Here is a 72089-nt window from a genome sequence, read left to right on the forward strand (position 1 = left end):
TTTTATGTCTATATTATATATATAAATTAAGAAGTGAAATATATCAATTTTTATCCAAAAATAATTCATTCATATACTAATTAAGTTATATACTACTTACTTAATGAACTAATTAATATTTTAATTAGTTTCTATTATTAACAAAAATTTATAAATTGGTATCTAGCATTAATTATCAAAATTTTATCTACTAACTACTTTATAATAAATCATAAATTATAATAAATACCTTTATCAAAACAATTATTACATTAAACAATATAATATATGTAGATTTAATTACCTTTTTCGTCCCTATATTTATAGCCAATAGTCAATTTGGTACAGTGGTTTTTAAAAAATTCAATTTGGTCCCTAAGTTTTTTAAAATGTATTCAAAATGGTCCTTTCAGTTAAATATCACCAAACGTGCTTATGTGGCAGACACGTGTAAGTTACGTGGATTGTGCTTACATTACTTTGGTGAATACTGAATTAGGGTTTAGGTTATTCAAATTGGGGATTTCAAATTTCTGATTTAGGGTTTCTGATACTAGGATTGCTCCCTTGGTTGGATTCTGTGGTGCGCTTCCCTGCTTCGATTCCATTCGGAGGTGTGCTCCCCTCATTCGATTTTGTGGTGCGATCGTGAGTTACGATGGTGAGTTGCGTCCCCATGGTGAACTCACTCATTTCTAAACATATGTATTTTGAAAAACAATTATTATAGGACCAAACTGTGGTAGCTCTTATGGATTCATTAGTGAAGAAAATCTGCTTGTGTTTTATGTTCTAATATATTACATATCCTTTACCTTTTACCTACTTTACCTTTATATTATTATAACATCACAGTTTTCCTTCATTTATTTAGTCTTTGATGAGATTGACCTCTGCTTGCTCTGAATTTTCTTGCTGTGTTGTCCAAATCAAAGTTTTTAATTGTTCATGATCCTAATCTGTTTGCACCATCCACGTAACTTACACGTGTTTGCCACATAAGCACCACTTAACGCCATTTGGTGATATTTAACAGAAATGACCATTTTGAATACATTTTAAAAAACTTAGGGACCAAATTGAATTTTTTAAAAACCACGGTACCAAATTGACTATTGGCTATAAATATAGGGACGAAAAAGGTAATTAAACCATATATGTAATAGAAAATATTTTATTATAAAACTAAAATTAATTACATATAGTAATTGAGACTTTTCCTAACCAAATAATTTGCATATTTAAAAGATTTGGTTATCTAGTAAACCATGTTACATGTTCATTAGTAGCGTATTAGATACGTCAAAGATCGTTCTTTTCCTTTTTCGTTGTTGGAAGATAATCTCATAAATCTATCAAGATTCTAAATCAATTACGACACTCAATCCGATGGTTGGCATTACAAATTTACTAAAAAAAAGAGGTATTTTTTCGATGGTTGGCATTACAAATTTACTAAAAAAATAAGTATTTTTATGCTTTCCTTCTCCAAGTTACAAGAATCTAGTTAACCACTACGACGAACACATGATGAGTTGTCAAATATCATACAGGACTCTAAAAGGTTGAAAATATTTTATTAAGATAAATTATCAATGAAACTTTTATTATGAACTCAAAAATTATTTTTATTGATTAAAAAATATTACGTCACTTATCTTTTTCTCCACATTATCATTTCGTTTTATAAGAGACTAATAGATTGAAATATCCTCAGAGGTTAAAGTGGCAATTTCTCTCAATTTGCTATTTTGACACTTTTATTTTTTTCTTATACTCAAAATTATAATTTTATAAATTATTAGTTTATGGTTATTTTTATTATTATAATATAATATTTTATTATAAATAATCATTGTTGAAATGGATTTAGATAAAAAGGATGTTGTCAAAGAATATTTTTTCAACCAATAATATGTCTTGGAAGATTTGTATTTTATTTTTTGTTTGATAAAAGGAGAGAGGAAAGGAAAAAGAAGTATAAGAAATAAGACTATTGATGTTGATAGAGACCAATTAAGAAGGAGAATGTTCCTCTAATATGGACACTTTAACAAATGAATTTTGGTTGTTGGTGTAATGAAATAGCTTGATCACTCATCCTTATTTTGTTTATTTATTAGTTTGTTCCTTTTTGTTTGTTCATCTTGGTCTTGTACATAAATAAACGTGGGGAACGTTGAAGTCTTGAGACAATCAAAGGCATCAGAAAATTCTCTTTTCTTCTCCCTTCTTGTTATTCTCTCGTTAGTCATGAGTGGTCCTTTTTCCTGTACCAAATGCATGAGTTTCTTTCAACTCTGTCTGGTCTTGTTTGTGAGATATTTGCAGCAAAAGATGTTTGCGCACTGTGTTGAGTTCATTGTGGAGCCAAGGTTCTACCCAAAATGGCGTATATTTTCATCGCTCTTAGCACAAAAGCTACTGCACTCCATGGCTAATATCTTAAAATGTATTGGAGATATCATTGAGGCTCTTCTGAACCCACAGGCTTCTCTCCACAACAATCTCCTCATGCTGCTATTCAACTCTATCCGAGGTCTGTTATCATCCTCCTTGTGTGCTGAACTTTATGTTTTGATTTTCTATGGAACAGTACCACCAAAATCTAACACATTTGATATATATATAGTTGAATTCTTCATGATGTTGTTAGAAGTATGAGTACTATTGAGATTAATGGAAAAACTTTAGTTCAAGAAAGACTCAATTTTAACTATTTCTGTACCTTGAAAAAAAAAAAAGTATCAGACACTGTTGATAAAATATTTTTTTTAGTTTTAAGTATATTTTTAGTGTCTAAAATTTAAAGTAATTATTATTTCTTATATTTAAAAAATCATTTAAGTCTTTAAATTTGAAAAATATGTTTTCAATCTTTAATTACTAAATTAAAGAAACTAAAATGATATATTTTTAAAAGTAAGTAGTCTTTAAACAATTAATTAATTTGAGGGATTAAAACTACATATAATTTTTAAATTTAAAGTTTTTTTTTTTTACATTTGGGAAACTAATATTGAATTCGCTCCAACTTTAAAGAACTTAAAACATAATTAAGAGTTTATGGTAATTATAACTTCTCAAATTATTAGTAAAATAAGCATTTAAATTTGAATGGGACTAATAAAGTTTATACTTTGTGTATTTGATCCACTTTTACGTACAGGTAAGGAGCTAGTGAATAAAGATTGTAAAAATTATGTGTCAATAATTGGTCATTTGGACAAGCGACTAGAGTTGTTAGAGAATAGCATCAAAATTGAAGACCCCGATAGGTACAATGCTGTTTTGTCTATGATGGCTTCTAAAGTATCGTACGAGAATAAAGCTTTCGTTCATGATGTTGTGGTTGATCACTGGAAGGTATATATAAAATTACATTTCATGTTTCTTTTGTCATAAACATTTTAGTTAGTGTGCGTTTGAATGCATGGAAAGGGACTAAATGAAATGGAAAATTGAATAAAATAGAATTTAACCTTTATTTCGTTTTTTTGGATAGATAAACTATATACATGTTTGTATTTCATCATCTTTTTTCCAGATGCACTCTCAAAGCCAATTCTTGCAATAATTGTGATATTTGTATCATTTCCCTTTCAAACCAATCACTCTTCCATTTTTTGGGTTCCACTCTCAACCATTCTCATTTCATCTACCCATTTTCCTTAATGTAGGTGTCTTACAGATTAAATTTGCATACAGTCTTGGAAATTTGCATATTAATCATTATTCTTCTATATATTTATCCTTCCAAAATCTAATTTCAACCCTATCCTATGAAATGTGATAATCAAACCAATTAATTTTCAAATGCATTTCTCAAGTCTCTCCACTAGCATGAGTCATGTCTCACTCCATATGAGTCCTTTAAATTTCTATAGTTATCATATTTAGACTATAGAACATTCTTTCACATTTCTTGCCTTTTTTTTTTCTAGCCTCCATTTCCACTTTGTTAGGAGAATTATATTAAACTTCTCTAGGTCTTTCACACCTAATCCACCCTGATTTTTTGGTTTGCAAACATTTTCCCACTTAACCTACACTATTTTTCTACCATAACTTCAAAGAAAATCTCTCCATTTTTCCTAATTTTTTCCCTACCCAACATGACATTTGAAAGAATGACTCATATAAGAGGGTGTTGTGATTACAGACTTTATTATACAAATTCTTCCTTGCAAAGGATAGTTATCTTCCTTTCCGTCTTGACATTCTCTTCCTAATTTTATTTAGTACCACATTCCAAAAGCTAAGCCTCCTTGGATTCCCCCTATTAGTAAATCTAAATATATGAATGGTATAGTCATGATCCTGCAATTGTGTACTTTTGAAAATTAATCTAAAATATGTCTCTCCACCCAGCTTACTTTTATGAAAGTTAATCTACTATACCATGATGTAAGATCAAAGCATCTCATTATGTTTTTTATAACAAAAACATTATCTAATTTTGTCGTACACAGAAAATAATGTGTCATCGATAAATTGCAACAAATTAATCTTAACATATTCCTACCTTTATCCTTTCTAACATATATTTTTGAAATTATATGTCTTACTAGCTCTGATAATTCTTTTGCAACTATTAGAAAATATGAATGGTGCTAGACAATCCCATTTTTAATTCCTAACGAGGGTTTGAACTCTTAGGTTGAACTTCCATTTACAAAAATAGATATTGATGATAATGTCAAACATCCTTCTATCCAAGTGATCCACTTAATATGAAACCCTAATTTTTCCATCATATAATAAAGAAAATTACACCTTACTATCCATCTATTATTTCATTTACTGCCAGCACACTATCTAACATCATTCTATCATCATTCAATCATGAATAAATATTGATTGAGACAGGTCAATGACTCAAGGTAAAATTATTTTCAACCTAATTGATAAGGTTTTTGATATAATCATATAAACACTCACTACCAAGAATATTGGCATAAACTCATCTAAACTTTGTCCGGGTGTCTCCCTTTTGGTTTAAGGAAGCATTACATCCCCGTTATAGTTTCCCATTGCTTTGGAAATCATTGACCGCTTTCATATTATCTACTTTGATAGTCTTCCAAAACTTTTTAATAAAAGTAAAGTTAAATCATCAAGGCTTGATCTCTTTTGACCATCATAATTCCACACTGTTTCTTTGACTTCCAATTCAGTAAAGTTGTTCATCAACATCCTATTGTTCTCTTCCGATATTGTACTAAACTCTACATTTCCCAATTTGATATCAAGACACGACTTTTCACTTAACCTTTTTCCAAAGAATGTTTTCACCTCCTTCTTCACAATAATAGGATCCTCACACCACTTACGATGCTCTGTTTAGTTAAATTGTTATTTCCAAAAGTTTCCAAGTTCACTCATTAATTAGTTTTCAAAGGATTGTTAATAACGAAGCTTTAGAAGGATAGGAAAAAATTAAATCATCAGACTAATCTTTTACAAGTTATTTACCTCAAGAAACTGCAGAAGAATTTTAGGATGCGTAAGTAACAAATAAAAATTCTCAGCTTCTAAGTATTGATACTTTTTTTTACATTCTTTAAATTACCAGAAAGGTTAAGCTAATTGAATTAGAGTATCTCAATCTTACACTCATGCTATTTTTTTGCTCTCACGTAGATGGAGCTGGTTGAATATCGTGACTACTGGAATGGTAATAATTTATATAGAGGGGATTTGGTTTAAGAAAATGTTTTTTTGTTCACTTTTATTTTTAATTACAGAGTGTACTTTTCATTTTGTCTTTTAATTTCATTTTTTTATAGAAAAGGTAGCAATATAAAAGAATACAAATATTTTCCATTAACTTTATACAAACTTTATTGAAAACAGAAAAAAAGTAAACATAAAGCATTTTCTTAAAATAATTCATCCTTGGAAAATCAAACTATACAATTTGTTATCAGATATCGAATTTGTTATCGGTTATGTGTGTGATGCATGGGTAGATTTTGTAAAGTTGAGTTGGACAAAGTGACAACTAATACAATTGTCTAAAATTTATTAAAAATTACAAATTTTGATAATTATCATTTCTTATTTAATATTTGTTTCCAATTTTTTATTTTCAAATAATTTAAAACATAACGTGTTTGTCAGCTTCTGAAAGATTAATAATTTGGTTGTGCTCGAAATTTTGCAGATTATCAAGAAAAAGCTACAACTCAGGCTTTTATCATGTTAGACAAACGTGAAGAGCACCATACGTACATGGTGGCTTTCAGAGGAACAGAACTCTTTGATGCTGATGCATGGTCCACTGATGTGGATATCTCATGGTTAGAAATTCCTGGTGTAGGAAGAATTCACGCTGGTTTCATGAAAGCCCTAGGGTTACCACTAGACTTGAAGAAAGAAGAGTTGATATGGCCTAAGAAAATAGAAACCGACGAGAACCGTCCACGTGCCTATTACTTCATAAGGGATTTACTAAAGAAGCATCTGAATGGAAATGAGAAAGCAAAGTTTAGTTTGACAGGCCATAGTCTTGGTGGAGCTCTTGCAATTCTGTTTCCCGCAATGCTTATGCTGCACGACGAGACATTTCTCTTGGAAAGACTTGAAGGGGTGTATACATTTGGACAACCTAGAGTTGGAAATAAAACATTTGCAAGTTACATGGATAAAAACTTGAAACATTATAGCATTAAGTATTTCAGGTTTGTTTACTGCAACGATATTGTTCCTAGGTTGCCCTTCGATGATGGTATCCTGAAATTCGAGCACTTTGGATCATGTCTGTATTTTGACAGGAGCTATAACGGCAAGGTACATACATATATATAGATGATTGTGATGAACTTGTATTTTTGTGGAAAGAGATATTTTATATTAAATATATATAAGTTAATAGTTGGCGAGTAGAAAAAATGATTTGTTGTGTACAATTAATGTAGAAAATGGAAGAGGAGCCTAATAAAAACTACTTCTCGTGGAAGGGTATGATAGAGAAGAAGGTTAATGCTTTCTGGGAACTTGTAAGGAGCTTCACTATCGTGTATAAATATGGAGATGAGTATGAAGAAGGATGGCTTCTAAGATTTGTTAGGGTTTTGGGCTTAGTACTTCCTGCAGGAATACCAGCTCATTGTCCTCAGGATTACGTTAATATTACTCGCCTGGGGATTCCCTTACATTTGGATTGATTAATTGCTTCATCAACTCAACTGTGAAGATTAGACTCATGATTAATTTGTATAATTATCTTTTTCTTCTATCTAGTAATGGAATCATTTTTTTAACATGCTCCCATATATAATCAATACACTTAATACTTTGTCAAAATGATTAATTGATAAACATATGTAAAAATAAATACACTAATAATTTTGTAAATAAATTAACACTTATTCACTTACTTCTAGAATTACTTACTATATAATTTATATTTTGAACTATTGTTATTGGAATCAATATATATACTACATCAATTCAATATAATATGATATATACAACAGACATCAACTCTAACGGTAGTCCACATAATATATTATAAAAAAATGGTTTTAGAAACTAGTTTATTAATTTCTAAAATAATAAAATTAAATTTAAAATTTAATAATAGTAAATAGTTAAAAATTTGATACTGATTCAGAAACCAATTTAATTATTATTAAATAAAAATTTAGTAATTAAAAATATAAAAACTAATTTTATAAAAATTAATTTAATAACTAATTATATAGAAACTAATTTAACAATCACTTTCATCCAAACCAATTTAGCATTAAATATATAAAAACTCATTTAGGGACTAAATATATAAATATCCAAAAATACAACCTTATTGGTCTCTAAATAATAAAAAATTGTTTTAAAATATATTTTACTTCCATAATTGTTTGCTTAATCTTTCATATTTTATATTTATTTCTAAATTTAGTTTCAATAATTTTAAATTAATATTATGTTATACCGTGAATTGTAAAAGGTTATAATTTTAAATTTAGTTTTAATATATTTAACTTAAAGCTTATAGTGGACATAGAATTCTGAAAGATTGCATGTGACTAGAAATGGCAGACACGAAAAAGAAACGGTGAGATAAAGTTAGTGATGCAGCAGTAAACAACTAAAAAAATCACTTATTAATGTGGGATTGCAGGAACATACAATGTATTCGTTGGGTCATATATCCTATCATGTCTAAAAAATCAAAATTGAAATACTGTATAAAACTGTAGCTGAAATATCTTGTTTTAATTTGAATTGACTCACATATTAACACCAACAACATTTAATTACAGTCTGCAAAAAAATTATTTCCCCTTCATGGTTCCTCTCAAAACACCTTCAACATTTGCTTCAAACACACAATTATTATCTACTGCAGGAAAACATAACATAAAAATTATTAAAGAGATTGAAATTTAAATACATATACATACATATATATAAATATATACATATACATGTAAGAATGGAAGAATTACTCTATAGAATAACTTGAAGCTAAACATGTATCGTTCAAAGAAATGGAAGCAATAACCAGCAGATTGTTAGGGACTCAAATTCTATGCCAAATATGTTCCTATGCCTTTCAGGAAGATCATCTTTAAGCCTACTCAAATCTTTATAAAAGAGTGTTCATTTTCTTAATAACCGATACTCACTGCCTTGCTTGCATTAGACACAACAATCTCCCTAGTGAGTCGCAGGCCATGTGTTGTTTTTCTTACTGATTTCTGGATATCAGCATCATATCCTATATTATTGAAACATCTGAAGATAAAGCAAAATAAAAAGAGCAACCCCATTCCTTTACATATCAATATCAGTCAAGTGTTCTAAACTTCTAAAAATTTGATATAGGACAATCAACCAACAAATAGATTTAATAGCAAGTAGATACAGGTATACAAATTTAAAAGACAATGCCCAATAGATTTCAAGAAGTTCATAATAACAATTCCAAATTCCAATTGATACACATTTTATAAACTCTAGATAAATCCTATCATGTTTAGACACTACAACAGTGTATCCTTTATGTAAGTAAGATAAAAAAAATGTTGGGGCGATAGATTCATGGTCTTGGTCTCCATGCTACCAGTAAATAAAAGCATTACCAAAATTATTGCTACATTAAAATGTAACAGTTGAAACTTCTCATGCTACCAATATTTAAATAGAAAGTAACATGGAATTGGCACAGAGAAGCTACATTCGAAAACATGAATACCCTGCCTGAATGAAACCCTTCTATGCCTCCTACAAAACAAACCATTCTTATTAACACGTCAACTGCTCTGGAGTGTGGACAACACCAATACAAGATTACAACATAGTATTAGTTCGTCACAAAACATGAATGAATCACACTTCTTCATAGCAGGAAATCTGTAATTTCACGAAGTTGACACCTACCTTTTCAAACAAACTGCCACAGATGTAGGACTAAGCTGCTTCCACAATTGGTTGAGGTATGCAGAGCTTTACCAGCAACCTCAATAAAGCAGAAACATCCTCATCAATAAGCTTTCCCATCAACAGCACATTTCTGAAGCTTTTGCCGATAAATTTCTTAATAATAATAAACTATCATTAGATTGTGTTTAAAATAAGTAAATATAATATAAAAAAGTTAACAAATGCTAAAAGTTCACCATCTCAACAACTGAGAAAGCAGAAACAAAATTGAATATTACATTACAAGTTAACAAGCATAAGATTTAAGAATTGCACATAAATATAAACTGACAGATCGTGACATGTTTAATAATCCAAGCCTTCAAATATGATAAACTTCCAATAAACCTCAAAAGTTTTACATCATAAAGTTCATCACACAGATTTTGAAGGAAGGTTGCTTTGTTGTCTGCCATCTCTAACTCACCCTCTAAAGCAACCTGTGCAAGTCTCCGTAAAATTAACTGAAATGGCTTGTACTTCACGTTTACTAGGCCAAATATATTTCTTAACTAATTTAGTGCAGCAAACTGAGATAAATTAAGTGTTTTGACAGGTCAGGTTTCATATCTTATATCAATAACAACTCTTCATATTGATAGATATTATGGTTTTTGACACATTATGCATCTGTACTTTCAAAGGAAGGTAAGAGAACAGGTGTTATCAAAGGGGAAATGCATCTTAACTGTCAGCAAACAACCTAACCTGAAGGCTTGAAGTTGTTAGTGTTACCAAGGAGCAAACTTAAAATGAGATTAAGAGCAATATGATATGGTAGCATGCATTGAACAACCTATTCAATCATGATTTGGTAGGTACAATGTAAAAAAGAAAGATAAAGAACAAGAGACGATAAAGAAAGACCATTAAGGCTAACCTTCTTGGCATCAATCTTTATAAAACCCCTGTGTAGTGTTGGAAGCCAAATTGATGATGTAGGGAAGTAAAGATCATCAATACGTAATCATATTATAGTAACCATTCATGATGTCCAAATAAAAAACAGCCGCTGGAGCTAAATATTCACCCTTTTTTAGAAAATAAATTATTTAATCAAAACATGCATTTGGAAAACACTAACCCAAAATCGATAGTATTAACCTTCATTCATCATCAGAAGCTATAAAAAACAAAACAATAAAATGAGGTTAGTTGAGAAAAAGCGGAATTGAAAGCGGAAAATGAGGGGGGGAATCGAAAGGAACTAACCGCGTTCCGAAGGTCGGTACCGAGTTGCTGAATGACGAGGGCGAAGCTTCTAGAAACCTTGTGGAGCATAGTGTAACAGAAGGCCCAGTGCGGCTCCGACGAGATCTGCTTCTCGGCGTTTTTGGCGGTCATTTCAAAGCTCTCACGGACAATCAATTACAGTGCTTGCGCGGAAGGTTGGATGGAAATGGGGATTCGTTCAGTGATTTGGGGATTTAGAGTTCTCAGACACCTCTACGGATTATTGGAACGAAGACATTCTTGGATTGTTTGGGGATTTATGGATTCATTCACACTTCAAGTTTGTGTTTTTTTCTTAGAATTGGTGCATGTGATGTTTTGCTTCTTGTGTTTTTGGTTTATGTTTTGTTGTTCACGTCTTTTCACCTTATAACTAGAATTTTGTTTGTCTTTATTAGATCTTCACATTTAATATTTGATTGGAAAGCAATATGATGAAAATAATAAGTTTAAATAATATTTCATAATTAAATAAAAAATATATATTTGACATGTATAAAACAAATAAATAACAAAAAAATTCAAATAAATATTTTGATAAATTTAAAATTTATTTATTTTATGACAAAATATACAATACCTATTAATCCATCATTTTGTGAGGTAATCAATGTATGTCGCACTTTGTGAAAATTATTTGGGTCATAATTTGTGAAAGAAAAATATATTTAATCTTTTATTTCAATGAGTTGTGAGAATATTTTTTGAGGCATTTCTTCCATCACTGATATTATTTTTTTAGTAAAACTTATTTCCAACTCTTTTCTTGCTGTTTTACTTTTCTTTTTTTTTTTCAACACTTTTCATTTTATCTTACGTACCAAATTACCTTTTCCCATAACTTATTTAAATCTCTTTAGCAGTCACCAAGATTCTGCAGAAGCAATCACTTTGTTCGTCACTATGCAATTTCCTTTATGTAACTATCTTTAAAAGTTTCTTAATAAAATTGTTAGGTGATGGTCTGACCCGATGTTTGGTCATTTAGGGGTCGTTTCTTGATCTGAGTATCTAACATTATGAGATAACGTAAGTTAAGGGATCTCAATCAATTAGACTTAATCATCCTTAATGACTCAATTAAGACATAATCATTACTAAAGGTAGAGAGGTTACAGTTCAGTCTATATATGCTTGATTATACTCTACAAAAAAGAGGATTATCTAATATCTGATTTAATCATCTTCTAATAAACAACACAAGAAGTATTTTCAACTCCTATTTCATATTATACTCATTATGTTTATGCTCTTACTGACTTGAGCGTCAGAGTGTCATCGTAGGAGGAGCCTCTCTCGTTTCGCAAATGTTGAATCACTTAAAGGAACACCACCACCAGAAGCTCATCTAGATTCCGACCGACCTTAAGTTGGCTAGAACAAAAATCTTCAACAAAAAAAAAATGTTTCATTTTCATCTGCTTCAAACTCTTCCAAATGCAAACCTCCAATTTTTTTTTCTCTTACAATATTGAAACTTCTCATTCAACTTGTCTCATGCGTGTTTTTCACTCTCAAGATTATAGTCTTTTATAATTGCGTAATCACGTGGTGCTTGAGGTGCTACTTCAATAATGGCAATGTCTTCCTTTGTCACTTATTTATCTTGATTCCTCCTTTTAGCTGCTAGTAATGGAGGTATATTAAGTTCTTACTTTTTATTTATAGAAATTTGTGTTTAAATATTTTTAATAAGTTTTCTCTTTAACTTTGATTTTCTCTTTGGCAAATCCTTAAAGATAAATGACACTCTTATACCATTTAAAAGACTAGGAAGATGAACGGTAGCCTAAACTTTTATGGTGTGAGAGAGTGTGACACATTAATGCTTTTATAACTAAAATGCATCAGGTATAAAAAAACTTGGATATCATGTCAAGAATCTAGGCCCGCTTAAAATTGTTGATTCATATATTTCTCACATTTCAAAATTAGATATCTTTTGCATCAAATGATAATGTATCATGTAATCGTGTAATAAAATTTGTATAATCCGTGTTTTGTTTAAAGTGTCGTTTAGATACTTAAAAAATCATTTATAGAAAAGAAAAATTAAAATTAACTTTTCTAGAAACTAAAATTTGTGTATGGATAAACTAACTTATAGAAGTTCTTTATTATAATTTTTTTTTAAAATTAGTGCTTTTGACTTGTGTATAAAACTAATTTTCTTTAAATTTTAGCTGTTTCGGAAGTTTCATTTATGTCATATGAAATGTTCAATTTAATTTGTATTTGTATGAAATGATAAGTGAGTTGAATATGAAAAATATATCACAAGAATCATATTCTGATACCTTCAAAGTCTCATATTATTTAGGATTCGGGTTAACTTGTCTATACAAGAAGTTACTCAAAATGCTTTTAAGAAGTAAATCCCGAGAGCAATAAATCAATATCTTAGATATGGTGATTATCTCTAACCAAACTTTTAAATTTATCTGAGAGTTACTAAAGCCTAACAAAAGGTTATGTAGATATGAACTTGCCTATGTAATTCTGAATCGTATGATAATTTTGCCGGGCGTGAGTGAGAAAAAGAAAGTTGGTGGCGATGACTGTGCTTTTTATTTACACAGAATACATACGTCCCTCCTAGGTCCAAATAATGGTGTAAGGCTTTCTAACAGATGCAGATTCAATTACATCAAATTCTCATAAAGTCAATGTAAAATATATTGTTTTGAAAACTGGTCAAAACCTTTATGACTTGGGATTTTAGATGGGATCGATCACTGAGCATTAGTGCCGAAACAGCTACTTGGAGACCATATCGGTGCATATTTGGAGAAGGAAAATACTCTGCACTTGGAAACCTCTTGGCTCTGTTGTACAGGCATTGTGCTTCTCATATTTTCAGCTTTCAACTGTGCTTTTCTCAGCTTGCTTAGAATCTTATCCATTGATGTTGATCTCTTCTTTTCTAATTTCATCTGTGACAAATGTCATGGTCAGAAGAGATAAATTTGTTGTACTATATATACTACACCTTCTACAAATATTTTCTCGGCTCTACTATATAGTATATACGAAGTATAGCAACCTTCTTCAATGAATTCAATATCTTGCTTTTCACCAATGATAACATGAATACGAATTGGTGTTGGACTCCATACAAACATGGTATAAGAAACTACCATTTACTAATTGAGATAAACAGAAAAAACCTCAAGTTTCCGTATAGAAGTTTCAGCCTTTGCTTTCTGCAAATTCTCCCATGCAATGATTTTGGCTTCTTCTCTCTTTAACCTGCGCCAAAGCAGAAATTTATGGATAAATGCACAAGTAAAACAATAGCATCATATGGACTTTGCTCTCTGAATATTGAAGAGATTCAAAGATCATGTCAGAAGATGACTTAAGGAACTGAAAAGCATTATTTGCAGCCTCCAAACTGATTCTATATCCAGAAATTGTTCAGCTGCTACCCTTTAGCCAAGGAACCAAAGGTACTAATGTAATGAGTTTTAAAATATATGGTTTTCAGTAGATAAGCAAGATACTTGGAAGGTTCTATGTTTGACTCGTCAATTTCCCAACATGAAGCTGGGGCTTGTGCACTAGTCTCTCTTGAGTCTTTGTTGTGCAGTATGTCTTTTTTGGCCAATTTGGTTGCATGCCTCTTGGACCATCTGATAATAGTAGCTTGACTGTCAACTTGCACATCTCTGACCTCTAATTTAGGAGAATGGCGTTCTTGTTGATCCACAACTGAAGTGGCAGCAGAAGACATAGGAGATGAATGTGCATCGTTCTCTGTCTCTGCAGGGCTCATTTGGGTACCTTTGTCACATCTTGAGAAATTAGAGGCCACATTTTCCTCATTCATCGTTTCATCATGTTTCTCATCTGTAAATTAAAACAATAGAATCGTTTTAAACAAGTAGATTCTCCTATTTCAACAAGTACTAGTATATAAATTATGTGCTAGAATCCAACAAGTATGTTGGTAACCCATGCTAAGCTCACCAGAAAGGACTTTTATACGAACGTTAAACATCTTCTAAGAAATAAGTATTTCAAACACGGCTAAACTTCAAACTGAAAACTAGTTTCACAGTTCACCTAAACATTCGAAACCCAGGAGTAGCTCGATGTCTTACGAAAGATTTAAAGCCCTAGTTACTGCAATTAAAAGAATCATGTTGTAAAAGGTGTGGTGACCACCTCACCGGGTGATCTGCATGTTCTTTGAAAAATTGTATATTTCGTTTATGAATGAATTTGTCTTGTTGGGCAGTGTGATCTGCATACAACACAGTGTGCATTAATTATCCCGTAAAAACTAGGCATAAACAGTAGCCATCACGTGTCAGAAAAAGTTTCTCCTCTAACTGATCAATTAATACATTGATAAAGCATATTATAAGTATGGAATATGCAATGCATTAGTGAAATTCTACCTTAGAAAATTCAAAGCTTTTAGTATTAATGGTGAGAAACCCCATCTCTTATTATTATATATCAATAAACTATCAAACAAATACCAAAACTCTAAAATTTCCAAGGATGACAAACAGTCTCATGTAATTATAGTGAGAATGGCATGTCAGAGCTCCATAATGTATTTACCTTGAGAGATAGGAGATGATTGGTCACATGGTAGTTCAGAACATGTGGTGGGTGCAGTGGACAATGAAGAAAGCACCACACCATTCTCGTTGAGCACAGGACTAGAAAACTGGATCCTATTGTGCATGTCATAACCAAAAACAGTGGTATCATGTGCATCATAGTGGTGAACAGAAACAGCAACTGGTGCCAACACCCCAGTTGAGAAGGGGGAACCCACTACCAAGTTTCTCACAACCAACCCTTGGCGCAGTGGAACCACAGGTGAGTAATTTGAGTATAAAGCAGCTACTTCAGGAGGCACAATTGGGCCACTTATTGATTTTGGTCTGCGCTGAAGTTGAGCATGTGAACTTCTGCTCTCAGCATAGGCTGAAACTGGACTACAAATCCACCTCTCAGCCTCATCCCATTTAGAGGGCATTGTTCTTCCACCACTGAAAGGTGTTATCAACCCTGCCATAGTGTGCCTTCTACTGATGCAGTTGCTGCTGCTTGGAGCCTTTGAAACTCTCTCTGAACTCCACCCCTTTTGGCTCCCAACGCTTCTCTCTCTATAATATGGTGCCCCTGGACTTGGGAAAGAACCCAAGTTCTGGAAAGAAGATGAAGAACTCTTCTTCATGACACTCAGTGAGACAGTTAATTATCTTGCCGATCGAGAGAGATGCAAGAACAGAAAATCCCACTACAAAAATGGAAAGCTGAGCATGTTTTGACCCATCATCTATGTTAACCCTCTTTCTACATTCTACTTTAATCGTGAGGTTGAAATCGCGGTGTACTTAAATCTGATCAGATTCGTTGTACCCAAAAAGAAACAACGTTAGATTTTGACCAGTCATGCTCATCACTCAACCACTTTGTTTTGTTACACCAAAGAAGAGGGTAATAACAGGTAACAAGTTGTACAAATTGTGAAACACATTGTAATATGTCACAACAAAGTTGAAACCAGAAAATCAAGAGTAGGTAGGTACTAACTAATTTGATTTGTTGCTAAGCATGGTAGTAGTTAATTACCGGTCTTAGTTTGTGTAGTGATGAGACTGATGTTTAATGGATTATAAGCAACGTTTTGCGAAGGCATCGACATTACCGGAATGTGGACATGTTACATATTGTGAGAGGAGACATGTCACGTTGGTCCAACCCCAGCGAAGTAACTATTTTTCATAGGAAAAGAACCATTCATTGAAGATGGAATAATAAGTGAGGAAGGTGGCGTTAGAGGGAGCAAGACGTGGACATCATCTATGAAACATTTTGTAGACTTCCAAGAAACCCATCCTTGCACTTGTCGTGTCGTCTCTATACTCCAAATGCCACTCACATGCAGTGGACCGCAGCCTCTCACATGTTTTATTTTTCACACCATGAAACCCTATTTGCTTTCAATTTTAATTACAGTAGCGGTGACATTTCTGAGCTGCTAATTACAAAATTCATAAGAAGGAAATATACACGTTATCACCTCTAATGTGTTTGGTTTCAAACACGTCTATAATCATTTCTATTACTATCTTAAAATACGAATTTGAGTCTAATTTAAAATTCTATCCTTTTGAGATGTGACCCTAATCTGATCCATATATTACTGTTCGAGAATTTGAATTTATATGCGTTTTTTCTTTATTACATAAAAAATAACGTAAAAATAAAAAATATTATATTATTATTTGATATCACAAAATATTATGTTATTATTTGAGATTCTTTATCCCAATGTCTTTGTTTGATTTGAGAATCCCAAAGACTCATACCAAATCCTTGAAAAAGGTGAACGAGATAAGGAAAATAGGGGATCAAAGACCATATTTCATCAAGAGTAGAGAAACTGTATCTAGATACATTCCAACCAAACTTACAGAGGAACAAACATCATAAAATCATTTTATGAGATGAGAGTTGTGCACGCGCAGAACTTTTTTTTTATTGTTATTAATGTAATAAATTTAATATTTACTATTTTAAAATTGATTTCGTCAAAATTCTTAAACACGTATATTTAACCCGGATACCAATTCCCTTGGATTGAAAGTTTTTAAAATAAGCCATACAACCGGTACAAATAGACCTTCACGAAAAAAAATCACTTTAGATTTTCATTTTGATTTTCTAAATGATTATGTGTTTTCTATCTTTATTTTTGTTATATGTTTGGTTTTTGTTCTTTCATTTTATTTTGTTTAATTCAACAATTTGTTTTCCACAATTTTTTTTAATGTTTTTTGGTTTCATTTTAGTATCTAGTGTATACTAAACTTACATCGGAGTCTATTCAACTTTTTTACATTGCTCGTGATAAAAGGTTTGCAAGAACGAAAATTTGAACGAGAAGAATAATTTTAACCCATGAAAAATTAAGATGAGGGTTTTGTTCAAGGAGAAAAGCATGTGAGCATTACTTTCGAGATGAAGAAGAACCTTATATTTTCTAGATCTTGGATATGAATGGATGTCATGTTGTTGAGGTTGGAGTGATGTAGATCAAGGAAATGGGTGGTGTTGTTGTGATGAAGGAACAGGGAAAGGAATATGCATATTGCTCAAATGATAATGAATATCAAAATCATTCAATACAAATCTAATTAGTTGAGACCTACAAGAACACTTAAAGTTGGGTATATTATTAGGTGTTGAAATTTATGTACTTTTTCAAGTCTCAATTTGTTTATACAGCCTCAAATGAGGATAAAACATATCTAAAAGTTTATAAAAAAAACATGTCCATCTAGAATGTAATTCAAGTATATATCACTATTAAAATCTTTGCACAATCTAAGATCTCGAAAGCAAAATTGTAGTACAGTATCAAGAACTTAGCATCATCTAATGTTAAATGAGTCACAATCATGACAATCTCTATTATAGCTTCACCCCTTTTTTTGTCAAACCATGGATGGCTAGCCCACGTGACATGGTGGCTCTCAACCTAGGTGTAGTCAAGTATGAGGAAATTCGAAGAAGGGTTAACATTAACATATCAGAAGGATTATTAATTAAGAGAATCTGATATCATATTTCTAAAGAGATACATTGCCGCGTCCTTAGAATATTGGAAAAGTCATTGGTGACAATAATGGATGAAATGTGCAATATTTCACCTCACACTTGTGGTTGCTTTCAGCCACATGTATAGTAATTATTGCTTTGAGATACCTTGTTTATCACATTCATTTTATTTCTTCAATCATTACTTCGTGGGGTGCTTCTTGTGCCTCCAAGTGTCTTTGTTTATAAATGCATTTGAGTTTTTCTTTTTCATGCTTTCATTTCCTCTCTTTTTGCTTTCTAGAAGCCTCGTTTCCTTTAGTTTAAAAGACAAATCAATCCAACCCATCCTTTAACCTGTCAATGATTGAACTTATACTACTTTGAAAATAACAACCTAGACTAACATTGGTGCTTGGGAGTTCGGTTAAGTTATCCTAAATTGTCTCACCATATAAATAAAAATAAACATATTTAATAGCATAAACATAATTAATGTAACAGTTACAAGACTTTTTATTTTAAAATTATCTAGGTGAACAACTTTATAGCTGAGAATCTCCTGTAAAGAATAGAAAAACCATTGGCTTAAAATAAAAGACATAATATACATACGTATGCAATAATTTATTATAATAAAATTAACTTCAGCTATCCAAAAGCTTCACTTGTATAATTCAACATATGAATTGATAATGATTTTTTTTTATCAGCAAAGAATAAATAGAATAAAACGAGACACTTCGTGTCTCAACCCTTATACAAAACCCCAGAACCAAGTTTCCTAGTACCCTGTCAACTGGGAATCCGACAGACAATGCACTACAGGTCAAAGATAAAATTCCAGACAGGATACAGAGACCTACAAATACATTTACCTCACCCAACCAAATATGTCACACCCTCAATCAAGGACATACATCCAACAACTAAAAATATCTAACAACTACAACAAAGTCTTTGGCAACAGGTTGAAATACCATACCCAAGTGTCAAGCACAACAAACCAATATAAGGCATAACATCAATCCAACCTTGCCAGATAGGATTTACCAAAGAGACCTGCACAAAACCACACCACGACTACCAGGACGGGAAACAAAAACGTTAGTTAAATAAAACAAGTAATCAGTCTTTCAAATACCTCATACAACAGAGAGGTTCCAAACACCAATCAGAATAAGAGAAAACAACCAATTTTTCTTTTACTGTTATACTCAACCATAATGATATGATAATGATATATTATACTCAACCATAAGATCCCGAGATAACTAGAATAATACTTTTTTCTATCTGGAGCTATGGTTCTATCTTTTCAGAGAAAAAAATAATAATTTATCAATTGAGATTGGAGAATATAAAAATTATAAGAAGATAATTTTAAAAATAAAATAGTTTATCACTTGAGATTGGAGAATATAAGAATTATAAAAAAATTAATCAACTAATCTATCAAAGGATTTATGTATTCAACTAGTTTATAAATAAGTAGTCGAAGTATTATATAGACAATGATGACATCATTCTTTCTTATTATCCACTTATATGATATGAAATGTTTTTATTTTAAGAAATATGAGATCTCTAACATATTTTGTTCATGTCGAAATATCAAACTCGTGCATAAGACTATATATTTATGGGTGGTCTAATAGCGGTCCGGTAATAGGTGGCATGATAAGTTCAACAAACTCTCACTAGGATAAAATCAAAATGACTCGACACCATATTAAGTAGTGAACTTTAAGTCTAATTCAATCTTATAAAACAAACGCATAAGGTGAGGTTTGCACCAATTACATACTAGATTTACTTATCTCTAGTTAAGGGGAATCTCTAATGCATTTTCTCATATTTATTAGAATTCAGTGTATATAATAATGGAAATTAAATTAAGAGATTTTTTAATTTATTGTATAATGCATCAATTTAAGTTTAATAAATGTTAAAATATAATAAAAATTAAAATATTTTTTATATTTACTCTCGTCACTTATTCATCTCATTTTGTTTTCAAGAGTAAAACACAATATTATTTCTTCTTATTTTTCATCAATTTTTCTAAAGAAATAAAACAAAAAATCATTAAATAAAAATTAGTTTTAGATACCAAAATAATTAGTTACTGTTTGATTAAATTAGAAACCATTTTATAAACTAAAAACATTATTGGTATCTAAAATAGTTTCTATTATTAATAAAAATTTATAAAATGGTTTCTAAATTGGTATCTAACCATTAAGCTACCAAAGTTTTAGTTACTTACTACTTTATATTCTAAGTCTTTATTAATCTTTTAGAGACCAATTTAAAATCTAAAATATTAGTCGTTAAAACTTAAGTAGCTAATTTAGATACAAATTTAGAAATTATTTTATAAATTTTTATTAATAATAGAAATTACTATGAATAATTTTTTAGTTTTTAAATTAGTATCTATATATATGTAAACCTTTATTTTGATTATGTTGATCTCTAGGAAGCTGCTCATGAAAAACTTTCTATAGTACTAGAAGGTAGAATATATGAAGACCAAATCAATTTACCCAATCACAAGGAACACTTGGTTCCAAGAAAAAAGTTTCAGCCGATTTAAAAGTGAAACGAACAAACCCATATAGAATCCAATATTAGGAATATCTTGTTCCTCCCTAACCATGATATGATTAAAAAAATGAGGCATCTGCTGTAAAAACAAGGGAATATTCCAATCACAACCAGTCCAAAACCGATAGACGGTATTCGAAATGCTAGCACCATCAGACAACCCTACAATATTTGCTAAAGAAGTAGAAGAACACCATTTATCATTCTAGAAATTAATAAAAGTGCATGTATCAACAGTCCAAGAAGTATAATCAAGTAAAATAGCATAAAACTGCTTAATTCCAGACCAAAGAGATGAGGATCTATAAACCTTTTTAAACTCGTATTTTGATTTAAGAACCCTGACTTTCAGGAGAAAAGACCAAGGTTTGTTGCTATAAGTAAAGTTCCAAGCAAGCTTAAGAAAATACGCATTACATTATTTTCATGATGAAGGTTAATAATTTTCAAACCTCCATTCTCAGGAGCAGAACAAATCGTATCCCAATTAACAGTAGCTATGCCTTTTTTTAAAAATATCACCAGTCCAAATAAAATTTCGACACCACTACTCAATTTGTTTAAGAAGTGAAACAAACCATTTATACATATTAAAGCAAGAAATTCATTAATCACCGTATTGATCAATTGAATCTGACTCATCATGCTAAGATATTTACCCTTCCAAGATAGTAACATCAATTTGACTTTATCAGCAAAAGATTGAAAAAGTCGATATTTTTGAACACCAACAAAGATAGACATTCCTAAATAAGTAAAATACAAACAATCATAATTATTAGAAAAAAATACTTTGAATTTTGACACTCATTTATTTTATGATAGTTAAATAACTCTTACATTATCGTAAATCCTCTTTTTCATAATAGTACTTTTCACGTTTGTAACAACTTACAAATCATATATATTTTTATAAAGACCTCATGAAGCAATGATTTCATTTTTTTTAATACTCTTAAGATTTTTTTCAGATTATGGTTTTAGTAATTTAAAATTTGATCTCTCAATAATTACAATGGGAAGAAATATCCATTGAAATTGAGATCAATACCTAGAAATAACTATAAGAATTAACATAAAAGTAGTAGTATCAATATCTATAGTTATAGTTGGTTCAATATTTTAAAAAATTGAATATATAAATAATTAAAATAAGTATAATTATCGGTATTTGTTAATCTGATCACACTACATAAATATTTCTTTTTATATAATTATAATTCATAATACATAAGTATTTTTAAATTTATAAATTATATTACAATTAAAATTGATAATTTAGATGTTTTGAATATGTAAATTACATTTTAGATTTGTGACAAATAATTTCTGAGATGATTAAAAGATAAGTTAATTGTAAAAATAATGTGGAAAATACATATCCAGGGAAAGAAAATATTAAATATCTGCAATATCTTGTAATTTAAAGAGCGTGTGAACTTCTCTTCAATTTAGATATTACGATTTATAGCATAAAATTAAATATTAATTTTTTTGTTAAATTTTCATCGTCACTTGTTGTGAGAAAGTAAGAAAATAAATTCTAATGATTTTTTAAAAAAAGCTAAACGAATGGATAGACGTCCTTATCCACATAGGAAAGTAGCATACGCCAATAAAAATGGATTGTTTGATCACGCTATGGGTTTGAATCCATACGTGGGCGAGTTTACAACATACACAACACTACCATTCATGACCACAATTAAGATACTAAAATGTGTCTGTCACAGTCACCCAACACTAGCAACCACAGACCTCACTTCTCAAACCTTAATTACAACTTACAATGTTTTCAACATCTTCATTCTCCTGATTTTTCTGCCCATTAACTTCAAACCACTGATTCTGTTGTCCATGTTTATCGTCATTATATTTTGCTACTTCCATTCATTCTCAAAACTTCAGCCTGTAATCATATAAATATAACTTCACTTGATTAATGCAACTTAGTATGTGAGTTGAGTCTGAGCCACACAAGACACATTCAGACACGCACCAACAACCATGGCTTCTACTTTGTGTTACAATTCTCTTAACCCTTCAACAACTGCTTTCTCAAGAACCCACTTCTCAGTTCCCGTGAATAAAGAGCTTCCACTGGATGCTTCACCTCTTGTTAGCTATAACTGTCCCCTGGGATGCAGAACCAGGAAGCAGAGGAGAAAAGTGATGTATGTGAAAGGTGCGATGGTAGAGGCTCCACCAAGTGTTTCACCCTCATCACAAGGTGGGAGTGGGGGCCCTTCAAAGAAGCAGCTTCGGGTACTTGTTGCTGGTGGAGGGATTGGAGGGTTGGTTTTTGCGTTGGCTGCAAAGAGAAAGGGGTTTGACGTGGTAGTGTTTGAGAAGGACCTGAGTGCTGTAAGAGGGGAGGGACAGTATAGGGGTCCAATTCAGATTCAGAGCAATGCTTTGGCTGCTTTGGAAGCTATAGATTCAGAGGTCGCAGAGGAAGTTATGAGAGCTGGTTGCATCACGGGTGATAGAATCAATGGACTTGTAGATGGGGTTTCTGGTTCATGGTAAGTGAAGAGGTTAAGTTTATATTTGAATTGAATCAGTGATTTAAGTGTCTATTTTTTTTTTCTTCTTGTTCTATCTTTAGGCATGCAACAGGGATGCTCATACTGGTTTAACCTTAATAAATGTTGAATCGGAAATGACTAGGCATTTAAGGTGCTGGAGCTGGACCATCAGAAACTAATTAGTTAGTTTGAACTGTGAGGCAACAGTATTCATTATTGGCAACATTAGGATATATGGTGATTGAAACCTATTTTCCACAATTGATCGGCATGATCGTTTGAAAGTTGATTTATCACTATGTTTGCTTGGAATCTTCTGTCATATCCTTATTAAAGGAAACAAATTAAGTCATATCCTTATTAAAGGCAACAAATTAAGTCATATCTTTATCAGAAAGGATCAATTCAAATCTAACAGATGATACATTTACAAAATAATGATGTTTTTAACACTCCCCTTGCATGTTCATTACCTAAGAATGTATCCTGTTAAAAATTTCAAACCCTCTGTAATAAAAACCCAGTGAAGGAAAAAATAAAGTGCATCCTTATTTACTAAATATTGCCTCATTAAAAACTTTATTAGGAAAACTAATTGAGAAAAAATCATGGTTAAGGGAAAATAAGTGCATTAATATCAATTGAGAACTTTGATTAGACAAAATATCATGACCTTTGCAAGAAGTACCCTACTAAAAACACTGAAATCTAACAACAGCAGGAGTAAACTCAACTGCAAGGCAAATTCAGATATTTTATAGTGTTTTGTTAATGAGATTGATTACAATTAGTGAGTAAATGCTTGATTTTAAAGTTGGGAAAGCTCAGTGGCTTAATAAGATTCTGTTGAACTAAATTAATCATGTAATTACTTCTATTGTAGCAAACATGAAAAGGGTAGTTCTGATAATGTAAATTTGCCTTTCTTTCATAAACAACAATCTTGCTCCTTTGATATCAAGTTCAGAAAAAAAAAAATCTTTCTACAACTTTCTTAAAGAATTTATATAGCATTTGGTGCTATGAATTGATATATAGTTCGTCAGGTACGTCAAGTTTGATACATTCACTCCTGCTGTGGAACGTGGGCTTCCAGTCACAAGGGTTATTAGTCGAATGGTTTTACAAGAGATCCTTGCCTGCGCAGTTGGGGAAGATGTCATTATGAATGCTAGTAATGTTGTTAATTTTGTGGATGATGGAAACAAGGTAATTAAAGAAAGCTTGTTAAGATTCTCCTCATTATGATATGCATTTTCTGGAGCTTTTATTTCTTTCTAATTGAATATGCATTGGTTGACTAAGATGATTAAACATCATTTGATTGACATATACTACTTTCTCATCCAGCATTCCACAATTTCAGGTAACAGTAGAACTTGAGAATGGTCAGAAATATGAAGGCGATGTATTGATTGGAGCGGATGGTATATGGTCCAAGGTCTTATTAGTTCTTCTCTGATTATGATCTTATTCTTTAGCAAATAATTTTTCCCATATGATAGTAAAAGTCGTGCCTTAACATGACAAATAGAGTGGATCAAATGTGTGTTAGCCTTGTTCTTTCATTGTGAAGTAGTGAATTCTTTCAGTCATTCTGTATGTAAGAGATTCATACAATTATAAATTATGCATTTAATCTTATTGTAGATTTTATGTATAGGTGAGGAAGCAATTATTTGGGCACAAAGAAGCTGTTTACTCTGGCTATACTTGTTACACTGGCATTGCAGATTTTGTGCCTGCTGACATTGAAACTGTTGGGTATGTTGACTCTTGTATTGTATATTTATTTATATTGAGTTGAGAAGCTTACTTGAACTATTTTGCTGGAAGATACCGAGTATTCTTGGGACACAAACAATACTTTGTATCTTCAGATGTTGGTGCTGGAAAGATGCAATGGTATGCATTTCACAAAGAACCTCCAGGTGGTGTTGATGGCCCCAACGGTATGCATTCTATGCGTTTGAGATTTTACACATGTTAGAAGCAGTCTTCACAAACATTAAACTTTCTATGTGGTTTACTTAAAGACATACTTTTTAAATTGTTTCTACTGGCTTTTAGATACTGATGCCGTCTTTGAATCAATTGAACTTGAAAAGAATTTTCAACTGCTGTGGTAATGGCAAATTAATTATTTGTTTGACATTTTGAGCTAAGATCATTTCTATGCTGAGGACCATTGATTATTAAATATGTTGGGACTAGTTTCTAGAAATAGTAAACAATTAGCGGGGTTATATATAAAAAAGGAAAAAACAAGGCATTCTTCACACCTTTGAAACATCAATGCATTTGTTTCATGAATTGCTATTGGATATGTATCTAATATTGATAATCTTGGGCACTTCATTAATTATGTATCAAAATAGTATTCATTGCTGTTCACTATCTACATCAAATCACAATTTTGAAGTGTGCCACCCGGTTTTGTTTGAGGGGCTTATTGTCATCAGACAATGCATTTGTTTTTTTCATAATTTATTGTTCATTTAATGAAAAATAGGTTGTTTCTGGTTGTGTTGGAGAATATGTATAGTTTACTTTATTTATGTTTTTTCTTTTACCAACACATTACCTATTGAGTAAAGGAGAACACTTGTAATAATTATGTTTTACCCAATGAAAAGCAAGACACTAAACGCCTATAAAAGCAACTCTTGGGGTTCATTAGAAATAGTTGAAATTCTTGCAGTTGTGAAATATCATTTTCTCATAATATATGAAGCCTTTCTTCTACATTTTTATTTCATCTATGATCCATCAAAATTTATTTCGTGTTTACTCTGATTAAATCTCCTCCATTAACACTGTTAACACACATCCTTTTCTTTGTATTTCACTTCTAGTGGGTGAAACATATAGCATAGTCTCTTTGTTGACCAGACATGGAAGGTGTCCTCTTTAGGAAGAAATGAGTTTAATATCATTCTTGTTTGTAGGCAGTAGGTTGTGATTTATGATGACTATAACTAATAGTTTCTATTTTGTCTTTGGTAATTGTGCTCTTAGTTTGAATTTGTGGAGTTACATATATACGTATCCCGTCCATTGTGTCTTACTCATTTTCTTCTATTACTTAATCCTCATCTATCTCTTTAGACATGGAATAGACTGTATTATGTTTATCAGGCTTGTATCATGACCATGATAGCTAATCAAAGTGGCTGGGTTCTATAACAAAAATTTACCATTGGAAATGCTCTATTGCAGAAAAATGATGACCTTGAAAAAATACAAATAGAAGTGTGTCTTTATTTTCATCCTTTTCTAAGAGGAAAATAAGTTCAATCATCTTCTTTCTTCATGGCAGGAAAAAAGGAAAGACTGCTTAAGATATTTGAGGGTTGGTGTGATAATGCTGTAGATCTGATACTTGCTACAGAAGAAGATGCAATTCTAAGAAGAGACATATATGACAGGATACCAACATTGACATGGGGAAAGGGTCGTGTGACTTTGCTTGGGGATTCCGTCCATGCCATGCAGCCAAATATGGGCCAAGGAGGGTGCATGGCTATTGAGGTATATATTTATTCTTTTCATCTGGTATTTTAAGTTTGTATGGATACAAGTTATAAGAACTTTTGAGAGTTTCTCCAAAAAATCTCTATATTTCCATTAGCAAACTCTCAAATTCTTTTTGTATCTAAATAGGCCTTTGTCTATTCATCCTCTCTCTCAAATGAAGTATGAAATTATCATGGGTTCACGATTAGTTTCAGAAATTTCCTTTATGCATAACTAGGAATTGATGGAGGAATTGACATACTAGGGGATGCAGGATTGTACAAGATAAATGAAAATTATTAGTTTGAATAAATACTTTTTAGAAGTGAGCACAATGTTATTTCTTGTCATAAATTTCATCTATGATTAAGTCAATATCAATTTTTTCAGCAAAGTAATGAAATATTATTTTCTATTATGACTATTAAACCCTTCATTTGTTTATTTACTATGCTGTATACTAATCCAAACTTGTACTGAAATTTGTTCACTTTTCCTTGGCGAGGGTTTCAAATAAACAATTTTATTGTCGTGCCTCTGATGATAGATTTACACAATTCACAAAAACATGCATAAAATTAAAATATTTTACACTTCAAAACGAGATGAAGATCTACAATGTCAAACCATCTCAACTTCCCTCTGAGAATCCAAATGGGACTGGTACTCAAAGAAACACTTGAAAAGTGAGGCAGAAACCCTTTCTAACAAGCTTGTTTTATCATTTCAGGACAGTTATCAACTTGCACTGGAGTTGGAAACTGCATGGGAACAAAGTATTAAATCAGGGAGTCCAATTGACGTTGATTCTTCCCTAAGGAGGTAATATACCATTTTGCGTACATGTAAAAACAAATGATGATATTAATTAATTAAGGACTTGATTTGAACAGAAAGACAGTTTCTCATTTCAGCCATGGTCCAATAGTTAAATTTTCATCGTTTACACATTGGTAAAGTTGATGATAAATCTCTTTGGTGATTTGTGCCCATTAATACTTTCAGCTACGAGAGAGAAAGAAGACTACGAGTTGCCATTATTCATGGAATGGCCAGAATGGCCGCTCTCATGGCTTCCACTTACAAGGCATATCTGGGTGTTGGTCTTGGCCCTTTAGAAGTAAGAACTCAAATTTTATCAATTAGAGAATGAAAAGTATAGGGAATTTGACACTTCATTGTTGCTTCCCTTACTCTGCAGTTTTTGACCAAGTTTCGCATACCACATCCTGGAAGAGTTGGTGGAAGGTTTTTCGTTGACATCATGATGCCTTCTATGCTGAGTTGGGTCTTAGGTGGAAATAGGTAATGTTTAGAGCCCATTTTTCTTTGTTGGTAGTAGACATGCTTTATTTTTCATACTCGGGTCCTCTCATTCAACATGCAGTTAGAAACCTGTGCCAATGGATACATGATGAGAAGTTTCAAGAAACTGATTATATTGAAAACAATGTTCAGTATTTACTTATGGCCAATAAGACAGAAATATTATTTATGATCATATGTTAAGTTGTGCAGTTTCATTGCTTACAAGTGAAAAATGATGCTACTTTTACAGCTCCAAACTTGAGGGTAGACCACTAAGTTGCAGACTCTCAGACAAAGTACGTTGCTCAAATAGAATTACTTTTGTACTTTGTTGCTGAGAAGATAATGTACATCTGGTAATTTGTATGTTCACATCTATTGGATTTGCTGTGATCTGGATCTTAACATATAGCTATTTGATTATTTATGAAGGCAAATGATCAGTTACGCCAATGGTTTGAAGACGATGAAGCCCTTGAGCGTGCTATTAATGGAGAGTATGTCTTCGACCAAATATGCATGAGTATCATCCCTTACATATTTCTAACCACAAATGTAGATCACATTACTTTTTGTCCATCGTTGTTGTTTCAATTAGGTGGATTTTATTACCGCATGGAGATGGAACAAGTCTTTTAAAGCCTATAGTTTTAAGTCGAAATGAGATGAAACCCTTCATAATCGGGTATGCCTATTGCTGCACCTACTTACAATGCAGTGTGACATAATAGTTCTTAGATTTTACCTCCAATTTAAATAAATTTAATATAGAATTGATTTTGGATGTACCCTTTGAAACATAAACGATGATCTTAATTTCTGGTTGCTGAGCAGTACCATTGCTAACTATTAAAAAAACTAATTTTTTACCCATTTTCTTGTATGTTTTTGTAATTGCAGGAGTGCACCAACGCAAGATCATCCTGGCACTTCAGTTACAATACCTTCCCCTCAGGTAGCACAATTTATCATGACCTGAATCAAACCCGATTCCACACTTGACACTCTTCAACATCATGTAACATAATCAACAAATTATCTTTTTAAGGTTTCTCCAAGGCATGCTCGAATTAACTATAAGGACGGTGCCTTCTTCTTGATTGATTTGCGGAGTGAACATGGCACCTGGATCATTGAGTAAGTAAAAGAAAAGAAAAGAAAAGTGCTTTGTTTTACTTGAAGTTCTACACTCTTGACAAATCTATTTAACATCATTCTGATCATGTCTTCAGCAATGAAGGAAAGCAATACCGAGTACCTCCTAATTATCCTGCTCGCATTCGTCCATCTGATGCTATTCAGTTTGGTTCTGAGAAGGTGAGATGAGAGGTTCTAAAAAACAGTTGCAGTTTTCATATTACACATTTTCACCTTCTAGAACTTATATTTGGTATATGAGATACCACAAATCATTATCAGAAAGACTACACGTTTGCTTGATTCACTGATCACTAGTTTCATTCACAGCCTATAAGAATTGCACATTAATAGTTGGATGGTTCAATGTCACATTTAGTAGGGTTACTTGCTCACATTGTATCTCACACACTCAATGGTCCAACACAAAACTATTAATTTATTTGATCTTGTAATCAATGCCGAAATTTCAGCTGTTACTTTATTTAAGGAGATGTGCACAAAAATATCCAAGTGACATTCCACATTTCCCTCCTCTTTTTCTTAGAAAAATATTTCTACTCATTCACTGACAATAACATACAATCTCCAATGCATACTATCAACTACACATGCCTGAAAAGGTGCAGTTTTATTTTGAATGGTGCATTAGTTGTGATGTTTAAGCATTTATGTGCAGGTTTCATTCCGTGTTAAGGTAACAAGATCCGTCCCAAGAACACCAGAGAATGAAAGGCCTTTAACATTGCAGGAAGTGTGAGTGGTTCTGTTCAGTTGCAATTTGCAAGTAATGGAAAAGTTATACAGGGAAAAATTAAATTTGTAGATCATTATTATCTGGGTTACTTTAGGATGGGGTATTGTACATGTCTATATGGACTTTTAAGAGGGGTTGTTGGTTATAAATTCGTTACCCCACTCCAATACTTTTTGTGTAATAACATTTGTTAGTTAAATAGTTTTATAACATCAATGAAACTTGCACCAAATTAATGTTGAATGGAGTAGGCAATGCCAACCTAAGAATTTTTTCTCTCTTTTAATTGTGATTTATATATTGAAACTATATTTTCGTTAATATAAGAATAGCAAATTAAATCGTTTAACCACTATTTTTCTAACTCTTCTCGAGTAGGAACTATTCTTTGTTTATTATTGAATGGCCCACATTAGGCCCTTTCTTTCTACACCCTCATACTTTCAATCTGCACCCCCATAAATTTAAAAACTCCAAATTTTCCCTTGTGAAATTAAATTACTTGCGGAGGCATTCATTTAACTTTAGAATTGTACCATTCAGACATTTCTTGGATTACATTAAATATAATATTAAATATATTTTTTTAAGTATTTTTAAGTTTGTGCGATTCAAAATATAAATTTGATTTGATTTTCAAATTGTATAATTTGAAATACAAATTTGTATTCCCTCAAATAATTTTGTTAATGATACAAGATCTTATATAAGAAAACCAATTAGCATTTTTCTTTCCTAAAACTTCCAACATTCTCTATCAGTTCCACATTAATAAGAACGATAAACAAAGTGTCAAATGTTAGCGAGTTTTATACATGCTTGCTAAGTTGTTATGAATGCATGAGTATCTATGATGTAATATGCAAATTGTGATGCATTCCTGAGATGTGTTAATCATTTTGGAGTTATTTGTTCGTCATGACCATTATTCTTTGAATATGTGAATGTCTTATGGGTCAAAATTTGTTAAGATATAGATATAAAAGGTTATGCATTTTGGTGGATTCATTACTTATGATTAATAAACTTGTAAAACTTGTCAAATGGGTTTTGGTAAGTAAAAATAATATCACATGACCAAATTCACAATTAAGTGTAGTTTCTCTTTCTTACCTCTCTCTTCCATGGTATTAAGGTAGCATGATCAAGAAAATTGACTAGTATATATCAAAAGGTTCTCCAATTTTTTTTTCTAGTAATATGTTCTAGTGCATGTGCATTCATCATATCAGCACCATTACCATGAACAACTTATTCATGATCTTTTCGATAAACTGACAACATAGATCTTTGTCTATCATCACCTTGAGAGGAAACACCTCGTAGCCATAACTTTGTATATTAACATAATTCATATATAATAAAAAAAAACAATTTAATAAAGTTAATTTTAAAAATAAAAATGCATAAAATTCATAATTTATTATGTTATTGAAAAATATATTCCAAATTTTCAATCCAAAATGCATTTCAAAATCCAAAATTATATTCTAGATTTTACAATTTGGTACGTATTTTTCAATAATATAATGTATAATGTATTGTATAATCATAATACAATTTTAAATCTAAATATACATTTTGGATGGTACATTAATACATTATAAATTGTGCAATTTGAAAACTTACAAAAATATATTACAATTGCAAAAAAACAAAAAAAAATGTTTTCATTACATATAACTGTCACGTTTTTTTATCTGTTATAAAAATATTTGTTAGTTGGAGATATATTTTATTTGAGAGAAACACCTTTCTCTAATTTTTTTATATAGATTAAAATATCTCATAAATATTTAATTTAATTTATTCATTCCTTCTCAATAAAAAAAAAAAGTTGAATAGTTTATATTACAGAAGTTTTATTCTTAGAGGATGGTTCTTTTGTGTTTCCATTAGTGAAGCGAGAGGCCTTTCTTGAATTTTTTTAGTTGTAAGACGTACCCTTCTATAAGTAGTTATCTTAAATAGCATTTAATTTATCAAATTTTAGATTTTGGATAAAAGTATACAAACATAAACGATCTATGATAAATATGATTTTAACTAAAATGAAGGAAAATAATATGAAATGTATGCAGAAATAAGGATGGTTAACATTGATGATGAGAAAAAGGTAATTGAGATGAATGCATAAATGAGAAAATGAGATGTGAAAGGCCAAATAATCCAGATATGGTAAGGCAGAAAATATATATTGTGAAAGAGTGAAGAATCTTAGCTTAATATGAAGATGAAGATGATATGGTCACAATCTCAACCACTGGACCCATTAAACCAAACTGATACCTGCCTAGGTTTGCAAAAAGTGGTGACCACCATGACCCTCTACACCAGACATACATGACACAAAAACTTTGACATATACCTTCACCTTCATCTCCATTTCACACTCATTACACTTTTCACCACTGGGATCAAAAACATGCAGACGTGGCACCTGCAGGTGGACATGGACCCTATGGGTACCTTCACTGGGTGTTTCACTCTCGTGCTGTGCCTGCATCCTCCCAGACACAAACGATTCAAAGTCGCTTCCATTAACTTCTATCCTTTACCAGAACTTTCGTTTAACTTTATTTCTCTATAATTTCTCCTATAAACTAAAATACATTCCGAAACTTCTATAAACATCTTCTCATTAATCATTATGGATTTTTTATTCTTTAATATATCAGAAAATAAGGATTAACTCCACTTATATATATTATAAAATAATTTTATTGTAATCTTCGAAGTTAAGTTTACTTAGTTGCATTTAGTTCAGGTAGGTAGATTATTTGGTTTAAAAAGTAGAAATAAGAAAGAACAGAACCTCCCATAGCTCTTTAGTACAAAGCAGCCAATGCAGAGTACAATTAAGGTCTCCTATGCAGTCTACACAAAAGACAAAGAAGTTTGGTGAAAAATATGGAAGTGAAGTCCTATGTTCCTCTGTCAAGCTGAATCTCCTAGCATCACAACGGTTTTTAAGATCGAAGAAACTGAATCTTCTGAATTTTTTTCAATAGATGAAAATGGTATCTTTTTTCATTATTCATCTGATAAAAGCTTCCCAAAAGATTTAAAGTACAAAACTAATGATAAAGAAACAAAGTAGTGTATAAGGTTGGAACACTGATGAGTATTTGTATAAGAATTAAGTGTCTTATTTTATTTTATTTTATAAAATATTATCAATATTAATTTACATAAATAGTGATAATTTATATATCTTAATCTTGGTACATGATTCAAATATATAAAATAAAAAAAATGACAAAAAAATCATTTGAAATTGTTGTTATGGTGGAATATGACTCATATTTATCGTTTTCTTGGCATAATTAGAAGGTTAGTTACCGTTCACAATTAATTGAAATTATTTGGAGGTTACTTACTGTTCACAATTAATTATTATTAAAGGGAGGTTAATTACCATTAATTATTTTTATTATTGTTGTCTCCTAGAATCAATATATATATATATATATTGGTTTCCTTCAACAATGTAACACAACAAATAGCAACATACACTTGTTTATATCTATACTTATATTTCTCTCTTTTTATTGTACTTCCAGTACCATTATAGTAGAAGTTTTGGCTCTTTCGCCAATGATTTTTTATTTCTATTTAAATGAGTTTTTCACCTAAAAATTTCTAATATCATTATCATTTTTCTTGTTACATTAATTTCTCATAATCTTTTGTTGAAATTATCACCCTTCCACACACGATATCCTACATTTATCTTCAATTTTAAGTATTGAGATTTGTGTTTGTTATGTGTTTATGTTACTGATTTCTAGATTGTGAAAACTATTTTTTTTATGCAAAAAAAAAAACCCCAAAATAACTTTTAGATTTTGCTTATTTATAGAATCACTAGAGTTTCTTTATGCCCCTTTTGATTTAATTACTTACTGGTTATAAAACTTGGGTTGGTCTATCTTGCATCCACACGAAAACGAATACAGCATTTTCTAGTTCCACCACTCATCTAATCTACAATAAAAGCTTGAGTTTGTGCAATTGGTTAAAAGAAGAGCATCATCTAATCGAATTGGGATGAGGGTAAAATGAAATATTTGAACAACATGATAAATTTGTCTACAGTGTTTTTTGTTTAAATAATGGCCTGTGCAGATGATTTAATATACGTCTGATACCATCTGGCACGTCAAATTAAAATGGCAGATATGAAATAATTAGATAGAAGTTATTTGAAATTGAAAGGTAGAAACCAAATCCTATGCACCTTATCCCTGCATTAATCTCACGCCCCATCACACGAACACCTACTTGAATTAAGTGTTAATATGTTTTGCTCCCACAATTGTTTCCAAACACAGGACAATAGTCCAAACCACACAAAATTACCTTTCAACTTCACTTCTTATTCCCCAACAACCACCCCCACTCACGTGCTTCCTCTCTTTTTTCTCTGTCCTCCTCCACTCATACACTTATAAACTAACAAAATCACACTTCATATATATCATTCATTTCAAATTATTTCAACCTATAACATAAATTAATCATTCATTAGACAAAAAACTAATCAAAATGACAACAACGTGTATCAATGTGCCCACTCCAGATCAAACATGTATAAACTATTAGATAAATAATACAAGTCAGGAAGCAAAACAACCATTCATTCTTATAAGGTGTGTTCATAAACTCTTGAAAATTGGGTCTTAGAAACCAGACCCATCTTAACTCTTCTAATCTTCAACACTGAAGCAGGAATATATAATTTAAAAATAGAAAAAGCACACAGACATAGTATTTTACTGTTCATTGTTTATCATGATTTTATTATCATATATACAAGTATACAGAAGATTGGGATGGTACTAATAGACATTTTGTAATTTCAGAAACCTACTAGGATTTATTTTGTGTTCGCACTGTTTCATGTTACAAAGGCGATTTCCACGTTCCAAATAAATCGTGAAACCAAATACAAATGCAATTAATCCCACTTCCAAGTGTCATCACCGGGAAACCGACTCCACCAGTTTCCCTATTCTTTCCACCAGCTGAGGGGGCACCTTCTTAGGCGGTCTCCTCCCCTTCTCCGGTCGCAAATCGAATCCCAAACCCAAGGCATCCGAAACCTCTTCGGAGCTCCACCCGGATTTCCTCAACGAGTCCGAAAACCTTTCCGCCTTCGAAACCAGCGCGTCCATTACCCCTTCATTATCCGTCAAAACCGAACCCAAATCCGAACCGGAGCCGGAAACCATTTCCGATATATCCGATTCGCTCCACCCTCCTTCCCTCAGAACGGATCCCATGAGCCCCACGTAGCCCTCCAACCACTCCGGCGAGGCTCTCCGGTGGCGGTCGACGGCGGCGTCGAGACTGCGGCGGGAGAAAGTGGGGAGGGGGCATTTGGAGGCGGAGTGTTTCTCGGCGACGGATCTCTGCTTTTTGAGAACCGGGTCGGAGTGGGAGTCAGAGCGAGCGAACTCGGCGTGGCCCGAGTTGCGGAGATGGGTTATAACTTTTTCGGAGAGAGCAGAGAATGAGAGAAGGCCGTTACGAACGGTTGGGGCGGAAACGGAAGCGGCTCGAGCCGAGAGGCGTCTGAGACCGGCGAGGTGAGCCGGATTGGGACCGGTGGGTCTGCGGTCGACGTCGACCATTGTTGTATGATGTGATTTGGATTGGGTTTGGAAGTTCTATAAATAGAAAAGGATCAAGTATGAGAAGGAGGTTGCAGATCCTCAGACCCAGCTTTCCGCGGAGTTTCGCGACTTTGGTCTCATGCTAAAATCACTCCTTATTTATAGCACAAGCAAATGGGTCCCCCTTTTCCTTTTTTTTCTTATTTTCCACGTTCACAACTTATTATTTTAATATGTCTAGGTAAAGAGAAAAATTTAATTTTAAGCTTTTTATTTTTTTTCATTTCCTCATAATTTTCTTTCATTCAAACTATTAGAAGATAAAAGTTATTAAAACTTAGAAATAAGTAAAAAGTATTCCATAAATATATTTTAAAATTGTTTCACCAAGAGATTTCGATAAAGAAGACTTGGTGTGGACATACATGTCGAGTCCTGCAAAGTTAAGTTAGCAACTTAATAGAAAGGTCCTTTTAGAGTAAAAGAGACACTAAAATATGGTGTGTTGCGCCAAGAACATTTATCTCGATAAGTTATACCAAAAACATGAAAAAACTTATTTGAAGTTTTATTAGAGTTAGTGCAAGTGTTATCGAGTCTATAAAAAAAGAATTTTTTTTATTCAATACTCATTCATCAATATAAAGACTATTGTTTGCTTATAACTATACAACTTATACATTTATTTTACACAAACTCTCTCCTCGACAAACCTCAACTAAGGATGTTCGTCCCTTATTTGTCCTTTCGAGTTAACCTCGGCCAAAGATGATTTTTTTTTTCTTTTACATAAGTGACCATCCAGAGAAACCATCGTTCAATCATGCACTGCACTATCATATGAGAAACACAAGGATCAAACACCTGTTCAATTCAAATGTTTCAGGTTAGAATGAAAGTGTATAAATAAAACTAAGTAAAGCAAACTAAGCAATTCAATAATGAAGTGAAAGAAAACATATACAAATTTAATTTAATATAAAAAGTATTATAAGAAAAAGAGCCCAAAGGTCTTAACAAAAAAAATGACAACCAATTAATTGGTACTCAACTGTCATGATTATTAATGAGTTCATTCCTTCTTCAGCTTTTCTTCTTGTGTTTTCACTTTCCGATTCCTCCTCTTTAACCTCAAAACTATTTCACACCAATCCACTACTTCACAACAAAGTCACAATTCATATTAAATTGTTTACTATTTCTAAATTCCATGTAATCTTCATGCATTTAGACTATATATTTATATAAATTTTCTACAATAAGAAAATAAAATAAAAATATAAAAAGTATTGTAGAATGGTAGTTGAACAACCGTTAATGTTGAAACTTGTGTTTTATCCCTTGCAGGAAACTAGGGAAGGTTGTCTATCAAGGTGACACTGCAAAAGCTACCATGCGGTGCAATTAATATATGCTCTGAATCTCTGATTAATTAAATGGCTCAACTTTTTGATCGGTTTGATTTAAATTGATTTGAAGTTAATGTTTGGTTCTGGGTGTACCCAGAAGGTGTTTATGGCCCATAAGCAATCATGCATTTGTTTGGCAGGGGAAATAAAAGCTAAGCAAGCAATCATAATTGCACATTGTTGTTGATCCAAGGTTAGCCAGAAACTCACCTTTTTATTAATGTCTCCTCACTGTAATCTTTATTTGTTTCTTCATTTATACCAAGAAACATGCATGATGCCAATGGTAAAATCCTTCTAATCATTACTCATCAACAATTCACTTGTCTCTCAAATACAAGGCATGCTTAATTCTATCATCAATTCCCATTTCCATCTTCACCCTTTTGATGAAAGGACTAACAAATTTTATGGTGTTAACATCTTATAATTTCCTCCAACACTGTTAAACTATTGGAGTCAAATATGTGCACTTCAATTAAACTTAAAGTACTAATCCACTCCAGCCCATTTGGTTTAGCTAGATTTAGAAAAAAGTTGAAGTGTTACAATCACATGGTACCTGTCTCTTCTTTTCCCTCTCTCCATTTTAAACTATTGTCTCAATTTTAAAGTATTGGTGAGAAGCTATCATTGTACACCACTTTTTATTGCATAATAATATAAATATGCATTTATTTTTTATATTTTCATCTCACTTTTTTTTAACTTTGCAGTGCATCACTAATTATATGTTCCTTCTTTTACCATTATTTCCTTTTCTTTCTTTATATTTCTATTGTACCTATTTATTCACCCTAAATTTGAGATGTTCTAATCCAATGATTTCCCTCACGAGTAAACAGTGCATTTGGATTTGGGGATTATAACATATTCACATGTTTCTTAGACATGATTTGTGTTTTACCTGGCCTATTTATATCCGAAATGTTCATAATTCATAAGTAATAAATGATGCGACTTAGGAGACAGAGGTAAAAATGGTTGTTAGGGTGTTAACATGCATGTGAAGAATTTGACTTTGTTAGAGATTTCAGTCTGCATGGTCCATGATTCCACGGTACTTGGTGAAGAAAATTAAGGTGTACCTTTTGGCACCGCCGTTTCTTGCTTTGTTTTCTTATCATGTTTTCTCGAGTAGAAGATTTTCATCGACTTTGTGCATATTTTAGCCAACCACTCCTACTTTGTTGCACCACATCCATGTGCTGCTTTTAAACAACATATTCCATTCAATAATCAGAAAGGCCCCTCCATACTGATTACTCTTCATCAACAATCATTTCTGCATACTAAGTATTCATCATCTTTTAGTTTTATCTATATATATGTCTTCAAAGCTACGTAGAAGAATTATCCTTAAAACATTGTTCATCATTCAAGGAAAAGGATATTTATCAGCTACCTGCGTCTAGAATACAATTATATGCTTAGAGTTTAGAATTTAAAAAATTCTATTAATTCATTTTCATTCTCAAACTCTAGTATTTCAGTTGTTTTAGTGGGTCTTATTTTATATTTTTCACTCTTATTCAAATCCTTATGCTGATTTTGAAAATTGTTTATAATTTTTAAGCAATATTGATACTGTAAAATTTATTTATTTTAATAATATTTAAAATTACTTAACTTTAAGGATCCGTATAAAGAGTTCATTAAAAAATTATAAAGTAATCTTTATTATTGATATAAGTTTAGTAGTTTTTAAATTGATAGTTACTAAATTTTTAATTTTTAATTATTATATTTTAAATTAGTCACTGAATTAATTTAAAATTTAAAGTAGTTAGTAACTAAAATTTTAATAATTAATATTAAATATTAATTAAAAATTATTTTATAAATTTTTATTATTAATAAAAAATACTTTAAATATAAAAATGTAGAAGTACATGAAAAAGTTAAAGGATAATGAATTTAATAAAAAAAAAGTAAGACCCACGACTATATATTTAGTGATAGAAGAAGATAGATGCAGCAAAATCTATAATCTTCATTGTCCAATGAGTTTGAACCTAAACTACCCATTGTCAGACTTATAGGTCAATGGCTGTTTCGCCTCAAATTTGAAGTTTAAACTTAGTATAATATAATCAATTGAGTTCAACATGCATATTCTTAATCAATCATATGTTAGCTTAATTAATTAATGTAGCTACATATAGTAAGTAATAGTTATCAATATCAATTCTAATAGCCAATTATTTTTATTAAAAAAAATCTACCTAGCTGGTGACAAAGCTAATTTGATAATGTAAACTAGAAATGTTTATTTTCTTTTATTCTTTCCAATCTAACCACTTATCAAACATATTTATCTTATATTTTCTCTCACTAAACAATTGTATTCTTATTTTATTTCTGGTATGTTTTTTATTTTATTCTATTTTCACTTACTTTCTTCCTCTCTGATCCTTTTCTCCCATCCAAAGTGAGTGTGAGAAAGAAAAAGGTGAGGAGTGATATTGATGACAGAATAGGAAAAACTGAAATGAGCAATGATCAAAGTTGGAATGATATGGTTTTCTCTACACAGAAATTGAAAGAATTTAAAAGATGGATGTCTGAAATGGGGTAGTGGAATCTGGAAGCAGACAAGATTATTGAAACATAATTACTTAGAGTTTGTCATGACTGAGTTACTCTGTCTTAGCCTTTGCCTTTCGTACTTTCATTCTCTTTAACCTTACTTTCTTTCACTCCCACTGTCAAATCCAATGCAACACTATCATCATCATCATTCATCAATATCACCACTTTCTTTATTTTGTCTAAAGCAAAATCTAGTTTCAACTTTGGTCTCGCATGCATGCGCAATTCAAAGCACTAATCAGATATGCTTCACACTGCTGACTCAAAGTATCTACTTATGTCATACGCAATTGATTTTCGTTGTCCACTGCACACAAAGAACAAAAAGAAGAACATAAATATGTACTTATTTCGTGAAAAAAAAAATTATAATTAGTCCACCTTCTTCACTCCAAGATTGTCTTTGACTATCTGTCTAGGAAATGAAATGATGAAGTTGGTTTAATTTACTACAAGCTCTCATATATAGACAAACAAAACTAGCATAAAATATTCACTAAACTTAAAATAAGTTTAGAATAAATGTAGTTTTCTGGTTTTGAAAATGATTCAAAAAGTCGATAATGTAATTTTCACATCTCGTGCAATTCTTCAAATTTTCAACAATTTTTCGCATGTGATATCATGTCAATTTGATGGTTGACAAATTCAAACGATGGAATGCGTGAAGTTAAGTTACAGGAAACAATTTGTATATATCACAAATGTCTTTCAATATTAAAAACTATTATTTGTACTGAGTAAGTTTCTTATGAAAAAAATTTATGACACCTTCATGGTGCATATTTATTTTGTTTAAATTATAAAGAAGTTTAAATAAATCATGTATAACATAGCGGCACCAATTGAGAAAAAAAAAAACTCCCAAAAGATAAAAGAGAAATAAAAAGTGTTACTTAAATGAAAATAGTCTTAATCAATGTTTAACACAATCTCTTTTTAATATACTCTCTTCAGTTCAGTGAAATTTATGCAATGTCTTTAAAAAAAGTTTTTCAATTTGTTATAGGTGTTGTAGTGGTTATGCAGTTATTACACGGGTTATTGTTTCTTTAATTTAGTAATAAAAAATTAACCCATATCACTCAATCGAATTGGTTAAACAAATAATATTACTAAAATTAGTCCATTCAGCATTTAGTGAATTTCACTCCCAAATTAGTGAGATTTTTTGAATTTAAAACCCGGGATTAGAGGCACGTTCATGTATTGAAAGGACCAAGCAAAGTATAATGCAACAAGGCCCGATGGGCCCAAATCAATATGCCATCTGCATGAATCTGGGGAGGCAAATTCTCCATGCACTTCCATACCTTCTTCTGCATCTCTGTACATTTTTTTTTAATTTTAACAATAACTTTCTGAGTATGATGTGTTTTCTTCATTTTCAAGTGGTGAATGTTGGTGGTTGTTTATGGTGGCTGGTGATGAATATTGGTGATGAATATTGGTAGTTGAAATAAGTTTTGTAGTGTTTTTACTGTGATGGTTTTGTTTTTGTCGCTTTTTTTCATTTTTTTAAAAAACCACAAAATCCAAAAAAAAACAGCAAGGTACAAAAAATAAAGTATAAAATTAAAAAAAAAATTGCATTGAAAAATGTCAAATACAACAAATCTTTTCATCAACATTCTTATCCCGCTCAATTGATATAACTGAAATTCCATACACTGTGATTAAAGAAGAATAAAAGTGTTATTACGACAGAAAAGACAGTACAAGAGTGTGATGGGGCAGTTGATGTTATTTAAAAAATTGAAATTATATTTAATTTAAGATTATTTTAAAAAGTTGAAACCAACTTTTTATAATTAATATGAAAGTGGAGGGAGAATTTGCCATATCAGAATATCTTCTTTAGTCCATTATTAAGGGATCAAAATATACAATTGCACAATGCAAGACAAGAAAAAAATATATTGTCAAAAAGCCCATAGAGAAAACGGTGACTCTTCCGGCCCATAAACCATTGGTGAGTTTACTTCTATCAGAAAATTTTATTGGGGGAAAATTCTATTCATAAATTATGTTCTGCTTTAAGATGCACACAATATTGTTTTTGGTCAACTGCACAAAATTATTGTACTCATCAACTACCCTTAAGATCAAGTTATTTTTTGGTTGTCTTGATTAATTTTGTTTTCTACTTTCATTGAAAACTTAAATATAATTACATTAGATTACTTATAAAATGAAGAGTTTTGATCTTGGTTGTTTAGACTATTATTTAATTTTCATTTTTCCAAAATTAAAAGTTATTGTTTTTAGTTCATATAAAATAAACAAATTTTATTTTGGCTTCAATTAAAAGAATATTTTTTTCTAAAAAGCTTGGAACAATAACATTTATGTCAAGAATTTGAATTCTTTTAAAAGTGGCTATGTTGAAAAATATTAAATACACCGGTTGTTATCACATAATAAGTTTATTTCATCTTATTAAGATGTTAAAATTCATTGAAATTTGTGAGCTAACTCACTCAGGACACTACGATTCGAATTGAGTTAGGTTAGAAAAAAAATCTTTTTTTAATGTAAATTAAACTAAATCCAATTTACTTAATTTGTGTTAAACAGATTTGAGTCGTAGGTAGGTTGATTGTAATCAAATAACAATTCATTTATCTTTTTTTAATTTTTTATTATAATTATCTACTTGTAATTACGTAGGTTGACAATTTGGTCATTTTTAAGACTTGAATGTTGTTTAACCGTGTTTGAATTATTCCAACACTTAATTTATTTGTCCAATTATAAAGGTTAGTACTTTAATTTCAATTAGTATTTTTATGATATTACTTCTTAATTGTGATTAATACTTAGAAAGATAGGTCACCTTCATTGTACTGTTATAAATAAGTAAGTCAACTCACTTTAATTATATTATAATAAATATTTAAAACAAAGTTTAAGTTAACTTGTTTTTAGATCAATCATATTAATCATGACTTACTTTTACACCTTATCTTCCATAATAAATAATTAATAAATGTCACATGATAATAAATACTAAATAATTTTTTTAGATTTTTGAGGATGAAAGAAATTTTAAAAAACAAAATAAACTTCATTAGTTGATAATGATATCTTCTGTTGTTAAATGAATTTATAAACTAAAAAAATAATATATAAAATATCAATCACAGTTATATTAAGTTTCATATTAAACCATAAATAAAACAAATAGATAAACTATAATGTTTGTCTCACCAAAAGACACTTAGTAATCAAATTCAAACTATATAGACGAATTTTAAAAGATTATATTGAGTATAAATATTTGGAAATAACGTCTTCTATATCTTACATAAAAGGTCTAGTCTTCTAACCACCTAATCCACATCATCCATTGAAAAATCTTTGATTTTCTAGTTCCAATTCAATTCATATGGCATTCATATGTCAAATAAGTGACAACAACCTTAGTTTTTCTTCAAAGTGTCCTTTCATCTATAAGATTCGATTCATACTATTATGCTTGAATATTTCATTCATCCACAATATTTATAACTTAATACTTACTTTAGGTTAACACAAAATAATATCACCTTTCGGTAACTAGTATCTCACACAAAATATATCATCAATATCCATTTCCTTCCAAAAATCACGTACTTATATTCATCAAATAGCTCACAAGGTATACTTTCAAATACATAAGCAAATTAATAATTATTTTTACATTCTAACTAAATATTTATTAATCTTATATAAAAATAATTAATAACACCGATAGTGTAAATGAAATATCATACAAGATAATTTTGAAATATAAATAAAACAACGAAGCAAATTGCTAAGTGTGAAAAATTATAAAAAAAATGAGAACCATTAATTATGACCATCCTAAAACCAATCTAGCAATAACAAAAGAACAAAAAATTGTTCTAATGGGTTACTATGCAACCCAACCGACTAAAATTTAATAGAGAAGAGGGTTAACACAATGCAGACATCACCTACCAAATGAAAGAAAAATAAAAGAAACAAAAAGGATAATAAAAATACAATCAAGCATTTTTGTTCTGTAATAATGGTGTTTTCTTTTTTTTAAGGACATGATATACTAGTTTTCTATTGATATATAGAAAAAAAATGGATAAAGAGAGTTTAGCATGACATTTATTATCATGTTTATTTTATCTACAAAAGAAGAAAATAAAAAATATATAAAACGAATTGTGTTTCTTTTAAACAAAAAAAATAATTTATGCACGTAATTTTCATTAAAGTTATCTAATATTTAACTTTAAAGAACTCGTGTACAAATTAATTGCAACTTATAAAGAAAATATTTATGGGAAATTTATTGAAACACTTCACATAAGCAAGGTGTTGTAGGTAGTGAGGAAAAGAAAAATGAGCAGCAAATGATTGAGAAGTTTTGAGGGCAAATGAGGAAGAAAGTATCTTAATCGTATCTTAAGCGTGGTTGGTTTGATTTAAGTGTGCTTAGTGATGTCTATGGTCTAAATTTGCATTGTAAAGCAACTACAAAGTAATATAAAATCATGATAATGTTGAGAATTTTGAAGGCTATTGGTATCAAGAGAAAGAAACACCAACCACTTCACTTTGTAATTCTAATACATGACATGAGTTTGGATTATTAACCGTTGAAAATAAAAACGGTATTTCCTCATAAAAATTAAATAAATACAAAGAGTGTGGACTTTTATTTAAACATTATTTTAAAATGTTGAATATGGAGGAGATTGTCTCAAAGACGAAAGTCTTTTTGAGGGCTTATCAAAGTAACAATTTTCTTGTGGTGTATTAATAAATATGTATAAATTTGATTATGTGATATTTAAACACCATAGTGTATGATAAGTTTCTTTTGGTCTTGATTCGTGAGGACCTTTTCACTACGCAGCAATAATAAAATGGTAGCACCAAACGATTGCTTGTATTAGAAAAGAATCAAAGATTGTAGTAATCCAACCAAAACCTTCCAAACGACTTTTGTTGGACCACGAATCATTTTTATATAATGTTATTTTCAAAAACATTTTAATATACTAGGCTTATCTCACAGTTTCTTCTTCTTCTATCTCTCCTTTATATAAATTATATGTAAAAAAATATATACATGAAATAACAACCAGTAGTAAAATAAAATAAATAATATTATGATTAATTTATTTTGTTTAATGAATTTATATATTACTAACAATATCACTTAAAATTTAATATGAGTTATGATAAGCATACATATCCATGTCACATATTGCAAATCTACACTTTCAGATAATTTTATTTTTCACTTAAACATCTTTCATTTTTTGACGTTACATATTTCTTTCATTTTCTTTGATTTACATATACAGTTTCTTCTCTACTCGTTCTCGTATTCGTGTTTCTATTCTTTGTGCGCAGTTTCGCTTGGTATTGTCGTCTGCCAAACCCCTCACTACGCCCCCTCTCTCCCTCTTCAAGTCAATGCTCTCTTCCTCTCCGGCCATTTATCCCAACTCTTTCACATTCTCATTCCTTCTCAAGTTTTGTGTCAAGTTATCATTTTTCTACTTTATTCTCACATTAGAAAAAATGAGTTTGAGTTAAATGTCTTTGCTGCCAACACTCTTTTTTGCGGTTTTATTTTGCTTTCAGGAATGCCCACAATGCGTACAAGGTGTTCCCATCTGATACAAATTGTAGTACCAAAGGGAACTAACTTGGGTTAGCCAACTTTTGTACTAATTTAACCAAAATATACTACTTCGTTAACCAATTTTTAATACTCATAAACATAAAGTTTTGTACTTTACCTGTATTTTGGCACACAGAAGCATCACTTTTGCACTGCCATGGGTCTACTTCAACTCATGTAAAATTACAATGACTTTTCATTACTGTAAGTAGTGTACTAATTTAACCAAAATCTTGCACTTTGTTAACCATTGTATTATAATATTGAAAAACATGAAGTTTTGTACTTTAAGATAAAAAAACATCATTTTTGCACTAATGTCACGTGTCTACCCTAATTCATATAAAAATTGGAGTGATTCTCCATTATCATAAAAAAATTGTGTGCTAACTTAACTAAATAACTTAACATGATTAACCACTAAATTCTCTATATATGTAACACATGAAATTTTATAATAATTTATTTTTAAACTTATACGGGTCTGGGTCTTTAATGCTGCTCATATATTGTTCTCATTTGATACATTATACATTATCATAAAAATAAAAAGTTGTTTCTTTTTGCAACTCACAAATTTCTGTATGCACCCTATCAATTTTAGAAAACAAATTTTAAAAAGTATAATAATTGTTCTAGATTCCATAAGATGAAATAGTTGTTCGAAAAAGATTATTTCAAAATATCTTTTTTCTCTTATACATTTTCATTTCCCAAATTAACTTTTATGTTATGAATATTAAATTTTAAAATTTATGAACTGTAAAAAGAAATTTAATGAGATACAAGAAAAAAAACATCCTAATACAAAATATAAAAGTGTTTTCTCCAACTTTTATTTTCTATATATATTATAAATACATTAATATTTTTTTTATTTTTAATTTTTTATACGAGTTATCTCTAATACAAAATAAACCAATAAATTGAGACAATATTATTTAAGTGGGCAAACTAACCCGATTGATATTATGGAAGGGACGGGCCAACCCGCCCCTAATACATTGTCCATCTAATAGGCAATAGGCAATAGAAACATCAAGATTCTCCTTTCATTGCAAAAAGACATAAAGTATTAAATGCAAGCCACTGAAAGGATTGTTGAAACGTCATATTGGCTCACTCAAAGGTTATTGTGGTGCACTAACACCATATGCCATATTCAGATTTGCTTATTTTCTGAGCTCTTACGAGAATATTGAATGTTGCACAACAAACGGGTCTATAAAAAGCTATGTTCTCACTCTGTAGCCTTCTTTCAAATCTTTAAAGCATTTGCACAAAGTTGTCTTGTCTTTAAAAGCTATTCTCCAACACCCTGATCTATGCCCCCAAAACCTTTTTCCTCATTCTTCCTTTCTATTTTTGTCTATTCCTATTTAGGTTGTTATACACATTATAATTATTTCTGGTTAAAAATTGTTTTAGGAAATGGATTATTATTTCGTGTATCACGAAGTTAGATATTACTAGGAACACTTCTGATATATCTTTTGAGAAAAAGGTTAGGACACTAAGAAACAGCCAAACCGTAAAATGAGAAAAAAAAAAAAGGATGTAATGATAAAACTTTATTTCTTGGAGGACCTCGTTTATAAGGATTCCTAGGTCGATGAAGTAACCTTCTTTTTCATTACCTCCTTTTTATTTAGCTAGAATTACAACTCCAAGTTTCTAAACATATTCCAACTTTACTAGAGGTTAGTGTTGTATTGGATACAAAATAAACATTCTTAAGCTTGTATTAGATAAATATGAACTCAACCATAGCTTGATGTTGGACCCATTGAATATAATATTTTATGATTGTTATAACTAGAATATCGAACCTGAAAGTCTTAATCCATATGTCTCTAAAGTGTTATATTTGTTTTGTTCAAATTTTCTTAAATAACTAGAATGTTTTGTCGGTAAAAAAAAAAATCAAATGTCGATATTTAAAAAAAAAAACACAACACGACACCCAAGAAAATTAGAGGAGAAAGAAGTCGAAATTGTTTCCAAGTGTGAGAACTAATAATCTCACTCTTTGAAAAATACATATGTAGATATCATACTCAGTTAGAAAAAAACACACCACATAATTAATTTTTTGAAAAAAGATGAGGAGGTAAGGGCCATAAAATAAAAAGTTGCTTCAGTACCAAAATTTGCACACTCACACTTTAATGTTAGCATTCATATTAAATAAAAATTATTTTTAAAAAATTAAAATAATTAATTATTATATTAATTAAATTAAAGATCATTTTATAAATTAAAAAATTATTGATATCTAAAATAGTTTATTATTAATAAAAAATTATAAAATAGTTTCTAAATTTGTATCTAGCTTTTTTTTTAACAGCAATAAAAAATAAATAAATGGGAATCACTTCAGGGGTGATCTAACCCTTATACATAAATAGCTAGCGCCTTACCAACCTCCAACCAAGGAACACCTTCCAATTTAAATCAGGAACAACCAGAGTTACTAAAGAAAGCATTAAACAACCAGCCTCATACAATCCACTGGGTTCAAAACCCAGTTGGGGTACGTAAAGGAATTACAACAAGACTTTGCAAAAATCCAAGATCAAACATTTACCCGTACCAGTGCAAATACCTTGAGCGCATCTACCACGCCCCTGTCAAAGGTCACCGAGTTCCTATGTCTCCAAATTCCACTCACAACACCAACCCAAATCGCCCCCCAAACGTCATTAACCACTTCAGAAGCTGAACACAACCTGAATTGTTGGAAGTTTACCAAAGGGTCCTTGTGAATAACAAACGACACTCCAAGTCACTCAAAACAAAGACACCACACCCGCCAGGTAAACTCACAGACGGAAAATAGATGACAGGACGACTCTTCCACCTTCCCACACAAACCACACACCAGATTCTCTACCACCACCCCTCGCCTTTCCAAATTTACCCTAGTAGCAATCTTATTCTCCATCACCCTCCAAGCAGTGACCAAAGCGGAAGGCAAAGCTTTGCACCTCCACAACTTACTGTAAACTGGAGAAATCTCCTCAACTTTATCCTTCTTAACCTGAAAATAGGCTGAGTTAACCGTAAATTTGTATCTAGCTACTAACTTACATATATTCTAAATTAATCTTTATTAATCTTTTAGAGATTAATTTATGATTTAAAATTATTAGTAATTAAAATTTGGTAAACTAATTTAAATACCAATTTATAAATTATTTTATAAATTTTTATTAATAATAAAAAATATTCTAGATATCAATAATTTTTTTTAATTTATAAAATAATATATAATTTAGTTAATATAATGATTTTTTTTATTTTTTTTAAATTTAGTTATTGTTTAATGATTTTATTGTAGTGATCGTAATAGAGAAAATTGAATCTGAATTAAGAAAGGTGGAGGGAGAATAAGTGAAAATTTGCATGGAATTAACATTTTGTCACACTTTTTAACAAACTTCAACTATTTTCCTTCAGAGTAGGCCAAAATAGCCAAAATAGCCAAAAAGCTATAGATCTTCTACTATCACAAATTCCTCCGTGGAAAATAAGTTGTATTTTTCATAAGTTTGGTGACTTCATTAGTTTGTTGGTTTGAAGCCTTCAATAAAAAAATAGTAAATATGAAGACATTCATAAATGGTACTACGTATCAGTGGCAAGTAGAATCATCCTGTTTCATAGAGTGGAATCATTGAAACAAAAATTGGTTTGTGTTAGTGAGAAGCCTCAGCTGCCAAGTCAGTGAAGAGAAAAGACACCATGACGTCTGTCAAATGCCAAAGGTTTAGCTGCAGAAGAAATAGGTGGATGAAGGGTTTTTTTATGCACCGATTGTAAAACGAAGCTCCGGTATTGCAAATAAAAATAGGGCATGCGACAAAACCCTAAAATCAAATGCATTGAGATTTTTGTTGCGAAATCCAAAACTGTCTAGCACTTTGGCACCAAAGATTAGGACATCCGTCATTTAAGATTGTGCAAATGCTTCCTGATATAAGTGGGAAATGTACTCGTGATGAGTTGAATAAAGTTTGTGAAGTTTGTGAAAAATCGAAACAAACGAGAGATAAGTTTTTCTTAAGTGCGCATCAAGCTTTGAATATTTTTTATTTAATTCATTGTGACTTATGGGGTCCTTATAAAACTCCTTCATCCTGTGGATTATTGTTCACGGGCAGTTTGGATCTATTTGTTAAAAGAAAAACAGAGGTATCAGTGACTTTGAAAAAAAAATTCACACTCGTTGAGAGGCAATACAACAAATGTGTTAAAATGGTTCGCTCTGACAATGGAACCGAATTCATGTGTCTAAAACAATATTTCATTCAACAAGGTATCCTTCACCAAACTTCCTGTGTCGGGACCCCGCAACAAAATGGACGCGTCGAACGCAAGCATCGGCATATTCTGAATGTTGCTCGGTCATTACGGTTTCAAGGCAATCTTCCCATTAAATTTTGGGGGGAATGCGTTTTGACTGCAGGCTACTTAATCAATCTCACACCATCCTCCATTCTAAAAGGAAAAACCCCTTATGAAGTGATCCATGGATGTGTACCCAGTTACGCGCACTTACGAGTATTTGGTTCATTATGTTATGCTCATAATCAAAATAGACAACGGGATAAATTTGATAGTCGTAGCCGAAATGTGTGTTTGTCGGGTATCCATATGGCCAAAAAGGATGGAAATTATTTGATTTGGAAACAGAAACTTTCTTTGTCTCTCGTGATGTACATTTTTTCGAAAATAAATTTCCATATTTTGAAGCCAAAAAGATGTTCACTGCACCACCATTGCAAAACCCAATTATTGCCAACTCTTTAGAAACTGGAACGGACCCACATTTTCTTCATGAAGTTGCCTCCTCAAACCTAGATGAATGCATCGTCAACCAACCCATTGCATCTCCCATCCCAGCCAAGGAGGATGCTACCCTCACAGATGACTTCGACCACACTATCAACGACTTCGATCCGTGTATAGAAGCCTCGACGCTACCCGTGGATCCACCGCCGCGTCCGACGGAGACGGCGCCGTCGGTTTCTTCACCACCGCTGACGGCCGCAGTTCCCCTTGGGCGAGGGCATCGCGCGAAGCTGCCTTCCGTACGGTTACACGATTTTGTCGCAGCCACCACGATACCGTCAAGCCCCTCTGTTCCGTCACCTCCTTCAAAAGAATCCTCAGGTGTTTCGTATCCTATACATGATTTTGTGAATTGTGATTCCTTTTCTAAACATCATCAAAGTTTTCTTGCCTCTTTACACACCGAGCAGGAACCCCTGTTCTTTTCTCAAGCGGTCCGAGAACCCCGGTGGCGTGATGCTATGGCACAGGAGATTCATGCTCTCGAACTCAATGACACCTGGAAACTCACCGCTCTCCCTCCTGGAAAGAAGGCACTTGGGTGTAAATGGATCTACAAAATCAAATACAACTCGGATGGAACAATTGAAAGATTCAAGGCTCGATTGGTAATTCTTGGCAATCATCAAGTGGAGGGTTTGGATTACAACGAGACGTTTTCTCCTGTCGTAAAGACGATAACCATTCGCACAACTCTAGCAGTAGCAGCCGCAAAAGATTGGGAGCTTCATCAGATGGACGTTCACAATGCGTTTCTCCATGGTGATCTTGATGATGAGGTTTATATGAAACTCCCTCCTGGCTTCCAAGAATCTCAACCAGGGGCAGTGTGCAAGCTTCAAAAGTCTCTATATGGCCTCCGACAGGCCCCCAGGTGTTGGTTTGCTAAACTATCTTCTTCTCTCACTCGTTACGGCTTCCAACAATCCCCGAAGGATCATTCCCTGTTTACTCTCAATAATAATGACATACAGTTGGTTGTGCTAGTCTGCGTTGATGATCTTGTGATTGCAGGGAATAATGGTACTGCCATCCAATGTTTTAAAGGCTACTTAAATCAATGCTTTCATATGAAAGATTTAGGCCGCCTCAAGTACTTCCTGGGGGTTGAAGTTGCTCGCTCCCCCAACGGAATCTTCCTTTGTCAGAGGAAATATGCCTTAGATATCATTACTGAAGTCGGATTGTTGGGTGCGAAGCCCGCCACTACACCATGTGAAGAAAATCACAAATTGAGCTCCGCTTCTGGTTCTTTTCTTTCTGACCCGGCTACTTATCGTAGACTTGTTGGGAGGTTAATTTATCTGTGTTTCACTCGACCTGACCTTGCCTACAATGTCCAAGCTTTATCTCAATTTATGCAAAATCCACGCTTCGAGCATTGGCAAGCTGCTCTTCGTGTTGTTCGATATTTAAAGGGGCATCCTGGACAAGGAATACTCCTACCTCGAGAGAACAACTTACAACTCTTTGGGTGGTGTGATTCTGATTGGGCAAGTTGTCCACTGACACTTCCCCAATCTCTTGGAAAACCCAGAAACAACAAACGGTTTCTGCCTCCTCTGCTGAGGCTGAATATCGATCAATGGCTAAGACCACCCGAGAATTAAAGTGAATTAAAGACATTCTCGCTTCTCTACATGTTCCTCATCCTGACCCAATTCGTCTTTATTGTGATAGTCAAGCAGCACTTCACATTGTTAAAAACCCGGTCTTCCACGAACGCACCAAACACATTGAAGTTGACTGCCACCTTGTTCGAGATGAAATCATTCACAAGCGCCTTCTTCCATCCTATGTGCCCACACATACACAACTAGCTGACCTTTTCACCAAAGCTCTCGGTGCTAAAAAGTTTGGAGCCATCTTGGTCAAGTTGGGCATTCAAGACTTACATGCTCCAACTTGAGGGGATATTACTGGACAAAATCATTATTAGACTTAATTACAGGAATATAATCACTATTAATGAGTCTATAATTAGACTTAATTATAGGAATATAATCACTATTAATGGGTCTATAATTAGTCTTAATTACAGATGTTATGTTAGAAAAAGAATCTGTACGGTTCTGTACGGTTCTAATGCTATGGTTATATATATGTATCATGGCTATAGATGAAGGACAGATTGAATAAAACAGAAAATATTCTTTCAGTTACCGTTGTAAGTGCACGTTCTGCTTCACCTGGTCTTTTGGAATCATTGTTGCAGTGGAGAAGTCGTGTGGAGAAGTCTTTCGTCGTTCCGCCCCTGCTTTGCTGGATTTTCGGAGGTTGAAGAAGTGGTGTCGTTGGAACCTGAAATCGCGCCACCAATGGCTGCTGGAACGTGGGTTGTGGCCGTTTGGGCTGCTACCATTTTCCCTATATAAGCAAGGGTTTTCTTCATTCAAAAATCGCATCTCTCCCACACACCTCTTCATCTTCTTCCTCCAATCACCATTTTCTCCTTTCCCCAATTTCCATTTTTCACTTTCTCTCTCCTCTTTATTTTAATATTATAATATTTCTGGGTTCTATTTGATATTACTCTTTTAAAGAGACTTGCTAGTTCTGATCCTCGGAAATTATCGGGAAGTTCCTGTTGTATCCTGGGGAACTTGCGGAATACACCGCGGATAAGTCCTTACAGACAGTGATTACTCACGCCTCGGGAAACTATTTTTGTTCGTTTTAAAGCCCATTTAACTACAGAAACTGCAGATAAAGATATGATTATCTGTGGCATTTTGATTTTTAGATGTTAGTGGTATATATGGTTATGTATTTGAGCAACATTTGGTTTTATGTGTAGGAATTTTACACTCTCTATTGGATCTTGCAAATTCTTAGTTGTCATTATTTGTTGTAGTGTGAGGTTTTTCCTTCATTGTTGTCTTAAAGACATAATGTTTCTTGAACCTTGTATTCTCATGTTTGTATAGGAGTGGTTTTACTTATCTTTCTCTCTTCTTTACGATGAACATTAAAATATTTTATCTAAAAGATTTTTTCGAAAAATTCTTGGACTAGTCGAAACATTCAATGTGAAACAAGTTATTTTTGTAAGAATTTGGCATATACTTATAGACGTGTGAATTGTGCAATCTAGTATCTCACATAATTAATAAGGTGTTCATGCTTCACCTTAAAGTGAATGTCAGAATATTGCATCTAAAATATTTCTAAAGAATTCTTAGATTTAATTAAAATATTCAATGTAAATTATAGTTATTATGTAAAAATTTGGACATTTATTTATCCATATATGTGAGTTGTTATGATCCAATATCTATTATAGGATATCTATCATAGGTTGTAAGTGTACAGTTAGCTGTAGTTTCTTATTTTCTAAGTAACAATTTTTTAAGATATACAGAATTATTAAGGGCTCATTGCTCATTGTTAGGGGCTGGTGGTAGGATCTAATAATGTGTTTGTATTAAGTATATACTTACGTGTAAATTGAAGAGAAGACCGTTCGCATATTAAAATCTTAAGTCTCAATTAGTAAGTTGGGTTAAAAGTGGATGAACCATAAGTGCATGTGATTAGTATATACATGATTCCTATATTTCTCGAAATACAATTTTTAAACAATTAAAAAAATTAAATAGGAAAAATACATTGGATCCGTAAAAAAGTGTAAAATTGGGTCAGCGATTCAATACAGGCTGCTTCTAGAAACCCGAACCAACATGATGATGAACAATACGGGCTGCTACAATATACTAACCACAAAATGAAAGGCTGCTAGCCCTCTACTTTAAATCTATGTTTGTAAGATACTAATATGTTTTATACATTACTGGTAAAAAAAATTGATAAATAATGTTCACGAATTAAATTATCAATGAAACAATGATGCCATTGTTATATAATACACTGTTGTATAATATCATTTATATGAGTATGTAAATTCTTTTTAAAATTTAGGTTTAATTAAATTTTAAATTATATAAAATTTAAATATTTTAAATTATTTTTTATTAAGTATACAAAATATTTATATATTTTAATTGAATATCTCTCATTTAATTTTGTCATCTATTGGAATAACATAGTCATTATTTTGCACCATCATTATTAGTTTTATTTATTATTTTAGTATTTAATTTAATAAAACAAAACAATGTTGCTTTTAGTAAAGATAATTAGGGTTAGAGCTTCAATTTTATTGCTAACCTAATTTGTGATGTTGTGCTTATAGTGCAGGTGTTTCCTCTCTGTCAAACACGTCGAATCTCAAGTACAATTCCATCTACGTCGAATCTCAAATACAATACCATGTCAAGTACAATATACCATGAATTTAGACAACAATTAAAATATTTTTTTTTTTATTTCTAATCATCTTTACAGACAATATATTTTTGTCTGTTAAAATTAATTATTAAAACTAGAAATAAAATCAACCATCTGAAAATACAAAGACAATGCAACACAATATTTTATGTTATCTCAATTAACAATAAAATCAAATTGTTTTGTAAAGTGGATATGGTGAACTAGGCTTGGGTATGGTGTGAAGAAAGGACAAGACGCGTAATGACTTGCTATAAAAGGTTTGGTATGAGATTAATAAGGAGTATTTTGTTGGTGCAATGGATAAGGCGGGTTCTTAGCTAAATCACGGCAACGTAGAGAATACTTTTGACAACTGATAGAATGTTTTGTGTACAACTCTATTTTGGTAAGTTGGTTAAGTTAAAGACCCATGCTAAATCTGTTATAATAGAATGTATTCCAGAATTAGTTTTCAATCTTAATCCCACACGCAAATACGTCTCCCTCTTTCTGTCTCTACTCTACATATAAATATTTTATTGCTATAAAATTAATATAGAATATCAAAATATTAATATAGTATCTTAGGTTGAAAACCGTTAATCGATTTAATAAGTGCTAAATAATTTACTTTTAGAACAATTTTTTAAAATTTTTGATATAATTATTTGAATGATTTTTTATCTACTAAGTGAATTATGTAGAATTACAAACTTTCCATAATTAGTCTTAATAGATACCTTCCAAAGTAATCAAATTTAACTCTTATAGGTTTTAAACCACAAATTAAACATTATCTCTTCAAAATGAATTTATGATACCATAAATAATTTATGACTATTCAACACTCAAAAACAACTTTAAAACGGCCCAATTTAATTCACTTTCTTTTAAAATTTAATAATTTTGAACAACTCTTAAGCTCTTCAATTCATTTATACCAAGTTTGAAATGTGTTTTTACCCTACTTAGTTCACATCATCTATTCAACTAGTTATTTACCATTAATTTGTTTATTCAAAACTCAACATATGTATTCAAGATACAAAATACACATATGAGCAAATTCTAAATAACAACTATCAAAGAGAACATCCGAAGTCAATTCCTCCATAACTTATACTTATTAATTCTACTAAAAAAAATGTCTCACAAATCAAGTTAACTCACCTTACTTGATGAATGTTTGTCTTCCAAGCTCAGAAAATTTCAGGATATAAAAAGGTCATAAACTACTCTTAAAAGCTCTAATTACCGAGAAAACATCCAAAACATCAACATAAAAAATAATGATATCAATAAAATATCATCTATCACGTTACAAACTTGTGAAGTTCAACAATATCTACATAATCCTAAAAAATTTAAAAAAATATAAAACATAATTAAACTTACTCTATTAGAATTATTTTTTATTCTGTGTTAGTGTTTTATTGGTGAAATTTGTTGAAAAAATAATAAACAATAACTCTAAAAACTTAAAGAGAAGATAGAAAAAGAAAAATGAAAAATTATAAAATGATTTATGACTACAAGGAATTTACTCCTATATTATGTTTTACGTGTGTCCTTAAACTTCTTTGATTATTTCTTTCTATTGTCATGTTTGGCAAATGAAGTGTGTTAAGTTCTAGTCCAATCTTAAGATCTTAAGAGATTTATTATTATTATTATTATTATTATTATTATTAATCTAAGATATGTTTTATGTTAGAAGTAAAAATCACTTCTATAATATATTGAGTTCTTTTTTAGGAACTTTTCTTTTGTTAACATTTTTTTTTTCCATATATATAGATTTACGAATCAAATTTTTATAACTATGCACGTAAAAGATAAAATGTGACTAATGAACCTTATTGAAGAATAGAGAAGTGACTTGGACACGTGATAAAAAAAGGAAGAAATTTTTTCGAGGGAAAAATCACAAATGTAAGTTTAATTGATATGTATATTAACAAATTTGGGTGTTAAGTGTAATAGGATTTTTATAGGAGTTGAGATGTTTGAAATTATCTGGTAACAGCTGCTAAACATGAATTGCTGCAAAATTGACTACACCACCTTCACCTGCATATATTTTGATAGCTGAACAGATCAATGGCTGCAAAATTTAATACATATACAATATTTTTATTAACGAATATCTCGTACATATTTTGTCTTTCTTTTTGGCCACCAACGATCACAAAGTTCGAATTTTACTTTATGTGCTTTGATTTAAATAGGTTTTAAGATCATATTTATTTATTAAATAGCTTGTATTGTAATTTTATTTGAATTTATTTATATGCATTGAGTTAGATTGCCTCTATTATTTATATTTTGTCATATTTTTCTAATATTTTTTAAGTGACAATGTTTTACTTTTGTTAGAGAAAAGGAAATTTCATTGATGGAAAATATGAATACATTTCCAAAAGTAATAGGTGAAGTCCTTTGATAATAATTTATTCATTTGGAATCTTAAGCTTATTAAATAAAAAGTCAAGTACGTTGTAAAATTTTCAAAATATATTAAATCTTGCGACGAATTAAAAGTCAAAATAAATCCAAGTTTACTTAAGAATAGAACAAAAATTAATAAATTTATAAGTTGAAAATTAAAAATGAAACCCGTATAAATAAAATTATATTTATTTAAAAAAAGAATTTGTTTTTTAATATATTTAGTAATTTAATACGGTTTTCATAATGTTGTTAAATATTCATATTTCTAATAATGCCCTTGAGTGTGAAAGTCCAGATTGAAAACAATTTCCCTGAAAAACACATGTCATTTTCACTTTCTAGAGCATTGACTTCTCTAAACATTAGAGAAGTTGTTTTCACATTATTCCAATTAAGGTATGAATCCGTGCTTGTCTTAGCTGTGAGCAAGAAATATATAGATATTTTTATTCTCGATAAAATACATGAATTTTGATTTTGAATATTATCATTAAATTATTTTTTTTTACCTGAAAAATAAGTAAATTTTAATCTTGATCATGGTAAAATATATTTTTAAAATTTCCTTCTTTCAATATCTGAAATTATTTTTTTAATCTCTTACATTCATTTTAAAATGAATAAATAAATAAAAATATTTTAAATATATAGTTTTAAAAATATCATATATTAATATGGTACTATCATATGTCCGATACTTTGAAGAATATTGTCACCTTCCAATAAATATATTAATAATTAATAAAGTTACTGAAAACAATATTTTCATATCACTTACGGTTAAAAGTCAAAGGAAAATATTGTGGAACCAAAATTAAAATTTACTTATTTAAAAACATTTAGAATAGTTTATTCAAAATACTTTTTTCATTAATATGTAAATAGAAGTTTAATATCATTGAACACATAAATCAACCTATATAAAATAATTTAATTTAAATAGTAATTTTGAGTTCAAATTAAGTACATATATGCATTGGAAATTTAAAAAAATTCTTAATTATATAAATTATTCAACCTGATTCAAATAAAATTGTGTTCCATCAACAAGTTATTTGAGTATTATTTAGACTCTTTCTCTTAAGTAAAATATTTCGTTTAACATGGTAGATAAGAAGTGTTGTGTGTAATTTAAAAATCAAAGAAGTTAAATATTAAAAATATATTTTTATAGAATTCTGTTATTATAATCAACGTGTAAGTACATTTTTTTTCAAAGAGTAGTTAATGCATAAAAAAATATCAATTATTCAAAACATTGTACAACTGTTAAGAAGTCTTTTTCATTGTATATTTCGAAGCGAAGATGATTCAAAGCATTAGACCGGTTCAAGTAGAACATAAATGACTAACCAAAGTACAGAAGATTTCGCCATGTAGAAAAATGTAGCATGAGATATTTTATTCAGTTTTTCAAAGTACATGCACGTGATTTTCTATTAGTTTATTATATTATAAAATATATAATTCAATTAATTGATACTAATGAAGGTTTTATAACTTTAACATTAGCATTAATATATATATATATATATATATATTCAAATTGATAAATGTCAGAAAAAATAATTTTGATTTTGTAACATAAGGATATCACATGAGAAGGTTTTTACGTAGATAGATTGGATGAGTGAAGATTTTATTCATTTTTTTTGTTAGAATGCAAATAAATTGTGTCTTCGTTTACTAATTCATAAAAAAAATTATAGTTAAAGTGATCAATATAATTAAGATAATGTTGAGCAAATTAAATTAACAACGGAATCATTATTTTTATCATCACCGTTACTATTATTACGTTACCATTGTGTATCATTACTTGATATTATCAAATGTGCATTAAATACTAAAAAAATAATTTTTATTTTTTTTTATCTTATTATGTTCTTATGAGCACCAAATGATTTAACATTACATTGATTAAAATTAATGGTGTCTTTATCATATAAATATTAACATTACATTGATTAAATTATTTAATGGTGTAAATGAGTCTCTAGTATATGAATATTAACTTTACATTGATTGAATTAATCAATACACTATATGCAATGAATATTTTTTTTAACTATGATGAAATACTACATTTAATAATTATAATAATTAATTATATATTAAAATATTAGTTATATATATATATATATTAAATATTATCTCAATTTGATTAATCTGAAATGTATTTATGAAAATAATAATTAGAAATAAATATTTTTTAAATATACTATTAAATTTACAGAATTCATATTGATTTATTTAAAATAATAATTAAAAGTATAAATTAGGGACAAATTAAGAGTCTGATTAAAGGGGAAATATATTTGTAGGTTCAGAAAAAAAAAAAGACTGTATATTACAATATAATATTTATATAATGGTAGTGTAAAGTATACGACAAAATATGTGTTGGTATTAATATTATTTTTTAATTAAAATTAGAGTTTCATTTTGCAGCAATATGTAATGCATTTAGTAAGATTTACAAAGTAAACTTTTAAACTTAATTAGAAAATAAAACTGTTTGCATTTACGTTTTGTTCTTATTTTTTTAATAATAGTTTAAAATTAGAAGGAGAATGAATTAGTATTTTTCTCCTAACAACATAAACTATTATATATATATATATATATATATATATATATATATAAAAAGTGGTATAAAAGTTAATATAAATCAATGTAGAATTGTGAGTACATAATCCTAAAACAATGTAAAATTGTTTGTGTAGGTTTCATTGGGTCCTTCTACCTCACATGGTTGGATTGATGTGTATGTCAATGGATTGCGTTTGAAAGGTGTTTGTGTTGTGTCCAGGTCTGTCTAGCTTATGATTTCTTCTCTCAGGTTTGTTTATTGTTTTTTGACAATTAGGTTTTGGCGTATGTCAAACGGCTGACAAATACATGGTTTAAGTGTTGGTTTCTGTGTCTATCATAGGTGTGTTTCACGAATGAGTTAATGTTATTAAGTATTCTGTATCTTGTTTTAGTTTATAATTTTGGGTAATGAGGTGCAAGGTCTGTTGGATTCTTAGTTGGGTGCAATGAAACTGATTTTGATTTTTGTATAAAGATTAAAGTACTCCTGGAGTGTTTCATTTTATTTTATTTATTCTTTGTTGATAAAAAATAAAATAAAATCTATTATATAAGGTGTTTACACCTGGTATTTATCTATAAATATTTATAAATAATAGATAATTATGAAACAAAACAGAGGAAAATGAAAAAAAAAATCAACATTCTACCATATATGTACATCAAGCTCAGCTCCTTCTGTTGCAACCTTCCATAACAATAATAAATAACTACACAAACATGTGAAAGATAAGATGTTCAATTATAACATCTAGAAATTTAACATGTATAATATTTAAACACATTGGTTCATCTCCTATATCATAATCCTTAAACCATCAGGAAGAATATAACTTTAGTCTTTCCATACATTCATTTGAATATTCATTCTCTTCTACCCACCTTCTGTATAATGTTATTTTTATCAGCTTCATCTTTTGACAAATTTCCCCGTCTCCATACTTTAACCATATTACCCAACTTCCCATGCTGTTCTCATAATCACCTCCAATCTCTCAATAATGACTAACTGAAAAGAATATATTAGTATTATTAATTTTATTGGCTTAGTTATGATTTTTGTGTCGATGGTCAATTCTATTATTGTTGGGCAGTCAGAAGGGCAAAAATGTGGAAATAGAAGAGGATGAGAGAGAAAGAAGTAGAAGTTGAAGAAACAAGAGTTACACATAATAAAAAATAAATGATAATATTCAAAAGAAGAATAGCTATGAATATAAGCAATTGAGAAATGCAATGGAAAGTGGTAGGTGGGTCGATGGAAGAAAAAGTCACCTTACCCACTTCGATAAGCTTCTTACTCATTCCCATCCTTGTTGGTCTCTTCTATTATATTAGATAAACTAAAATAAAAGAATCTATCACACGTCCACACATAATCAAAACTAATACACATTGCACGCTCTTCTTTTCCAACAAAGAAAAACTTTCCAAATTAAGGGAAAGAAAAATCCTCCAACTTTCCCTTCCATAACATAAACTAACTCTTGAAGAAAAACATCACCACATTACTTCCCAGCAGCCTGTGCAGTTTTTCGTTTTTTCTAGCCAGCTTCACCCTTATAATTATTATTGTGCATTAATAGCTATATATACTAGTTGGGATATTAACTCTTTTAACTTTTTTATAATATTTCAACTACGAATTTTAGCAAAATATAAACTAATGAATACACTTTTAAATAAAAATTAAAAGTGTATAAAAATATTTTGATAATGCTTTTGAATGTTTGAATGCACAAGTAGTCATAATAGGTTTTGGAAAACTAGATTCGAAGATGGAAATTCCCTGTAGAATGGATTTGTATTCACCGTCACTGTAAACTCTAACGGTATTAAGATGATAACTATTGAGGACATAATTATAAAAAAAAAATTAAAGTTGTACATGTTAAGTTTTAAGTAATAATAAATGTTTAAGTAATAAGTTATAATTAGGTAGTAAATACTTAATCGCATACTTTTAAGCGATATGGATGAGATTGTTGACAAATAATGAAGTTAGTTGTGTTTTTTGGATGTACAAAAGGTAGGAAAATTTATTTAGAGTATATACTTATTAATTATGAGTATTGACTCACCCTATCTATTTTTTTATATGAAGAAAATAATAACAATAAATATTTTTAAGGCAGTCAGAATTTTAAAATAAATAATTAATAACAGTTTAAAAATAAAATACTGAAATTCATTTAAAATATATGAATTTTATAAAACAGTTTATATAAAAAAACAGTTTAAATTACTTGTGACCTAAAAGATTTTTTTTTTAAAGTACCTTTAGAGGCTATATTGAAAAAAGGGAAGAAATATTATTTAAAAGCGACTGCCACTATGACAGGAGAAAATAGGCACAGTAGACGGTAAAGCAAAGCATGGTATTGTTTAATGAGAAGCACATAAAAGTATTTTTTTGCTTAAAAAAATGAAATAGAAATATAAAAAATGATAACAGCTTATTAAAAAAATTGAAAAAAAAGTTTTGTAGTGGTGTTTTAGAAGATATTTTAAAAAATGAATAGGTTATATAAAAATTGATGAGTATTAAATCGTAATTGTGTTAAAGAGAATAAGGAAGTGTGAAAGGATGTATTGAAAATATAAAATTGAATGAAGTGTTGATTAGGTGTAGTCAAAGAAAGTGGGGCCAAGAATCCTTGAAACTGGGTTGGTTTTATTTCGTCTGGTCTCGTCGCTGTGATTAATTTTAGACTTGAGTGCCTCTAAAAATTTCTAGAACCCACGTCACTTTGTGGCCTTGCGTTGCTTTTCTTTTTCTATAATCCATATATATTTATACTCACACAAGAGTCTGCTGCAAGAATCCAGAAAGATTAACACCCTTTCTTCACCATTCCCTTCTTTCTCTCTCCTCTCTCTGGAACAACAAGTTATGGTATTTGTCATTCATTTCACACAACTGGTTCTGCTTTGGACCCATGGATTCTGATCGTCCCAGAAACTCTACCTTGTTTCACTCTCGCTTCTTTCTCTTCGGTTTCTATTGCTGGGACTGGGAGTTCTTAACCGCTCTCCTCCTCTTTAGTTCCTCTTCCTAATCCTTCACTCTCTTTTTTTTTAATTTTATTATTATTACTACATCACAAGGTGTTCAAGCAAACAAAGGAGACATAGGTTTTTGCTTTTATTTTTATTTTATAAAGAAATTGTGAGGTAGGTGAAGGGTAGATCGGGAAGGAATGTCCCAGCGATCAACGCCAGCGCCATTTTTGACGAAGACGTATATGTTGGTGGATGACCCTGCCACCGACGACGTTATTTCGTGGAGCGAATTGGGAAACACTTTTGTCGTTTGGAAACACGCCGATTTCGCTAAGGATTTGCTTCCCAAATACTTCAAACACAACAATTTCTCCAGCTTCGTTCGCCAACTCAACACCTATGTAAGTTTCTCTCCCCTTTTCTTTCTCCTTTTAATTTTTGTCTATGTCTTTCTCTGTCGTCTAGCCTTAAGCAAATTATTGCATAGTTTGCACCATAACCTTTTCTTAGGGTCTTAATTTTAGTCAATTGTGGAAACCAACTTTGGTGCATTTCATCGTATTTGCGTAACGGATTTTGTGTGGAGTAAATTAATAACGCATGATGGTTTTGGTTGGTTATTTAAATGAATAAAAGCCTGGGATTGGAATCTTGTGTGGAAGTTTCAACCCAAGGATCATTTTGGCGTATATCGAATACAAAAAAGTGTGTTGTAAATTATGGAGGATTGGTTGCTTTGGATTTGTCTATTGATTGTTGAAGCATCGTTGTTAGATTAGATCAGTGTTTTTAAAGTATTTTTACATACCCAATATTCTGTTTCGTGGAAGATTACTACTACACACGCTGTAGGATTTGAAGAGGAGATTTATGTGTGGTAGAAGGCACGTGATGCTTTGTGCTTTAGATGTTTTCTGTTAGGTGGCCTAATTCTGCAGTCCAAGCCCTTAAAGTGCTTTTTATTTTCAAACTTCAAAGAAAATATAGAAGAAATATGAAAAGCGTAATTATGGAAAAGTCAATGAAATAAATAAATAAATTTGCAAGAGAATAGGATAAGGACGTTCTTTTTTATGACATAAAAGAAAATAGTTATAGCGAAAAATATGTTGTTTATCGAGGGTGAAATATATTTTTATATATAAATTAATATATAATTTTTTTATTAAATTTTATAATATTTTTAAAATTTATACTAATATTTTTTGTGTAACTTGGTGTAAAATCATCAAACTCTTGTTCTTATCTTCTGTAAAAACACCTTCCATGTAATGCATGGATACGATTATTAGTGTTAAATTGCTTTGAATATAATGAGGTTGATTGTGGTGATGATTGTTTCAAAGGTAAAATAATGGTTGGTAAAAGATAAAGTGTATTATATGATGAAGAAATGATACTATAGAAAGTGGGGTTGGTGGCTAAAATCCATTAATAAGTATAAGTTTGGTTGAATGCAAATGGTAGCTACCACTTGCATTTGTTTAAATGCAAACTGAATAGTGACGACAGTAGTTGCGCGGCCGCTGTATAAACCGGTCCGATTATGCTAGACTGTGGGCTAATGGCGGATTCAGCGGATCATGTTTTATATAATTTTCTCTCGTTTTACAGATTTTTTTTTAATTACTCAAAGAGGAAAAAAGAGAGATGTAAATAAGTAATAAATGTGTTTTTAGCCGTTATTCCTCACTGATGAATTATTTAAAAAATCATTAATTGAAGTTCAAAGGAGGATAAGACTTTTCTAGCATATATTTTCAAACATACATTATATTTATTTAATTTTAAATAATTAAATATTGAGTGTTAATATGCATTTATTTTTTCATATTTTCATATGTCACTCATTAAGGATTTTGTTTCTTATGCCTCTGGTAGGATTTTACCAAGTAAATTTTTTTTCATCGTTATACTATTTGTTGAACAAATTATGCAACATACTAAATGTTTGTTTTTAATAATATGCAAGGGGATATGGATTATATTTTGTAAATGTCATTTATATATTGTTAAAGTGTAATGGTTATTTAACAGTGTAATGGCATAAAGTAAGGTCTTGCATTATTAATTCGATTTTTAATGTATTATAAATTTGTTGCTGAAGATGCATTTGTGTGTTTTTGAACGTGGAATTGATTCAGGGGTTCCGAAAGATCGTTCCCGACAAATGGGAATTCGCCAACGAGTGTTTCAAGCGAGGGCAAAAGGAGCTCCTTGCCGAGATCAAGCGGCGGAAGACAGTGCTGCAATCTCCGGCGACCGGAAAGTCCGGCGGAGGGAACATCTCGGCGTCTAACTCCGGCGGAGACGACATGGGGTCAACGTCGACGGGGTCGGTGGAGGGTGCAACGACGTCGCAGTGCGCGGATTTATCGGGCGAGAACGAAAAATTGAAGAAGGACAACGAGAAATTGAGCGGCGAGCTGGCGCGTGCGAAGAAGCAGTGCAACGAACTGGTGTCGTTTCTGAGGGAGTCACTGAACGTGTGTCCCGATGTGATCAACCGCATCATTCGGCAAGGAACGTGTGGGTCCAGCGACGATGCGGTGCGTTTTGAATGTATTCGTGATGATGACGACGAAAATGCGGTAGGTGAGTGTGGAGCCAAAGTCGATGATGAAAGAGGTGGAGAAAGTTTGAAACTGTTCGGTGTTTGGTTGAAGGGCGAAAATGGGAATGAAGAAGATAAAGTGAAGATTGGTACTAACTGGCGCAAGAGAGGGCGCGATGACCCTATGGCCGGCACTGCGAAGGAGCTGAAAACCCTTGTGTAGGACACACTCTATAAGGTTCCTCTGCTTTCTATTTTAAGACATCATAGTGATATCTAGAATCTTCTCTGGGTCATCATGGAACATGAATGGCTTTTCAGTTGTTTTTTTAGTTTTTTTAATATATAAAATGGCAGTTGTTAATTGGTACTAATAATGATGAAGATTATGATAATGTGTATAAACATTAATTTGTATGATTGGATTTAAATGCGATTTGTCTGTTTTTAATAGTAGTATTAATTAAGATATTTGACATTTAAGGTCTGAGAAGCACATGATTGCGTGGAACAGGCTATAGTAGCATAGCAATGACTCCAGAGGTTTCGCCCTTCTTCATTTTCTCTTCATTCTCTCTCAACTAACGCATCCAATATTCTAAACTTAATTTCTACTGCTTTCTTTTTTTTATATAACATTTTGGAAAACAAGAGCACAAATACAAAATCGGAAGATTCCCAATTGCATCTTTGTCTAATCATTGTCAATCATAATCAGTGGTGGTTAAAACTTTTATTTTTTTAAATTAAATATAGTAAGAATATTTACTTTTTTATATTGATTAAGAATGTTGGTTAAATATATCTGATTTTTCTGTTTTATCATAAAATACTTTTTAAAATTATTCTTAATATTCCTTATTTACATTTTATTTTTCTCATTAAAGGAAAAATTAAAGAAAAAACTTCAGAGATGTTTCATCTAATGCAAGTATTAAAACAAATCATAAAAAAATATTAAAAAGCATCTTATAGTTAATTTCTTTTACTAATAGATTAATCTTACATTCTAATATGATTGAGATATTCACCGTTTCCTTACAATATGTTAAAATTTATTATGAAAAAAAATATAGACCAAAAGTTTAACTTTCTTCATAATTACCATTAATAGTTTATAGAATATAATAAAATATTTATTTATATGCATATGTATACTAATATCTTTTATTTAAAATAAAATTATCTTAAAAAGTCTTTTAAAATAATACTTACGTTATATAATAAATTCAATATGCATTGTCAATAAGATGAAAGTATATTTTAACTATACTTTTAATGAACAATTTTAAATATTATCAATAAAATATCAAAATATTTTATTAGAGGTAAAATCATCAGGACATTTTCTAGAATATATCAATATTAAACATATCTGACAAAAATATTATTTTGTACTATACCGTAATTTCTACACTTATTTATCTAAATTAGATGTATAAATCTCATTTACATTTTTATTACTTAATATTTTAATCTACATTCATATTATAAATGAATTTTGAATATTTTAATTAAGTGGATATTTTTTAGTTTTTTCAAATCGGATAAATTAAGTTATTTTTTTATATGTTCAATTATTTTATTATTGTAAATTACTTTATTTTATTATTTTTCTAATCGGATAAAATAGTTAATAGTTAAAATATTTATAACTTAGATACCAATTTAAAAATTAATTTAAAAAATTTATAAATAATATTTTAAATAATAATAATTTTTTAATTATAAAATAATACGTAACTTAATCAAAATAGCTAATTAATTTTTATTTTTAAAATTAATTGTTATTTGGTAAAAAAAATTAGTAATTGAGGATGTCTTCTATCAAAACTTTCAATACTTGTTGGTTTCTTCTATCAAAACTTTCAATACTTGAAAAAATGACCGAAGCGACAGTGCTTAGAGCAATTAAGATTTTCCCACAACGTTCGTCTTTCCACACTCTCCATGCCAATTTTCTCGTTTCATAATTCGTTTCTTCGTAGAACACTTACGTCGCACCTCCAAGAGTTTCTTTTCTTTATTCACTTTAATCATACCAACTTTAGAATCAAACAAGGTCTAAAAGTTTCCACATATTTCATCTTCAACAAACTACCTATTTCCTTCTTTTTCTTCTTTCACCCTCATTATTTCTACTTTAACAGGGGTGGGGGAGCTCACGTTATCTTCCACTCTGAGAAACTATTATTATCCGTTGAATAAAATGAATATTTCAAAGACTATGAGAAAAGAAAAGAAAAATTCTTATTCTCCTTAAAAGTTGCACCCATGTGTATAAAACTTTGCAAATCTATATATACAACAGTTAATAATACATTTAATAAAACTAAATTGATGACAAACTTAACCAAAACATGAACTTGTACTACTCCCTCAAAATGGTAGGCAGATATTTGAAACAGCCTTATTGAAGAACAAAAACTCGAACTGTGGAAGTGGTAAGAAGCCAATTAATTAACCGTGAGATTTGACTGCAAATGAAACTAGAATTGACCTTCTTCCTAACAAAATGACAATTAATCTCTGTATTTTTGTAAGTTGTTAGAAGTGCAACCTTACCCTCCTCCTTCTCACATTGTAAAATCAAATTTATCTTCAAAATATTTGGAGAGCATATGAATGAGTATTTGCATATAAAGTGGAATGAAGACCAAGACTCAGTTTATAGCTTTAATAGCATTCTCTAAGATTTGGATTTTTATTTATCATCGAATTTATTGTACTTCTGGCAATTATAGGTTTGCATTTATCACCGAACATAGAGACATTGAGATTGACAAACACAATGCATGCATAAAGAAACTCCGGCAAGGGCTGCAAGGACGTAGATTCACAATTACATGAACTTACAGAAATTTGCCAGACCATTCAACTGTTTTTAAATTAATAAAACTAAAACCCAACCCATGATCAACCAGTAATTGGTCTCGGTATTCTAAAACAAAAAGAGTTCAAAACACTCGGAAACCAAGTATTCAAGCACAACATAAAACTAGCATTCCTCAAAACTGATACTTCCCACTTATTAATGGAAAGAATATACGAGGGCAACTAATGATTTCAATACACAAAACCCAATAAATAATCTGCCTGGTTTGTTTTTTTACGGACAAAAGAAAACAAAGATGACCAAGCTTGGTTGATAGATACACCATTGCAAAACGAGAACGTGTCCATCAAAGCCACACTACCACCCGGTATGGAATTTGTTGTGTGTGGCCAGCAAAAATCTCAATCTACAATCAACGTCCCAAGTAGAAGCAACTTAATCAAAAAATTTATTTCTGCCAGACCAAAAATTAATAATAAAGCCTTCCTCAGTTTTTTTCAAATCCAGCTGATATTTATTGCTCCTCATGATACTGTTGATGCCCCACTAATAGTCTGTTTAGCCACATATATTTGCTTTACCTTTGTCGAGGAAAAGTTCTTGTCTGAACCCAGAGATTGATTTCTTCCCTGGTGCCCTCTACGATGCGACCATTCACCACCAGAATTATTTCTCTGAGAAACACCACCCCTCTGATAATTAGTATGTCCTGAGGAATGGTCAGACTGCTGGGCCGAAATATTAACTTGTGAGGGCTGATTCTTAAAAGAAGAACTTGCATGCTGGTTACCACTGCCATTCTGAACATCAACCTTCACAGCTTCTGTAATGGGAATCACGGATGGAGTCTTGTTCACAACACTCTGTGCATTCTTGGTAGCAGTAGAGTTTGAAGTATCCACCAATCCAAGTTCATCAGGCAATTGGTTAACATTCACATCTGCAGTTCTAGGAAAACTCCTATCACCATCTGATGATGTTGAAGCTCGAGAACCAGTAAACCTCTTGGCATTTAACGGCTGGTCAACAGAAGGGCCATGGCTGAATTGAGAAGTCTGCACCCCTTCTAGTTGCTGCAATGGCATTGACAGAGGTAGTTGCGAATTAGGAACACGTGGCCATCGAGCTTGTACTGACATCTCAGTCGAGGGCTGGCAAAATTTACAATATTTAATTACTAAGAAAAACTACTACATTAAACAGAACATAATATTAAACGAGTTATTGATGACTTTTACTGTCTTTGCGTACAAAGTTAAATTATAATATTCACAAATTAAGTACCATATTACCCTAGGTACTGTAAAACAAGTATAGAAGAATATATATATATATATATATATATATATATATATATATATATATATATATATATTATATATATATATATGCTTATTGCACAAACCAACCGCAAGACACATCCAAAATTTACCTGGAAAGGCGAAACGTCAAACATAGCCACAGGAGAGGCCATTGGCATAAGTGGTGAACCAGGGGCAAGATGTTGAATTGGAGATGGCATGTTAGCAGGATTCCGCTGCGAAGATGCCATATTCATACTGTTCATATCCCCTTCACCTGCCCCTGTGGCAGAAGAAGTAGGGACGTGTTTCCAATCAGGCTGCTTTCCAGAAGGGATATAAGTAGTACCCATGAAACTCAAGCCAACTTGACCAAATTGTCCAACAGGAGCGAAGTGGTTATAAACAACCATGTGTGGTGGCCCCTGGACTCCTGGAATGCCTCCGGGAGGAGCAATAAAAGGGCCAGTAAATCCAGTTGGAGGTCCATAAAAAGATTCCACACCGGAATGGCACTGTTGCCAGCTTCCAATCGGCCTTGACGCTGATGTAGTACTATTTTGAGGCTGTGACTGTGTTGTAGATGCAGATTCGTCATGTGGTCCAAAAGCAAAGACAGGACCACCCATCATCGGATTCATTTCATAGAAAGGAAAATGAGAGGGAGGGCCTGAAGGAAAATGAGGAGGGACAGAAGGAAAATGGGAAATCATTTGACCCGAGGAATTTCGTGTACTTGGTAATGGAGGCCACAAGGATATTGGTGGAGTCTCAACAGATAAGTCGGCTGGAAGGGATACACTAAGAGGCTCCTCGGATCTAGATTGACTACCTGACTGCTTCTCAACACCTACTCCTGCCCAAGTAGCTAATAGATAAATACGAAGATCCAGAATATAAATTGATGTCATGTCAAATTATTAGCAGACGTTCAGAGAAAGAAAAACAATACCAATGTCTAATAATGAAGGAGAAGATTCACCTGCTACCACCCTATCAATATCAGCAGCTACAAAACTTTTACCATCTGTAGCAGGGACGGAACAATTACCCAATCCACTTCCGACAATCTCATCACTACTAATGGCAGCAACAGCAACAGCTGAAGCAGCAGCTTCAGCTTCAGCTTCTGCATCGCAATCTTCCAAATGACCATGAGATTTATTACCATGTTTCTCCTTATCAAAGAAAAGACTGCAATCATTATCCGATCCAGCAAGAGTGTGGGTCATTTGCATGTCCGATCTAGATGATCGAGGTGGACCAATGCCATGAGACACAACACGGCTGCTAGATGGAAGAACGGTTGGAGATGTCACTGCCCCTGAATACAAAATGAAAATAACCCATCAGTAAGGCAACTGAAAATCCAAAAATATTGCCTCAAACTGCAAGAAACTTATTATTAATGTTACTATAATAAATGAATGACTACAGAAATCACATGCAAAATTTATTTACTAACCAAACTGAATTTTCTCTCCAGCAAGCAAGGAATTAATTGGACTGGCTGCAGACGAGAAGGTTTTCTCCTTTGTCAAAATGGAAGATGTTGGCAAACTGGGTTCATTAACAGCGCCTGTTATATTGCCAACAGAAGCCTGTGAATCAAACTGTTGAGGCTTCATAGCCTCATCAAGTTGTGTCTGTGTAAGTGCCATTACCTGTCATAAAATTTTATTTATTTTAGATTCACAACAAAAGGGTAGAACAAATAAAATATTTAAGCATACGCCTGAATTCAAAACTGCTAATTAAATTACACCATTTTAATCCCCAAACATCCCACATATAAAAAATTCAGAACTACTAAGTTAGTCCTGGAGAAAACAATATTTCAGCCCCTCCAAAAACAAAAAAAGGCAAAATTTGATCATCGGATAACTCCTCAGTGGAACTAAACTGTATATTGAAGAAAAAAACAAGTTCTAAATTTTGAAGGAGTTAAAGTGCAACTACGAAACAAAAGGAAGCCACATACATGAAATTAAACCATGTTGCTAGAATTGTTGAATCCAAATCCAAAATACACAGGAAATCAGAAATGATACAGTTTTAATTGCCATCGTTATCTAACAAAGTGAGGGAGGAAAGTTCAAACCTGTTGACTAATTTGTGCATTACTCCAAGAGCCCAAAGATGTCTGAACATTATCTAAAACCTTGTTCTTGCTTTCAAATATCACACCGGACCCAGGGTCATTTTCACTACCAGAAACTGCTGGAACACTTGTCTGAAGTGACCTGTAAGAAGTAAAAAATACATTTGATTTTTTGTCCAGTGATAGCCATCAAGATATCTTACAAGACGGCAACTACCTGCTTATCTGAGATCTTAAATCAGTTTGAGAATCAATTTTCAAAGGAGGTGTTCCTATTGGAGGTAATGCTTGGGACAATATGCTTGAATTAAATCCAGATGAGGCATCCATCTTCGCCATTCCACGCACTTCAGCAGCAACAAAAGCAGCATGGATACTGTTAACCACTTCAACTGGAGTCATGGATCCTTTGGTAGGATTGGCCACGGCCACAACACTTTGTGAACTGGAACGGGGTCTCCTTTGGACCTAGCATTAAATAAAAGCCAATGAAGAAAGATGCAATAATTTGACTTAAGGTCATAAATTACAGATAGGAATTAAAACCTTTGCAACCCGAGACTTGGCCTTAATTTCTTTCTCTCTCTGTTCTCGTCGATCATTTAACATTTGCCTCTTTGATCGAACTTCAATAAAGTCATCTTCATCACTAGGAGCTTCAATTCCAGGTTGCTCAAACACACGTATAACTCCACTTTGCAATGGAGCATCAACATCATCCTCAGAACACAAGTTCCTTTTGAGATTTCCAGTATGTGAGAAATTCTGAGTCTTTGTTGATTCTTTT

The 72089-nt window shown here is 31.3% G+C and overlaps 6 protein-coding genes and 1 long non-coding RNA gene across 14 annotated transcripts in view; 3 read left to right on the forward strand and 4 right to left on the reverse strand.

Annotated features, from left to right (window-relative positions):
- Positions 1 to 2026: 2026 nt before the first annotated feature.
- Positions 2027 to 7244, forward strand: LOC137805966 (triacylglycerol lipase OBL1-like). The gene is made up of 5 exons (XM_068605841.1): positions 2027 to 2518; positions 3149 to 3345; positions 5623 to 5656; positions 6146 to 6771; positions 6900 to 7244. Exons 1-5 carry the CDS (start codon positions 2233 to 2235, stop codon positions 7146 to 7148), a joined length of 1392 nt encoding a protein of 463 aa, XP_068461942.1. The 5' UTR covers positions 2027 to 2232; the 3' UTR covers positions 7149 to 7244.
- Positions 7245 to 8865: 1621 nt separating this feature from the next.
- LOC137808298 (uncharacterized) lies at positions 8866 to 10986 on the reverse strand. The gene is made up of 3 exons (XR_011080692.1): positions 10624 to 10986; positions 9370 to 10534; positions 8866 to 9213 (listed from the first exon to the last, which is right to left on the reverse strand). It is a non-coding gene; the product is annotated as an uncharacterized lncRNA (long non-coding RNA).
- A 2189-nt stretch (positions 10987 to 13175) lies between these two features.
- Positions 13176 to 16445, reverse strand: LOC137808299 (uncharacterized). Its single transcript, XM_068609330.1, has 4 exons — positions 15217 to 16445; positions 14148 to 14493; positions 13812 to 13893; positions 13176 to 13577 (listed from the first exon to the last, which is right to left on the reverse strand). The coding sequence occupies exons 1-4, from the start codon at positions 15839 to 15841 to the stop codon at positions 13377 to 13379; spliced, it is 1254 nt and encodes a 417-aa protein (XP_068465431.1). The 5' UTR covers positions 15842 to 16445; the 3' UTR covers positions 13176 to 13376.
- A 6030-nt stretch (positions 16446 to 22475) lies between these two features.
- On the forward strand, positions 22476 to 30309 carry LOC137808300 (zeaxanthin epoxidase, chloroplastic-like). Its single transcript, XM_068609331.1, has 16 exons — positions 22476 to 23345; positions 24395 to 24557; positions 24715 to 24789; positions 25012 to 25112; positions 25185 to 25300; positions 26668 to 26879; positions 27595 to 27686; positions 27870 to 27984; positions 28066 to 28169; positions 28423 to 28468; positions 28605 to 28669; positions 28771 to 28857; positions 29073 to 29127; positions 29221 to 29309; positions 29405 to 29489; positions 29989 to 30309. Exons 1-16 carry the CDS (start codon positions 22828 to 22830, stop codon positions 30067 to 30069), a joined length of 2004 nt encoding a protein of 667 aa, XP_068465432.1. The 5' UTR covers positions 22476 to 22827; the 3' UTR covers positions 30070 to 30309.
- A 4739-nt stretch (positions 30310 to 35048) lies between these two features.
- On the reverse strand, positions 35049 to 35702 carry LOC137805679 (uncharacterized). The gene has a single exon (XM_068605618.1). It carries the CDS (start codon positions 35700 to 35702, stop codon positions 35049 to 35051), a length of 654 nt encoding a protein of 217 aa, XP_068461719.1.
- A 26514-nt stretch (positions 35703 to 62216) lies between these two features.
- Positions 62217 to 65515, forward strand: LOC137808302 (heat shock factor protein HSF24-like). Its single transcript, XM_068609340.1, has 2 exons — positions 62217 to 62911; positions 64655 to 65515. The coding sequence occupies exons 1-2, from the start codon at positions 62708 to 62710 to the stop codon at positions 65285 to 65287; spliced, it is 837 nt and encodes a 278-aa protein (XP_068465441.1). The 5' UTR covers positions 62217 to 62707; the 3' UTR covers positions 65288 to 65515.
- Positions 65516 to 67864: 2349 nt separating this feature from the next.
- Positions 67865 to 72089, reverse strand: part of LOC137808301 (uncharacterized) — a 9137-nt gene continuing 4912 nt past the window's right edge. Inside the window, exons 1-7 of one of the 8 annotated variants that reach the window (XM_068609339.1) lie at positions 71849 to 72089; positions 71520 to 71770; positions 71303 to 71444; positions 70667 to 70865; positions 70184 to 70525; positions 69333 to 70051; positions 67865 to 68973 (exon numbers count right to left, since the gene is read on the reverse strand). The exon at positions 71849 to 72089 is cut by the window's right edge and continues 4912 nt beyond it. In XM_068609339.1, the coding sequence (XP_068465440.1) occupies positions 68425 to 68973; positions 69333 to 70051; positions 70184 to 70525; positions 70667 to 70865; positions 71303 to 71444; positions 71520 to 71770; positions 71849 to 72089 (2443 nt within the window). In that variant the 3' untranslated portion in view covers positions 67865 to 68424. Of the gene's footprint in view, positions 69052 to 69332; positions 70058 to 70153; positions 70526 to 70666; positions 70866 to 71302; positions 71445 to 71519; positions 71771 to 71848 lie in introns of all 8 variants that reach the window. The other 7 variants (XM_068609335.1, XM_068609338.1, XM_068609334.1 and 4 more) reach the window with 7 other exon arrangements.

Source organism: Phaseolus vulgaris, chromosome 3 (assembly GCF_000499845.2).
Source record: "Phaseolus vulgaris cultivar G19833 chromosome 3, P. vulgaris v2.0, whole genome shotgun sequence".
Taxonomy (NCBI): domain Eukaryota; kingdom Viridiplantae; phylum Streptophyta; class Magnoliopsida; order Fabales; family Fabaceae; genus Phaseolus; species Phaseolus vulgaris.

What these genes read in the sequence shown, in the direction of transcription:
- LOC137805679 (XM_068605618.1), bottom strand. Translation starts at nt 35,702, where the DNA reads ATGGTCGACGTCGACCGCAGACCCACCGGTCCCAATCCGGCTCACCTC.
- LOC137808302 (XM_068609340.1), top strand. Translation starts at nt 62,708, where the DNA reads ATGTCCCAGCGATCAACGCCAGCGCCATTTTTGACGAAGACGTATATG. An exon ending in TTCGCCAACTCAACACCTAT is followed by an intron (nt 62,912 to 64,654) that starts GTAAGTTTCTCT and finishes GAATTGATTCAG; the next exon opens with GGGTTCCGAAAGATCGTTCC.
- LOC137805966 (XM_068605841.1), top strand. Translation starts at nt 2,233, where the DNA reads ATGAGTGGTCCTTTTTCCTGTACCAAATGCATGAGTTTCTTTCAACTC. An exon ending in GCTATTCAACTCTATCCGAG is followed by an intron (nt 2,519 to 3,148) that starts GTCTGTTATCAT and finishes TTTTACGTACAG; the next exon opens with GTAAGGAGCTAGTGAATAAA. An exon ending in TTGTGGTTGATCACTGGAAG is followed by an intron (nt 3,346 to 5,622) that starts GTATATATAAAA and finishes GCTCTCACGTAG; the next exon opens with ATGGAGCTGGTTGAATATCG.
- LOC137808299 (XM_068609330.1), bottom strand. Translation starts at nt 15,841, where the DNA reads ATGAAGAAGAGTTCTTCATCTTCTTTCCAGAACTTGGGTTCTTTCCCA. An exon ending in ATCATCTCCTATCTCTCAAG is followed by an intron (nt 14,494 to 15,216) that starts GTAAATACATTA and finishes TTTAATTTACAG; the next exon opens with ATGAGAAACATGATGAAACG. An exon ending in CTTCTATACGGAAACTTGAG is followed by an intron (nt 13,578 to 13,811) that starts GTTTTTTCTGTT and finishes CATTTGTCACAG; the next exon opens with ATGAAATTAGAAAAGAAGAG.
- LOC137808300 (XM_068609331.1), top strand. Translation starts at nt 22,828, where the DNA reads ATGGCTTCTACTTTGTGTTACAATTCTCTTAACCCTTCAACAACTGCT. An exon ending in TGGTGTTGATGGCCCCAACG is followed by an intron (nt 25,301 to 26,667) that starts GTATGCATTCTA and finishes TCTTCATGGCAG; the next exon opens with GAAAAAAGGAAAGACTGCTT. An exon ending in GAGGGTGCATGGCTATTGAG is followed by an intron (nt 26,880 to 27,594) that starts GTATATATTTAT and finishes TTATCATTTCAG; the next exon opens with GACAGTTATCAACTTGCACT.